We start from the raw sequence: 69,763 nt of genomic DNA, 5'->3' as shown, positions 1-69,763 counted from the left end.
TTGGGTGTGCCAAAATGATAGGTCTCTTTTTTATATATAATTTTATTTATTTATTTATTTTTGGCTGCGCTGGGTCTTTGTTGCTGCTCTGGATTTTCTCTAGTTGTGGCGAATGGGGGCTACTCTCTAGTTTTAGTGTGTGGGTTCCTCATTGAAGTGACTTTTTTGTGGAGCATGGGCTCTAGGCCACTCTGGCTTCAGTAATTGTGGCTAATGAGCTCAGTAGTTGCGGCTCTCGGGCTCTAGAGCACAGGCCTAATAGTTGTGGTGCATGGGCTTTTTTGTTCTGCAGCATGTGGCATCTTCCTGTACCAGGGATTGAACCCACGTCTCCTGCATTGGCAGGAGAATTCTTTGCCACTGAGCCACCAGGGAAGGCTGATGGCTCTCATTACTTTCTATAGTACCTACTTCCATTTGACAGCAAAAATATAACCTGTTCATTTCAGACGGTTGTATGATCATTCAGTCATTTCAGGGGTCTGCTCAGTCAAGTTGAGGGTTTTGTCCCTCTTCTTCTATCCAGGGTCACAACTATATCCTGAGCTTATGTGATCATGGCATGGAGTGGGAGTTGAGGGGGCTGGAGATTGCCTGGTCCTTGGTCAACATCCATCTTCAACCGCTCATCGAGGCAAGTAGACTTGACCTCTACTAGCTGTGAACTGTCATCCTTGATTTCTACTGTGCCCACAGATGTCTATGTTTGTCCATGGTCTCTGGCTTGGATTGTTCAGATTCTTCTAGGTTCATTTGGTTCTGTTTATTACATCCCACAACCTACTGTCTGCCTATCTAGGCCCTCTTTGAGCAACTTACAGACCAAGCACAGATTCTCTTCACTCTCAGAGCTCCCAAACCTTTTTGGGGGGTCCTATTCTCCCCTTATCCCTGGGTAGAGGGGATTGGGGGAGGAAATGAGAGAGTCTCTTCTCAGAGACCCACCCCAGTAGCTAACTGTAATGCTCTCTTTGATATAATTTTTCCCCACCCCCATTCTTTTGGAAAACTGACTCTGGTATTATCATACCTTCTTCCTGACTCTGCTATTGCTGATGTAAAATATAAGATATGAGTCCTTCAGCCTCTTGGATTTTCACTGCTCCAAAAGAATTTTCTTGCTCTAAACAGCTTTGGGTTTCAAGAGTCCATTTTGCAAATCAAGATCCAAGAATTTCACTCTTTTTTTCTTTGCATTCAGCACTCTCTCCACAGGAGTAATAAGGAAGTCTTATTTTAGGTGATTTTAGATGGAAGACTTAAGAGTTTGACAACAGGGAAGAAGGAGGGGCTAAGCAGAGGAATGTGAGGCTTAGAGAGGTGAAATAACTTGCCTAAGGTTACATAACAGTCAACAGTGGCTGTGCTCACCACTCTATCAGGAGAGCAAGACTGAGAAAGTTGACACAGCAGGAGAGTACAGCCAGTGGATCTCTGACCATGAAGACTGTGTTACTTCTTAGCTTACATGCTGTCCTATGGGCTATAGGTAGTTGTCTGAGAAAGGGAATGTGATTGAATTCTGGGCAGGAAAATCTGATTTTAGATCCACTGAGAGGGCAGGTCTTCATAGGAATGCTGTCAACCCTTTTCAGCAGTGAAACTATTTACAAAAGGAGATCATCTCTAGAAATGAATTCGCCATAAAAACCAGATTTTCCCACCTGGACTGTTTGAATCCCAGGGCTTTAGCTTCCCTGGAGGTATAATATGCTGGGTATGGTTAATCAGAAAATATTCCTGGCATTTGAGGATGGGGCTAAAATTCAATATCTGGTTACAGAAGCATAGCTGGTGCTGGAACCTCAGCCCTGCTCTGCAGTAGCTTTGTGACACTGGAAAAGTCCTTTCTCCTTCAAAGATCCTTTTTGATCACATGGTGTGTGGAGTAATTGAAGTAAGCATGAGACCTCAGCCTTCTCGATGCCACTGTGGAATCAGCAGAACTCCGCCTCACACCCCCATATTCCAAGGGGACTGTGTGGAGGCCAGTCCTTTCTGATCTGGTGATTATGTATATGTGCTAAGTTGCTTTAGTCGTGTCCGACTCTATGCAACCCTATGGACTGCAGCTCATCAGGCTTCTCTGTCCATGGGATTCTCCAGGCAAGAATACTGGAGTGGACTGTCATTTCCTTCTCCAGTGATTATGTATAAATGAGTGGAAATTCGTGTTCCCCAGCCTGTAGCTCACAGTCCTGCAACTGTCTTATCTCTCCTGAGTGGAGGGTAAGGTTGATTCAGAAAATGTGAAGCTAAATGAGTCACCCTTGACAGACACTGCTGGCCCCTTCTTAGCAGTGCTTCATCACTGAGTTCCTACCATAGTGGTTTCTCAACTTACCCTTTAAGAATCACTTGAGAGAACTTGTTCAAAGGCAGAAAAACCTGCCCCCAGGGAGTCTGATTCATTAGATCAAGACTGGACCCAGGAATCCTCATTTTTCTTGACCTGATGCCAATTTTTTTGAAGTAAAGAAAATTTTGAATATGTCATACATTTATATGGATCAAAATCCAAAAGGTAGAAAGGGCATAAAGTGAAAATGACCCGTACCCTCTTCTCTCTTCACCTAGTTCCCCTCCCCTGAGGCAAACAACTACTTGTTTATCTTTCCTGAGATAATCTATGCAAGGATAGCTGTAAGAGTAATAAGATCTGCATTTAAAAAACAAGACTTTCAGGGAGTTCCCTGGTTAAGACTTCACCTTCCAATGCAAAGGGAGCGTCCCTGGTCAGGGAGCTAAAATACCACATGTCTCCGGCCAAAAAGCCAAAATAGAAACAATACTGTAACAAATTCAATAAAGACTTTAACAATGGTGTACATCACAAAAAATTTAAAAAAAAAGATTCTCTTTGTGATTCTAATGCTGAGGGAGCACAGACATACTTGGAAAAAGCATACTCTTACTTTATGCCAGGCCCTGTGTGGGATCTTCAGATTAGATGTGTGATTGGCACTGATTAGTATGCTCAACAAGACTAGCCGGTGCCACCTGGTATGCCGTAAGCAGGGGAGCAAAGGGACTCCAGTGGGCCTTGACTAGGAGACCAGAAACTGGAGCTAGTGAGGGCAGGGTTGTGCTGTGACAAAAAAAGTATGAGGCCTGCAGGTCCTTTGATCTTCCTGTCATCAGCTGTGGCACCTGGCAGACACTGGATACCACAGCTTGCAGACAAAGACCTGGTAACCCAAGGAGCTGCTTGGCCTCCCTGCCCAGTCCCATCCCACAAGAGCTGTGGGCCTCTGCTTTCTTTAGGGGCCCCTGTGTGGAAGTGTCTTTTGTCTCTTTGGCGTCAAGAATACCAGTCACGTGCTTGTTGGTTAGGTGAGCTGGCGCCTTGTCTCCTGGGGTGGAGTGGCTGTTGTTCCCTAGGCAGAGCAGGGTAGGGTCAAAGTCCCTGACTGGCGAGGGTGGGGGTGGGAATTTTCAGACTTATCCCTTTCCCTTAAGGGTTCAGTTCAGTTCAGTTCAGTCGCTCAGTCGTGTCTTAAGGGTTGGGTTCATCCAAAGCAAAATTATCAGGGAGCATCCCACACAAGTGTTCAGAGCGGGTTGGACTCTGGCTGCCTAGTTTGCTGCAGAGCTCTTCCCCATTCCAGTCCTCACCCCCACCCCTCAACTCCCGCCCCAGGCTCAATACACTTATGCAGAATGGATGTTCACCGGTTGAGACCTCCACTCTAGACTTGGGCTCTCCCTGGTTATTTTGGACTAGAGGCCTCTTCAGAAGTCCTTGGCAGGAAATAACGGGTTAAGAGTATCAAAAACTCCTTGCACTGCCTCGTTCTGAACCTGTTCCCTCACAAATAAAAAAGGGAATAACGATATTTCACCATATGGATTATTGTGAAGAGTGAGGTAACTCATGTTAGGTTCAGGGGAGGGCACGGAGGCCCTAAGCAGAATCTCACAACGCTGCCTGCCAGCTCCATTCTGAGTCCCAGTTTCCCTACCCTGAAAGGGAGTCACAGCCCCTCCCAAACATCACCCACCCAAGAACACCTCTTCCTCCCTCAAACTCCCCTTCCCCACCTCTATCCCCACCCTCCTCCTCCCAGTTCACTCCCTTCCCCTCCTTCCCCTACGCCCGTGGCTTTTAGGCTTTTCAAGACCTGGGTCTTTAATTCAGTTTAGGACACCCCCGCCTGAAGGACCCCTGCAGACCGTGATTTACCGCAGCCAGTTCGCCGTTCCTGTTTTGAGGAGAGCGAGCCGAGCTTTCGAGGAAGTGGGTGAGAATCAAGGCCCGCTGGACCTCGCCCAGCCGCGTCTCCACCTTGCCCGTCCCGTTGGCCTCCGCCTGCCGTCAGGCGATCTCGCCGGCCAGCCCCGCCGGTTCTGTGACGTCACGGGCCCCAGGGTCCTCGGCGCCTGCGCCCGCTCCTATAAAGCCCGACGCCGCGCCGCCCCGCCGCGCTGTAGTGGCCTTGTTCTCTGCTTTTCAGTGTTGCTGTTTGACGACGTTGCCCTGCTCACTTCAGCCTCCGGTCCGCCATCTCCTTGAGACCTACCACCGTAAGTGGACGCCGACGGGGCTGGAAGGGGCGGGTTGCGAGCTGGTGGTCATACCGTTAGGGCTTTGGCCAGGAGGAGGCGGGAGGCACCTGGGCCTGGCCTCACCTCAGGCCTGGTGGAACAGTTGTCGACCCCCATTCTCTGGGAGGTGCCAGCGGGCCCAGTTCTCCCACCCCTCGGTTCGACTCGAGGAGGCGGCCTCTAGTCGCGCGTCTTCACGGCGCCCCGGTGAGTGCCCGGCGGGCGGGAGGGAGAAGGTGCGAGTCGAGCCTGGGATTGGGCCTCCTCTCCACGGGGCGACCATCAGCCGCCGCGGTGTTCGGCTGCAGGCCCAGTCTGGGGCCGGGGGCCTCCCTTGTCCGTAAGCCTGCCGGCCCCAGGACCCAGGGCGAGGGTGGCGGTGGGGCTTTTAATGGAGTTCCAGGGGTTGTCGTGAGTGTGGGCGTGTGTCCATGTTTATTGTTTTGGTGTCCGGAGCGAGCGTGGCAGTGGTAGTCCGGGAACGCTGGATTCTTGGTTCACATCCTTTCTCGCCCGTGTATCTGGCGTCACTAGTCACCGGTCCTACCTAACTGCTGGGACCGAATCTTGACAGAGAGCCGCCTGCTCCTTCAGAATATTTCTGTTTTACCACAGCTAGGGATTGCTGAAACGGTTGTTGTAATAGCAGATGCCATCGTCATAGTGGTGTGGTTTTTTAGGTGCGTTAACTCCAGGTGCCTGGCTTTTTTTTGAAAGGATATTCATTCCCTGCTTTGGTTCACTTTTTAATGGAGACTTCACGCTTAGATTTGGGGTCATGAATTTTTTTCATCAGAGCCTTATTATAGTAGAAGGTTTCTGTGTTATAGAGCAATGCAGGTTTCATTCTACCCCCTAAAAGGTGTTAGAATTTCGAGTCACTTAAAACAGGCTTTTCCCTCTTTTTCCTCTATAAAACCTACCTCATAGAGGGTGATTTAATTTACAAATACCGGAGCATAAGGAATTGAAGGAATAGTCTTGAAAGCATTTCAAACAAAATTTCATCCATTATTAAATTTTGCTCTGAATTCCAGATGTTTGACCCTAAAAAATTTGAGTATCAAGTTTAGTGTTACAAAGGGCATCGAATTACAGATTAAGCGATTGCTTCCTTGCTGTTGAGTAAGATCTCAACTCTTTTAAAAGTAACCTAATACACGAATTTGACTGTGAGTAAGCAGATCTTGCTGTTTATCGAAAGTTATTTGAAATATGCTTAAACGTAATTTTATCAGCTGTTTTGCCGGACTTGGGGTTGTCTAATAATTTTCACTCCAGTACATGGAAAGTAAAAAAAAACAACAAAGAATGTTTCATAATTAGAAATTGAACTCACATTAAAATACTTCTTTTGGGGATACCTTTTGTTAGCACCTTGTTACAGAGAAGGTCCTCTGCTCTGGGTCTTTACCCATGGAACTTGACAACTGCATTATTGGCAGGTACTGAGCAACATGGAGAAAACAGACATATTTGTGAAATGAAAAATGAAATCTGATTCTCTCCAACCATGGATGAGGGAGAGCTGGGTATTTCAATGGCTTGTTTTAAAACAACTTTACCTTTTTGCTTCCTTGTGCTAATTTGTCTCTTTGGGAAATGGGGATACTTATCTGGGGAAAGCAGAATGAATATTTTAACTGTTTTAATGGGTTTTAAGTCTTGGGACCTTAACAAAGGTTCAATCGGTGTTTTCAGTGTCAAATTCTATGTTTTTAAGTTGTAATGATGTCACAGGATTGAAAAATTTATACTTGAAATTGAAAGAGGTCTTGAATTTTTAGGGTCAGGTATTGCTACCATTACCCTCTTCCCTGAACCACTCACCCAAAAATCTGAAGATGGTAAGAAATTGCTGGCTTAGACGCTTAGAACGTTTCAATTTTAAAGAGGTTTTTTTTAAAAAAAATTTTTGTCAGAATTCAGCTCTTTTGAATTGTTTAATTTTATGTAAGAGGTGTCCTTTTCCTAATGACTCATAATTAACATTGAGTTAATAAATTTTTTTTGGAGCAAATAATAGGTTATTACTCTGAGGATTTTGGAAGATCTTAAATTGGGGATACCTGGACAGTCAGTAATAATGAAAGATAAAAAGAAAATTTAAGTTAATTATGTTTAAGTCATTAGGACAACATCTTCTCATTAAATATTATATTCACTTGTATATGGTCTTGCATTGATCCAAACATAAGTATATCCTGATCTACTCTTTAGATCTGAACTCATTTTTCACTGAAAAGTCTCACTGCTGGGAAAATTACTATCTTATTTGGTAGCTTTGGGAGGGATTGGGGGCAGGAGGAGAAGGGGACGACAGAGGATGAGATGGCTGGATGGCATCACTGACTCGATGGACTTGAGTCTCAGTGAACTCCGGGAGTTGGTGATGGACAGGGAGGCCTGGCGTGCTGCGATTCATGGGGTCGCAAAGAGTCGGACATGACTGAGTGACTGATCTGATCTGATCTGATCTCAGGTGTGCAGGTGGTTAATAGTGGCAGTTAACTATTCAAATAGGGGTAGTCAGTGAGAGCAGAAAGGCAGAGTCAGTAAGTCCATTTTAGATGTATTTTGCATCAGAATTATAAATTATTTATTCTAAATCTTAAACCAGTGAGAGCAGGTGTGAAAAGCTTCTGTACCTAGGAGTTATACTTAGAAAAAAGGTTTCTACCTTTGTGTGCTAGCCTGTGAATAATCAGAGTGTTTACAGTGTTATATACTATAGGTCCTTAGGATTTTATGGTTAATGAGTTGGAAGGGCTCTAACAGGCTACAGTTGATGAAATGCCATATAGAAGTATTACCTCTTTTTCAAATTCGGTATGATACCTTTTTTTAGATGCCTTCAATTAAGTTGCAGAGCTCTGATGGAGAGATATTCGAAGTTGATGTTGAAATTGCAAAACAATCTGTGACCATCAAGACTATGTTGGAAGGTAAGTTTATTAGAAAACCTGGGTCAGGGGAAAGGGGAAGAAATATGTAGTTTGATATAACCTGTAAACATAGTCTGGAAGTAACATTCTGTCAAAATTGCTCAAGGGTATGAAGAGGTAAAGTTTTTTCTTTAAAGTATTAACTACATCTATCTGATAGAGGTCATTTTTTCAGCATTTTCTGAGTTAGTTTTTTCTCTTATTAAGTAGATAATATTGTAGGCTATTAATAATATGGAAATGATTTCCAAGACTCAGATAATGGCTCATTTCTCTTCCAAGTAAATTTGCATTCACATTTCTAATGGCAAAAACTAAAGCCTTTGTAAAAAGATACCTTATATATGGTAGTTAAATAGAACACCTTGTTTCAACAGAGGGAGTAAACTGAGTAGATTGTAAACCAAGTAAAAAAAAACCAAGGTGTTTTTTTTAAACCAAGTTTTCCCTTTTATTTTGTCATTCCTTTGAAACTGCAGAGCATGAACACTACATAAAGAAGGCAAGAAAACAAATCCTGAAGCGTTTTAAAACTTTTACTATTAACATGGATCTCTTACTAATATCATTGGGTTGGTAGACATCAATAATATATGGAGATACACAAATCAGTTTCTAGAACTGGTGGAGAAAAATACTTAGAGTGGTAAAAATGTTCTTTAGTACAGTTGTCCCCATATCTGCAAGGGATTGGTTTCAGGACCCTCTGTGAATACCAAAATTTATGGATACTCAACGGTCACATGATATAATTAATGCATTAGTCCAAGCGGTGCTATGGAAACATCTTGGCTGCTGTTATTCTTTAGGCTTGTGGAGAGTATAGTGTGTAGTCCTAGTGAGGTGATACTTCAAACTAGTAAAGATGTTTTGGCAGAGCATTCTGAGGTAAACTGAGACAGGATGTGTTTAAAATTCGAGGTTTTTTTGTTGGGGTTGTGATTGTGATGCTGTACTTGATAGAGCTGAGTAACAAGTTTGAGGGGAATGGAAAGTAAATGACTTTGAGCTTGAACATGTTGTGTAAGAGATTCCCTCAAAAGATCTTTGTAATAACCTACTGGTCAATTGACTGTTGGCTCTTGGTCCCTGAGTTATAGATCACTGGAGATCGACTTACTTTGTATGGGGTGTGTGTGTGTGTGTGTGTAAGTAAATGAGATTGGCAAGTGGCCATATTGAGGCAGGGTGGGGTGTTAGGAGTGGAAAAGTCAGAAGTGGAGAACCTGGAGTAGGATTTGTGAAAGCCAAGGGAAAAGGGAGGATTATCAGATTGAAGACTGATCAGTTAGGATTTCAGAGATAGTTTAGACTTCTAACAAGTCAGATACTAGGTGTGGTAGAGATGGAAGCTGAGAGGCAGAAGGTTTGTCTTCTGTTTTTTTTAAAAGAAAATAAAATCTGAACATACTTTGAGATTTTTCAGTTTTTTAGTTTGGCAATTGACAACAGTAATGTGGCACTTAACTATGTGGTTAACCAGTCCTGTACACTGGTTAACTTACATGGATTACTTCAGTTAAGTTGTAAACCCCTTGATACATCCCACAATCACTGTTCACCAAGTACGTGTTGAATGAATGAACTGTGGTATGGTCACATAGGAATGTGAAAGCTAACCAAGTATTCCTAAAGGCAGATGAGTAAGGCTTTATCTAGAAGATGGAGAAACTGATACCAGAATTACTGCCTAAATACTTGGCTTTGGCAATGAAAGTGTTCTTTACTTCATCTTAGTTGGTGCCTGGCACCCTAATCGGTCCTTTGCTGCTTCAAAGAAGTATTTGCCAGTTAGAACGAACATAGGACTTCTTGGGTTTTCTATGTCAACTTTGATCATGAAGCAAGTGAATAGTAGACAGCAACAGTTCATTTCTTCCCATAGTCTTTGGGCTTTGGAGGTGAATGGCTTCATCTAAAGTACCAGTGGTTTATGTAGAAATCTAGTCTCTTGAGGACTGGAGTGAATTGAAATGAAATCTAATCACTGTAAAATCAGAAGTAAAAGTGTCATGTGTACACATGAATTGACTGATTTCTTCAGGTCCAGGGTGTGGTATCAGGATACAAGTGTTTTTCAGACATTCTTGAAACTAAATAGCTTAAAGGAATGACTGTTGGTACTTGAGCCTTCTGTTAGCAAAAAAACATTGCAAATTCTTGGTTTAAGTGCTAGAGAAGTGGATCATTACAATTATAAGGCCCTTATTTCTAACATGAGTTAAGGCTTCCAAATAACATTTGTATCTTCTAAACAAGCTGGGTTTCTGCATTTCCTATAATATGTTCACTTCCAAAACCACATGTATATTACATAGTAGAACTTCTTTCTCTCGCCTCTGATTTAAAAATATTTCATACTAGTTCAAGAAAAGGGTAAGTGGTTTGATCCAAATTGAAATATTGTCATTTTGTAGTTTTACTCTCAGATGGGATCAGGGAAAGGCATTGGTGGAGAGCAGAGGGGAGATGAATGAATGCATGCATACAGGAAAATAGGATTCTTTTTGAATCTACTCTCATCTTTACCACTTGATTGGAGAAAGCTCATTGAGCTCCATGTTGTCAGGTGCATCATTTCAGTTCTCATCTATACTTACTGAGAGCTTCTGCCATTTGATCAGTCCCTTCTAGATTTGACATTCAGCATACTTACTACTTTCCTCACTCACATCCTAACTCCCCATTTTTAAAGCCTTCAGTTCTCCAGGATTTGCTTAATCATTGTACCTCTTCACTACATCAATACTCATTCATTCCTTGGTTACCTCAGCTAGTCTTATAGTGTTAAGAATGATTTACGCATCAATTCCCACCTACAGTTCTGATTTCTTTGGATATTTGTAGCTAATTCTTCACTGCCTAGGATAGCTGTAAATTAGGGACCCAGAAGTTTGAGCCGTGTCAGCATAACTGATCCTGTGAAACAACCAGTATAGCAATGCAGTAACTTTTGACTTAATCTTGGCACTGTTACACGTTTCTTTGGCAACTCTGGAAGACAGACCCATTTGGTTTGAAAAACATTCTTTCTTAGAATCTGAGTAACATAACAGACTTTAAGTTTTTTCTTTGGAGCTCAGCATCCACTTTGGTAATCTGAAAGTTATGATGACATCTGGAAGCCTGTGTCCCCAACGTGCCATATGATGTTTAGTTGATACATTCAGAGAAACTTTTCGTCCAAAGAAATACCAAACAACTATTCTACCAAGAAACTGAGACACTGCTGTTCTTTGGAATAAGGTTTCATACTGAGATAATTCTGATATAAGATGCCACAAAAGAATGCTTTAAAGCTTGGGAATAGGAATAACATAATTTGGGAAAATCATTCACTTCCTGAGTCATTCCAGAAAAACCCTATCTTTTTAAAATTTTTGCCTTACAGAAATGATGAAAGACTTTTTTGTTATAGAAACCTGTATATTACTTTAATATTGAATCATACCAGTAAGTGTGGAGCTGCCTGCATTGTTTTTGTCAGTGGCTGCATAATCTGTTGTGTGTATGTGTGTGTATGTACATATTTGGGCTTCAAATTTTAACATAACATTCTGAGAAATAAAACAATAATTCACATTGTTTTATTTTCCTAAATGATCTCCGTCTAGAGAGTTTGGTATCAAGAGTAAGGGTAGGAGTCTGGCTTTTATTTTTTCCCAAGTGGTTGCCAGTTATCCCACTTATTAAATCACTTTTCCTAATTAAGAACTCTACTTATATAATATTCCTGTATTTGTTAACTCACACATTTTTATATAGTTTTGGGTAAACTTGTTTTAATAAGTAAAATACTTTTTTGAGTCTTTCAGATAAACTGGTCTTGCAAATTACTTTTTTGAAACAGCCTGATTGTTATAATGGAATTAGATAATAATGGCAACTCCCCACTTGTTTTCTTAGATTTGGGAATGGATGATGAAGGAGATGATGATCCAGTCCCCTTGCCAAATGTTAATGCAGCAATATTGAAAAAGGTAAGGAAGCAAACTATACACGTGAATACATACGTATCCTTTTTTTAATTAGCAATATCTTGGTGATCTTTTTATAGAGATATATAGTGTCCTTAAAAAAAAGCTATAGTAAGATTATGACTAAGGTATTTGTTTTGTTAACCAACCCTGTGAATATTTAAGATGTCTTTTTCATTAGCAGATTTGAATTATTGATATATGATAGTATAATGTTAGCAAAAAGGAAAATATTTTTGATTGCTTGTCTACTAAGTGGGTGTGCCTCAAAAGGAGTTTGAGAACATGATACGTGCTTTTTTTTGGTTTGTTTTTTTCTCAGTTGATCACCTTATCCTATGCATAAACATCCATCTACATATTAGTGTTTCAGGGAGTGTGGCTTCTTAATAGAGCCTGCTGTGTAATTAAATGCTCTTCTGAAGAAACGGCATCCAGTTTCCATATTAGGGGGAAAACTGGCTAGGTTTAGAGATGGGAATAGTTGGTTCCAATTGGTCCCTTCTTAAGGAGTTTTCAGAGTCATTAACCATACACAGTTGGATTTTATGTATTCTCTTGAGCTTGGCATGAGATGCAGCTATACTGCATATTTTTCCATATTCTCACTGTGATTGGCTGTTACCAGTCTTTTTAATGTCCCTAGTGTAGGTAAAAAGTGTCTTAAAATCACTATTCTGTGTTTTGTGTATGAATTTGACTCTACTGGGTATCTTTTAAAAATGGGATCATAGAATATTCTTTGTGTCTGGCTTATTTCACTTAGCATAATGTTTTCCAGGTTAATGCGTTTTATAGTCTAATAGACTTTGTAGGAGTTCTTAATGAATTTTTTTGACCACATGCTTTTTGTTCAATCACAAAGTCGTGTCTACTCATTGCAACCTCTTGGAGCCTCCAGGCTCCTCTGTCCTACACTGTCTCTTGGAAAGAGAAAGAGTTCGTTGCTCAGTCATGTCCAACTCTTTACAACTTTGTGAACTGTAGCCTGCCAGGCTCTTCTGTCCATGGAATTTTCCAGGCAAGAATACTGAAATGGGTTGCCATTCCCTTCTCCAGAGACCTTCCCAACTCAGGAATTGAACCCAGATCTCCTGCACTGCAAACAGATTCTTTACTGAGCCATCTGGGAAGCCCACTATCTCCTGGAGTTTGCTCAAATTCATGAGTCAGTGATACTATCTAACCATCTCATCCTCTGCCGCCCCATCCTCCTTTTGCCTCTTTAATCTTTCCCAGCATCAGGGTCTTTTCCAGTGAGTCAGCTCTTCCGCATCAGGTGGCCACAGTATTGGAGCTTCAGTTTCAGCATCAGTCCTTCTAATGAGTATTCAGGATTTATTTTCTTTAGCTAATGAATATTCAGGGTTGATTTCCTTTAGGATTGACTGGTTTGATCTCCTCTCAAGAGTCTTCTCCAGCATCACAATTCAAAAGCAGCAGTTTTGCTGGCAAAGTGATGTCTCTGATTTTTAATACGCTGTCTGGGTTTGTCATAGCTTTTCTTCCAAGGAGCAAGCATCTTTTAATTTCATGGCTGCAGTGATTTTGGAGCCCAAGAAAATAAAATCTGTCACTGCTTCCACATTTTTCCCTTTTATTTGCCACGAAGTGATGGGACCAGATGCCATGATCTTAGTTTTTTGAGTATTGAGTTTCAAGCCAGTTTTTTCACTCTCCTCTTTCACCCTCACCAAGAGACTATCTGTCATTAGAGTGGTATCATGTGCATATCTGAGGTTGTTGATATTTCTCCCAGCAATCTTTATTCCAGATTGTGATTCATCTAGCCTGACATTTCACATGATGTTCTTTGCATATAAGTTAAATAAGCAGGGTGGCAATATACAGCCTTGTTCTACTCCTTTTCCATTTTTGAACCAGTTGCTCCATATCTGGTTCTAACTGTTGCTTCTTGACCCGCATACAGGTTTCTCAAGAGACAGTAAGGGGATCTGGTACTCCCATCGCTCTAAGAATTTTCCAGTTTGTTACAATCCACATTCTCAAAGGCTTTAGTGTAGTTATTGAAGCAGCAGTAGATGTTTTTCTGGAATTCTCTTGCTTTCTCCATAAGGCAGCGAACGTTGGCAGTTTGGTTCTTCTGCCTTTTCTAAATTCAACTTGTATTTCTGGAAGTTCTCAGTTCACATACTGCCGAAGCCTAGCCTGAAGGATTTTGAGCATAACCTTGCTAGCCTGTGAAATGAATGCAATTGTACAGTAGTTTGAACATTTCTTTGTCATTTCCTTTCTTTGGGATTGGAATGAAAATTGACCTTTTCTGGTCCTGTGGGCTTTGCTGAGTTTTATAGATTTGCTGGTTGAGTGCAGCACTTTAACAACATCATCTTTTAGAATTTGAAATAGCTCAGCTTGAATTCAATCACCCCCACTAGCTTTGTTCATAGTAATTGTTCCTAAGGCCCACTTGACTTTCAGACTCCAGGATGTCTAACTCTAACCACACCACCGTGGTTATCTGGGTAATTAAGACCTTTTTTGTACAATTCTTCTGTGTGTTCTTGCCACCTTTTCTTAATCTCTTCTGCTTCTGTTAGGTCCTTACTGGTTTGCTGTTATATAAGATCTTCCATCCTCTAGGGTTGTGATTGTCAAGCTTGGCTACTAACTATTCAAGCTGACGTATAGCCAGTCCCTGTGTAGGAATGAACTTGCCCCAGCAGTTGGAAGTACCTTGTTATAAAATGCCACATAAGAATAAACTTTTTATGTTGTAGGTCATTCAGTGGTGCACTCACCACAAGGATGATCCTCCTCCTCCTGAGGATGATGAGAACAAAGAAAAACGAACAGATGATATACCTGTTTGGGATCAAGAATTCCTGAAAGTTGACCAAGGGACACTCTTTGAACTTATATTGGTATGTTTTTAATGCATAGTATAGGATATTTTTGGCATAACCTTTAGCACTTTTCATTTGTTACATTCATTGATACTGAATTTTAACTTTAAACTTGTGCAGTGCTATATTTAAACTTACGTATCAATAACCACGTTAAATGTAAATGGTCTATGGAGAGGGAGAATGGAGAATTAAATGTTTAATGAGGACAGAGTTTCAGTTTAGGAAAGTGAAAAATTCAGGAAATAGAAGACGGTGAGAGTTGCACAGCAGGGTGAATGTAGTTAGTGCCCTTGAACTGTGCAGTTAAATATGGTTAAAGTAATATGTTTTGTATTATGTGACTTTTTACCAGAATAAAAAGATGTAAATGGTCACCACAAGTAATTGGATAGAAAAATAAGACTTAGCTATTTTTACCAGAAAAACTCACTTTGAATATAAAGACACAATTAAGTTTATAAACGGTGGAAAAAATATGCTAACAGTAATAACCAAAAGAAAACTAGAGTGACTATATTAGATTTCAGGGTGAAGAATGAAAGGATTAAAGAGGTTCACTATATAATGATAAACGATCTGTTCATTATTGAGAGGACATAGGAATCCTAAATGTTTTTGTACTTTTAAGAGCAGAATTTCTAGAAAGTGAAACAAAACCAGTAGAAGGATAAGTATGTAAATCCACAATCATAATTGTAATCTCAGTTGAGATCTCAACATCTGTCTCTGGTGAAACAGATAGACAGAATCCACAAGGATGTAGAAGATTAATGACAGCAGAATATGCTTTGAAGTGTATACTTCCAAGATAGACCTGTTTTGGGCTTTAAGATTTAACAAAGTCTTTAATTTCTTAAAATTGACTAGCTTTTTAAGCTGAATTAGATGTTCATTTTAGTCACTAACTTTGGATTTGATTTAAAGCATCAAGTATATAATAAAAATGACAATTACTTTACAGGCAGCAAACTATTTAGACATCAAAGGTTTGCTTGATGTTACCTGCAAGACTGTTGCTAATATGATCAAGGGCAAAACTCCTGAGGAGATTCGAAAGACATTCAATATCAAAAATGATTTTACTGAAGAAGAGGAAGCCCAGGTAGGTAGCTAACAGCTTGTTCTTAATCAAATGCTTTTAAAGAAACTAAAAACCCATAGCATGCTAGGAATAGAGGTGTTTATATCAAGAAGTCTTTACCTTACTTGAGGGAAAATAGGTCCCTTTGGTATGCTAAAAATATACTGGTGTCTTAGCCTAAGCACTTAGATGATACTGATCTTTTATAAGCATAACAACAATTAGTTCTTATAGTGCAGTTTGATGTTTGTTCCTTAGCAGTTACTAGTTTTGGACCTGGGACCTTACATGTAAACCATCAGTATTTTACTTCAGAGGAGCAGGCCCTATGGATTGTATGCCAGGATAACTAGCGTACTGAGAAGAAATGAATAGATCAGAATGATTTTGTTGACACAGGTCATGACTAAAGCTGTAATTGCCAATTGTCTTTGCTTTTTTTGATAATTTCAGCAGGGCACAATAAAAAAACTCAGGAAGGAAAGAATGGCAACCTGAAAGTATACTCTTAATCTTTTTTTTTTTTTTTTTTTTACTAGTTTTCAGTCTGTCTTTCTAACCTACCTCACAGGCTATTGATGAATCATTAGGTAGTGGTTTTAGTAAAGACTACTTAAGGTACTTCCTTATATGTGTCTCTTCTAGGTACGCAAAGAGAACCAGTGGTGTGAGGAGAAGTGAAATTTCGTGTCTAATGCTGTAACACTGTAAGGATTATTCCAAATACTAGTTGCACTGCTTTGTTTATAATTGTTAATATTAGAAAAAGAGTCAACAAATGCAGCAGCAAGTCAATTGTATCAGCAGAATGTTGTCCTCATTGCATGTGTAGTTTCAGTACAGTTCCCAAACTTAAGGCCCAGTTTCTTCTAGTGTGATTGAAAGTTTCTTTTCTTTGCTCTGAATAAAATTGAACTGTGGGTTCCCTATAGAAAGTGGCATTTTGGGCTTTCCCTTTTTGTAAAGCAATTTCTGCCTAGTTTATTGTCCAGTTAATTTTAGTTCAGTGACTTTTAAAGTTGGCGTTGTAAATAAAGCAACTTGCAAAAAACCTTCTGAAATAGAATTTAACAACGTATTATCTTTATTCAACTGGAAACTGGATAAAGGCTACTTGAGGTAAATGCTTTGAGTGGGGTTATCAGAGTGTCTTTAATCTTCCTGGAGGAGTAAGTACCCCTGGTATTCATTAGCCTGTATGTAGCAGGGCTTCCTTAATTGGGTCTGAGGGCTTATTTTTGCATTTTTAATCCTCTCAGCTTTGAAGGCTCAGTTACTACTCAGTTAGTGGTTTGGGAGGAGATATAATAATTAGTTTGCTAGCTTTTCAGTTAAAAAAGATAGCCTATATGGTGTGTCATCTTTTTATAATCAGTGATCCCATGTGGGGGAAACTATTCATACTACTTGCATGTAGAAAATAATTTAACCTTTAATGTTAAAATGTGTGGCATAACCCAGAAAGCATCCATCATGAATGCAAGATACTTTCAATAAAGTTACCTAGTAGGTAGTAAATGGTTTGCTTTTTGTGTATTTAAATGTTTCTCTTTACTTAATATTGAAAGAGTTAAATTTGTGTGTGGTTGTTTAGTTGGAAAAGACTTGGAGGCAGTTCTTGTCCTAGTTCTCTGGAGGCTGCTTACATAACTAAGGTTCTGATAGACTTCTGCCTCTTCTAATTGTCATTGATACCATTCAGGGGAACCACTGGCTCAGTTTTTTACTGGTGTACTCCAAACTGCTCTGCTCTGGTTTCCAGCCTCTCAACTACAGTTGAATTAAGTTTTTCTTGGTAGTTTGAGATAGCTCACAAATTTTTAATTTTCTGTCTTCCTTGTACTCCCTGTTCTTCTTACTTTAGAATTATCTGTATTCACATGTAGTTTTAATGTGTTCCCTTCGTGTAGCTCTTGTGGCTCAGATCATTACTAAACAGTAGTTTGCCTTTATTTCATCTCTTATTTGTCTCATATCTACCTCTACAATAGTGTGTGTGTGCTCAGTCATATCTGACTCTTTGTGACTCTATATAGCCTGCCAGGCTCCTCCGTCCATGGGATTCTCCAGGCAAGAATACTGCAGTGGGGTGCCATTTCCTTCTCCAGAGGAATAATTGACACACCAAAGACTATACCTGACCAAAAAGCCTAAAATATTTACTCTATGGCCCTTCACAGAAAAAGAATGCCAACCCTTTGATTACTTCTGGATCCCTGATTCCCTTTACTCAGGAATTAAGCTATTTTTCCATTTGTGCTGGTTTTAGTGGGGAAGGTAGCAGCATTCAGTCTAGCTAGAGTATCTCATTTCTATTTCCCAGAAGAGAAAGGTCTTTCTGAATATGTAAGATTGAGTGGACAGACAATATGATTGTTCCCTTCCTGACTTTCTGTAGACCTTGACCACAGTCTTTAAATCATGATTAATAGAGATCTAACAGCTCATCTAAGAAAACAGGCAATTTACGGACACTATTAAGAGGCCCTTCAGTTGAAGAGGCCCTTCAACTGGCTGCAGCACTTCCCTAACCTTTTCCCTCTTTCTGCTGTATACTCATTATTTCTTGAATGTGTCTACCAGTTTTCCAGCCTCTCATTTTTATCCAAAGAAAGTGAGGGGCCCTTTGCCACAGCATAACAGCAAACCTGTCAACCTGTCTGCCTTCTCATTTCCGAGTTATTCTGAGCAAATACTGTAGTATGAAGTCAAGCTGTGAGGCTGGAGTCCTGCCTCTTAGGACCTATATGGTTTTGGATAAGTTGAAAACAGTAGCTCCCTGCAGTGTAATGCTGTTGGTGAGTTGTTGGTTAAGGATATATGCCCTCTAAGAATTCTTAACCTCTTTTGAAGTGCTATTATTAGCTTGCCTTCATAAGTCCATCTTTAATATACAAAATAGATATTACTTAGTTTTGATATTTTTCCAAAGATTCACAGAGGTATCCCTTATAAAAGTTAGAGATCCCAGAGTGGCATTATACTGTGATTTGTTTATTCTACAGTTGTTCCTACATACCTGCTGCTGGAATTAAGCAAAATCTATATTGTAACTTGTTGGACCGCATGATGTCATGCTAATTCTTAGTCTGGAACTAGCTGGAGAAGGATGGTGGCAGTGAGTCACTGGGCATGTGACTCAGGGCATATGAAGTTTTCTTGGTAGTTTGAGATAGCTCACAAATTTAATTGTCTCCTCCCCTTTTTTTTCTCTAATTCATGGGGGCCACTAGGCATAGACTCATTCTTACCCCTTGGACAGAATTTGCCCTTTCCAGTTAACTCCATTCTATACAATCCCATACTATTCTTCAACATCTCTTTGGACCTAGGCTGGGCTTTTATTAGTGGGACTGTCCCCATCTCTGTTGTACCTCTCCCTGCTGTACTCGTTGAATATATTCAGTTATGGCTCCTCTGAGACCCCCACTGCCCATTGTGGACAAGCAGACCAATATAGAGAGCCTGAGGTCCATGGTAATTTGAGGTCTGAAATAGGTGATTAGAATAGTTGGGATTGGGGAGGTGACACAACCTAGGAACCTGTTCTGCTTTGGTGACTGGCTCTGTTTCAAGAACCCATGTGTGTGTGAGCGTGCTCAGTTTTGTCTGAGTCTTTGTGACCCCATAGACTGTAGCCCTCCAGGCTCCTCTGTCCAAAGGGTTCTCTAGGCATTTGCCGTGCCCTCAGGGGATAGGCATCAAACCCCAGTATCCTGCATAGGCAGGCGGGTTCTTTACCACTTGCACCACCTGGGAAGCCCCTATGGTGAACTCTTAAAGCTCTCTGGAGACTTGACAGTTACACTAAAACAGCTTTTCTAACCTGACAGAAAAGGCAGTTTAGCTTTTTTAATATAATGAATTAGTTTTTGGTTTCACATCTTATAGGCCTGGCAAGTCTGTGTTACCCTTGCCCACTCTTTGTGCAGTTTTTTCTCCCTAGAATTGCATGCAGGAACTAATAGCCTTTCTTTTTTAGAACAGTGTAGAGAACCATTCTGGCCTTCTTTAGCCAGGCTTACTAAACACTGAATAAGGTTGGGCAGCATAGCTTCTGGGCTGTTCAAAGTGTAGTTACAGTTCTGAAGTTAAGCCACAGGGCTTCCTATAGAGGGGGAAATGTCAATTTGGGAGGCTTGGGGAGATTCTGCTAGCTTGCTGGGCGGCGCCCTCACCGAGTGTTCTAAGCCCAGGAGGGCAGGGGAGCAGCTTTAGCAGGGGATGGAACAAAGCTCTGTATTTCAAGCAAATCTGCCAGTTGTCTAGGAATCTGTAAGGGAAGTTCGGGTGTCTCAGAAATATCTCAGAAAATGACTAGTTTTTGGCTGGAAATGAGGTGGGACTGCTGTGGTATTTGAAATTGAATTTGAGGCTACACTCTCAAGTCACCCTGTGGCCTCACAGGAATGTGCTGGTATGATCTCTGAGGATTTGAGTTTCCTCTTTGAAGTCAGGTTTTTTTTTAAATTTTTATTTTTAAGGCTGGTTCAATTTTAAGAATGTTGCCAAAGCTCTCCTCTTTACCCTCACATACACAAAGAGTGCATTGTTATGTGTCCCGTGTGCTCTTAAATAAGACACCAGATCAGATGCAGCAGCCCGGTCTTGCATAAGCCTTGGTTAAAATGCAGTTTTTTGAAACAACTAGGCCAGTAGCCAGAGAGGATTTCTTTAAATGGGACAGATGTCAAGAGAATGGCTGGTCTCCTCTAGCACCCAGAAAAAAGCAAGTCTAGGATTACAACTTCCAGTGGCCTACTTCAATGATACTACCCTGGAAGATGACTTTATATTTTTAAACATAAAGTCCAAAAAATTAACTGCATTAAGTGAAAATTGTAAAACATGATGGTGGCCCAGCCGCTGGCTATTGTGATACACTTCTTGGTCAACATTTGTATCTAATGGTTGACTGACCTTTTGAGCTGGCTCTGTAACTTCAGAGGTTTTGTATAAAATGAATACTTCAGGAAATACATCACGCATCTTGTCGGTCTTTGGGAGGAAAGGGTGCTTAAAATATCCGTCTTTTGGATTTTACGAGAATACCAACTTATAAAAGATTGCTTTGTGTTCATGTTTTCCTTAGAATAGGATATGCACTTGTCTTCTCTTTGCCTTCAGAGGGAAATTAAACCCAGTGATGTGTGCCTGTTTCTGGTTGGGTTGACTTAGGGGCTGTGGGTGGCAGTTTCCAATCCATCCCCATATAAGCAATGGATGCAGGTTGGCCTGTGCCTGCATCAGTGTGAGGTCAGAGGACTAGCGGGGTTAAGAGCGCAGCTTGGAATAGGGGCTGTACACCTAGCATAAGCTCTCTAGGTTGGAGCAGGCCCCAAGTCCCTTAAGGAGAGGTGACCAGAGTAAATCCCTGGCTCAAGGTCTTGAACATGTGTAACATAATAGAGAAGAAACCCACAGTTTTGTGACTGTGGAAAAGAAACAAGTGGCATACTGTCAGTGAAACAGCTTATTGTTCAGAGGCAGGATTTGAAAAAGAAACCCAGTAAAAAGTATCTTTATTCTCATATCAAAGTTTTTCTGTGATATGCATTAACAATACAAAAATATCTTGAATATTACAGTGGTCATTTTTCTCTCAAGACTTTTTGAAGCACTACACTAGAACATACGATCTTTGGATTCTGAGAAGTCAGTGGCTAAAGTAGGAACTAGGCTTTTGTTGAGGGGTGTGTGTGGGTACAAGGATAGCCCTTTATCTTTGGATTCAGGCTACGTACAGTGAAGTGGAGGCAAGAAGAAAACAAAACTAAATTAAATTAAAACATGTTTGTTTTTTAAGGCTCAGGGTTGAAGCTTGGCTCAGAAATGGGTTAAAGTAGGCTGTGGTGAAAACCCGATGTTCACCACTAGAGGTTTTCTGGGCTCCTGCTTTAGTTATATGGTCTTCCTTCCTGCAGCCCCATAGGGAAACTGAAGCTGGCCTGCTTACACGCTGGAAAATAGGTACTGGCTGTCCTGAGGTTTGGTTTGCCCTTTCTTACAACTGTCTAAAGAGCTGGCTAGACTGATGTGGATAAGCTGGAATTGGATCGGACAAGGCTCTCAGAAGTGGGGAAGGATGCACACTGGTTTTGAGCCACAGCTGACTTGAACCAGTGACTAGGGCATTAGGTATCAGGGCTTCTTAGGTGGTTGAATTTCTCAGGAAACGTTTCCAAGTAATTTGAACTATAGCCACAAACGCTCACCACCCACACTTGCCTGTAAGGTAGTGTCAGGTTATTCCTGTTGCTGGGCTGATAGGCCTAAATCTAACCTATTCCATTCACTTATTGAAAGCTGCTAAAAAGAATGTGGGTAGAAGCTTCCCTTGGTTCAGCTTACAGATAGCAGATGGTTTTCTGTAAACAGGGCTTCTCCAGGCCCTTAAGAGAGAAGCACTGTCATCTTGAGCTTTGTGGTTGTGACCATGCTTACATGTTGTTTGGTAAACCAGCTGGTTCTTGGTCCATGAAGTATCTGGTACAGGGAAGGTGGGGCAGTGGTGGAGGGGAGAGTACGGAAAGCAGCTGGGCTCAGTCCAGTCCACCTATGACCTATGGAGGAAAAGCAAGGGGGGCAGGGGCACCTGGCTGTCAAGACAGGGAGGGAGCCTGCCACAGGCATGGGGGATGCCCCTGACGAAATGACACAACACAGATCTGCTTCCCATCACTTGGAGCAGTTTGGATTGATGGCCCCAGGTTTAGGCAGAAGTTGTGCAGACTCTGAAATCTCCAGGGCCTGAGCTGTGAGAGGGAGCCAACAGGCCCCCTGGCCGGTTTCCACCTGCTTTGGGACTCTGTCGTCTCCTCTCAGAGGGTGAGCCCCTGGAGGAAGCCATGTGTCCTGTGCATGCTAGGATGCCTGTCTCTGAGATTCCTGTTGCTGTACCTGTGTACTCTGCTGGTCGCTCTGAGGGGGCTGAGAGGCTGAGAGTGGCTGAGAGGCCTGGTGATGTAGGCGCCGGTTCTGCAGGGCTAGCAAGCAGTTCTGTGGGGAGGTGGGGCAGCAGGAGGTACGAGGGCGAATCCTGGGGAGTTGGGGACCTGGGGCAGCCTAGAGCACTGTCATCGGAAGGAACGGGGCTGGGGCAGCGGCCTTCTCCGGGTAAGTACCGAATGCATTTCTTTTTCCTCCTAGGAATAGTGAAGAGAGTTATCTGTAAACAGAGGGTGAATTCATAGTCATACACCACAACCAAAAAATGCTGTCCTTGCACAGGCCTATTTCCCCATGACTTACATACATATGCCTATGCCTTAGGACTTAGCCTGACAACTGCTGGGCCTGGCCCAGACCATGGACAGGTGCAGTTCCCAACAGAGCCACTAGATGGCACAGGGACCTTTTGTAGCTCCGTGTGTGGGCTGCCTGCTATCTTCCAGGACAGCTGTCTCCTAATCTAGGCTGTTGCAGCTCTGCTTCACGTGTCTGTGAAGCTCAGATCTGATTAATGTGTGCTTGTGGCTTCTAGCCCTGAGCATTCCAAATACTTAGAGCTATGCTAGGAGCAGAGAAGGGGAAGAAAGGGAATTGTCTCACCCATTCCTACCATCTTATTTTCTGTTTGAGGACAGGGCTGCCTCCCATCATGTGTACATATGTACACACACTTACTCCCCCAAATTCCTCTTTGTTCTTAGACAGGGAATGTAGGGGTACCCTTCGGGGCTGAACAAGTATTCCCTAGAGTCAGTGAACTTAATGCCTGGAGCAGCCTCAGCCTTGGCCCGGCAGGCCTGGCCTGAGCCTAATATATATAGGCCAGGCCTGAGCCATTTGGTAGGTATATTTTCTTTTCCCATATACAAATATTGTATGGTGAAACACAGGTTTAATGCCATAGGATCTGAGTATGGGTGCCAGGGGTACCTGTGTTCACCTCCCTACCTCTGGTCTCAGTAGGTCACATGCCTATTGGGCATTTACCTTATTCAGGTTATTCTCTACTACAGTACTACTTTGTTGTTCTTAGATGTGAGGCTCAGTGTGGTACAACAGGGATCCCAATTTGACGTGAAGGAGCTGGTGGTGCACAATGACGCTGAGGCCTGGGGACAGGGCTTTGAGCCACTTAAATGCTGTGTGTGAGATTTGTCTAATATGGACCTGCTCGGCCTGATTAGCACATCCATTACCAGGGAACCCTGGGCACAGGGCACCAGGCACCAGAGATGCCTTTTAAGCCTGCCTTTCCTTCCATCTAGGATATTCTCTATTCCTTCCACTTAGACCCAAGTGATCTTCCTCACAAGCTGTGTTCATTCTCACTCTCAGGAGGCATTGGCTTCCCAGTCTGTGGGTATGTTGGGGGGCTAGAGGCCAAAGGAGAACAGCAGGCCCAGCAGAATCTGTGCAGAGTCAGGGAAGCAGCTTGAAGCAAAGGGAGGGTGGTGGTGGGGACAAACCCACCTGCACGGACCACACCAATCCGTCTGCTGGTTGAGGCCAAAGCGAGCACGGCATTTCTTAGGCGAGCCAGGGTCTGCTCACAGCCATGCCAGAGGGGCAGAGCAGGGCAGAGGGCGGGCAGGCAGGCAGCAGGGCAGAGCAGGGCCCAGAAAGAAGAGGTAATATCAGTGTTAGCCAGTCACAGATACCCCACAGTCCCTACAGGCAAGGGCCTCTCCATGGCCTGTCCAGTCTTAGTGGGAGGCCAAGGGCCCAAAGCCAAGGTATCAGGAAAGGCTGGCACCCAGCTGGCAGTAGAGAGGCAGGGGAAGAATGGTGGGGGTGGGAGGGAGGAGACCCTATCAGGCTGGCTCCTCTCTGCCTTGTGGGGCCCCTTGCAGCAAAGGGGCTGAGAGAAGGGCCTGAGGGGCCCATGGGGATCAAGCTTCTTCTGCCTTAGGCCTTCCCATCCCCTCCCCCAAGACCCTGCCCATTTTGTCCATCTATTTTAGCCATCAGTTTTTCTTCATCTTTGCCAGTGCCCAGTCTTGCTTGACTCATTTCCCCTTGTGTTGTCACTTAAAGCCTATGCTATACACGATTGAACATTGTCCAATCTTAGAGAAAAGACTGAGGACTCTGCTGAGCCCCAGTACTAGCCCCCTGTGTGGATATGGATATATTCATGGATATGGAGTGTGAATTACCAGAGTTGGGACAGGAATTCACCCACAGGAAGATTACCTGGAGCAGGGTGTGGCTTTCCTGGGTCCTCTATACAGTGCACTTGGCACCTCCATGAGAAAGAGGGGCTGGGGCGATAGAGAAACTACTAGGCACCAGCCAACAGGCTGTGTGACTATAGAGCTCGGGCCTGGAGCGTGGCTCGCACTCCACCCAGACAGCCTGATGCTCACCTCCGCAGAACTAATCTGGATGCAGTGTTTGGGTTTAGTCTTGATTCAAACACTCAGTTCCTCACTAGGTTCTCTGGTAGAGGGTGGCTGTTAGGAGGGCTTACAAAGGAGTGTATGTTTGTGGTGGGTCACAAACCATTGCTACAAGAATTGGCTTCGGGCTTCCCTTGTGGCTCAGTGATAAAGAATTCACTGGCAATGCAGGAGACGCAGGTTCGGTCCCTGTCCTGGGATCCCACATGCTGCAGGGCAACTAAGCCTGTGCGCCACAACTGTTGAGCCGGCGCTCGCAAGCTGGGAGCCACAACTACTGAACCCTGCATGCCGTAGAGCCTCTGCCCCACAACTAGAGTAAGCCCTTAGGCGGAAATGAAGACCCAGCCCAGCCGAAAATAAAATTCTGCTGGTCTTCCCTGAGACTTAAAATAGTAAAGAGTCATGTCCAACTCTTTGTGTCCACTCATGATGCCAGTCTCCTCTGTCCACGGGGTTCTCCAGGCAAGAATACTGGAGTGGGTTGCTGTTCCCTTCTCCAGGGGATCGTCCCGACCCAGGGTTCAAACCTGGGTCTCCTGCATGGAAGGCAGATTCTTGACCATCTGAACTCCCTGGGATTTAGTATAGCTCTTATTCTGGTGGGGCTTTGATTTGTGAGATGCAGGCCTAGCTCTGAGGGAAGGCCTCACCTGAGTTGGATTCTTGGTGCTTTTCCCTCGACCGTCTCTTCTTCTTCCCCTGCAGGGAACAAAGTGGAAGATGCTCAGGACTCTGGGTGTGAGTGGTTGGGACACCTGCAGCCTACTGCCTAGTCAGGCTGCCCCTGGGGTTCCTGGCCCACCGTCCCCTCTGACCTGACCTGGGGCCCTGGTGTTTTCTTGACACCAGTTTTTGCTAGGTAACCACAGGGAAATTAGGGGCTCCTCCTCCCTTCCCCACACTGGCCTCCATTTTGAAGGAGGAGGTGACTTCAGGCTCATTTACTTCTTTGTGCTGACCTAATCAAATACTGCACAACGGCCCTGTGTGGAAGCACATCCTGGGGAGGGGATGGGATGCGAGCCTGCCTTCACAGCCGGCTCCCCTCATCTGAGCCTTCCTGAGCTAGCCATCAAAGGTCTTGAGCCTCTCCTCCACCCTGTCCCCTCCTCCTGTGTGCCTTCAGGACAGCAGTCCTGACTTCCTCTGGGGTATGGCATGCAGAAGACTCCCCTACTGCATGTGTTTGGCCACTCACATAGTTGTCCCGCGCCGACCAGCCTGGGTATAGCTGCATGTGCAGCTGCCTCTCCTTGCGGGCCAGCTCATAATACTTGGCCTGCTCTTCCCGGGACAGTGCATGCCACTGCAGTGGGGAAGGGGGGCAGATGGAGGATGCATCAGAGAGTTGGCAGGCTGCTCAGGGTGAAGGTAGTCAGGGTAGTCACCCCTACCAGCCCACTTGCCCCCGTGGCCTCACCCGACGGCCCAGGATCTGGTTGATGGCTGCACTCTCCTTGAGCGTGCACTCCGCAATGACTTTGGCTCTCATCTCCTTCATGTATAGCATGAAGGCGTTGAGTGGCTTCTTGATGGTTGGCTTCTTGGCTTCCTTCTCTGCCTTGGAGTCTGCTTGTGCTTTCCTGAGGGACAGATGAACACTCAGGAGCCCTCACGGTGTGCACCTAATGCGCCCCTCTCCCGTGTCCTGTGCGTCTGTCTGTCTCTGTGTGTGTGTGGTTGGATAGATATACTAGGGTTTTGTAAATGGTATCTTATTTTAGCTGCCCCAAAGTAGGTGAGCAGAGCTCACTATTGTTCCTTATAGGAATTTTGTAGCTAAGTAAGGAAAGCCCCTCCTCTCTGGGCTCAACCTAAATCCTTGTCCCCCATTCTGTCCACCCCACTCCTGCTTCTGAGGGTCAAAAAAACTGGTCAGTGGTAGTGGTAAACTGCCACAAGATGGCTTGACAGGGGATCTCCTGGCAGTCCCTGGAGGGAGGGCTTGGCCCTGGTGAGAGGCATGTGTCCTGGGGTCTGCTTATTTTCCCTGCCCCACCCCCCCCGGCCAAGTGTTTGTTCCACTCACAGGCTGCGGTCATAGGGCTGTAGCTCCTGCTTCCCTGAAGAGGGCACGATGGCTGGGTGGGGGATGGCTGCGGGGTGACCAGGGACACCAGAACCTAGCATCAGGGGTGGATGGGTGAACCTAGAGGCAAAAGAAGAGTTAACACTGAGCCAGGCATGTACGGCCCAGATCTATGGACACACAGAGGCCCCTGCACAGCACACGAGGACAGGCGAACGGTCACCCAACCCCACTGGCTGAACAAGTACACAGAAATACAGACACCTGCTCCCAACACTGCACAGACACTGCGAGAATCTACATGTGCAGCAGATTCAGGTGCTTCCTGGAGTCCTAAATAACTTCTGAATCAGTCCCCTTCTCATCTTCTGCTCTCACTAGCTCAGCCTCAACCTGTAGCTGCCCTGTGGGCTTCCTTACTTTCCTCACTGACCCCTCCAGGTCTCCCTCCATATAACAGCACTTGAGTGCTGTTCCCCCCATTGCTCATAGAATAAAACCCAGGCTGCTTCTTAGGGATTGCACACCCATTCCCTACCCCATTTCCCATCACTTCCTGCCCCTCAGCCATCTCCAGCTGGTTGCTGTTATCTTTGTCCCCCTCGCTCAAGAGCTGTCCTCACGAAGCTTGTCCTGACCCATCAGACATGGCTGGGTCTCCTTGGGGCTCCCCCTTCACCCAGATAGCTGCTGTATCTCTCCCTCCCCCGCTGGGCTGGCAGCTCCAGTAGGTCTAGAAGTGTCTGCTGACAAACCCGTTCCATACCCGGACAGGTCTGTCCCCAGGGAGGTGATCTAAGCAAGAGGACACGCAGGGACACAGTCCCCACTTGAACAGTGTGGAGTCACTGAGCAGGTGGCCCCTGAGACGTGTAAGAGGTGCTGCCTGAGTTTGGACAGAGCTCCAGGAGTGTCCAAGAGAGGTGTCCTGACTTGCCTTTTCAGGATGCACAAGAGGTGAGTGCACACACACCTGCACACGTGTGCCTGCACTCTCTGGCTGCTCTCTGGTGCTTTGCACAATACAGCTTGGGCTTAAGCCTCCTACACTCCCACTGGCTTCATTCTCAGTCACAGGGCAGCTCGGGGCTGGAGAATGACAGACGGACGGATGGACAGACGACTAACAGAGGGCAAGCACTGGCCTGGGCATAGCCTCTTGTGGGCACTGAAGCCTGGGCAACAGGAAGCAGGAGCCTGGCTGCAGGGTGGGGGACTCACCTGGGGTAGGGGGCGCCAGGGGCTGCGGTGGGGGCAGGGAAGTGCTGTCTATATCCGCAGGAAGGGGACAGGGGGTAGAGAGGAGGGCTGGGCCTGTGGTTGGGAGAGATAGCTGTTAGCAGTCTGGCTACTGGCCAAATGTTAGTCTGACTACTGGCCAGATGTGGGGAAGGACTTCCCCCCTGTGCTCAGGCCTGACCCCTAGTGTAATAAGGTAAACTGGCTTCCGTTTGGACCGCTCTAGTGTATGTTTTAAACATCTGCCACCAGAGGGCAACCTTTCTCTCTGCAGGCTAACCTCCTTTCTACTGGTGTATAAGGGCCAGAAATGGCAGCACTCTCCTGGCACTGAGCTTAGTAGATCCCTGGGTCCCCTCCAGTCTCATCTTGTGAAATCTGGGCTTATTTCCATACCTGCCATAGGACCTTTATGCCCACTGTTAACACTTGGGATTGTTCTGTCCCACTTTGCTTCAAACTCCTGGTCATCTGTCAAGGTCTTACTTTGCCAAAACAGCCTTTCTTCTGAAACAGCCGTGGGAATCCCAAACTGGATGAGGTGTCCCCCCAGGCTTCTACAGCCCTCAATCAAAGCACTGCTACCCATGCTTTGTAACTGGCCTCTTGTCTAAGTTGTACACTAGGTGGACTGAGAGATGGGAGGCAGGGACCTGAGGATCAACCCACTGGAGCAGTGCTTCTCTGGTGCCCAGAACTTGCCTGCCACACGTCAATCCTGGGGATAGTCCTGATTTGTATTCAAGGTGAACCTTTATCCAAGGTGAATCTGGACATGGAAGAGTGAGCTGAATGTGGATAAAGGACAAGTAGAAAGAGGCAGGCAGGCCCAGGGAAGCCAAGCTTTCCTACTTTTGGGTGACTGTCGCAACCTGGAGAGGCCTGAGACCTGCTTTGGTCAAACTGTGGTTGATGAGCAAAAGGTCACATACCCTGCCAAGACCCTGCTCCAGCCAAAGACAGGCCCTTTGGCTCATGGTTGGATTTGCTGCATAGGATCCAGGTTGGCTTTTCCTGGCCCAGCATTAGTGGACTCTACAAGCAGGCTGCCAGGAGTTTGGACTGAAGCAGGCACCATATGGGCAAGACAGACCCTGAACTTCGAGCAACTCTGCCAAGGAGGGGACCAGCCGGCAGTAGACACAGAGGCGAGTGGGTAGCATCCCCCTGTCCGCCAGGCCACTGAGAAACAGCGACCTCTCCTGTGTCCTGCAAGCTGCCACCTCCCTGCTCAGGCCTGCCTTTCTATCTCACACACTCATATGACCCTAAACAGCCCAGGGTTCCCCCATTCAAGTCTCCTAGACATTAAGGTGGAGCGTGACAGGGCTGGGTCTCCTGCCTTTCCAAAGGGAGTTTGTGTGGCTGGCTGAGGCAAGGCTAGAGTGGCTGGCCAGCCCATTACTTGTATAGAGCTGGCAGCAAGGTGCTCCGCACAGAAGAGTGGAGGAGGAAAGTGGAAGGGCGGGTATGGGTCCAGCCAGCACAAGGGGCCCCTTTCCCATTAAACCCTCACTTACCAGCTCACAGTGTGGGGGAGCTGTCCCATGCTGCCTGAGGTCAGAGAGTAGAAGCCAGAGAGGTCAGGGGTCTGCAGAGGCCTGTGAACTCCTGCAGGGGAGAGGGCAGAGTAAGTGAGCTAGCCTGACCCAGAAGCTGCTCCAGCTGGTTCCTGCATCCTAGAGCCTCCTGTGGGGCCCTCAAGATCCCGTGTCCCTGTGCTAGAGGCCCAGACATACTGGTCTTTTCAGGATTAGCCTGGTGTGATCAGAGTGCCCCATTTGCAGACTGTGGGCATCAAGGGCAGATGGTTGGTGTGACTTGCTTGTGGACAGTGGCTGGGTAGTGGCAGAGCTGGAGTCATGAAGGAGTGGAAGACCAAACCTTGCCGCACCCTGGCTCATTGCTGGTCTACAACTGGGGCCTCTCTGCTGGGGACTCTAGCCTGGCTTTCTGGGCAGGAGGCAGACCCCCTGGCCCAGGAGCCCAGGGATCCACCCATTCCTCTTGCCCCCTCCTCCCCTGGGTTGAGTCAGCAGGTTTCCCACAGCCGACAGTGGCTGATTTCAGAATGACTTTGCCCGAGGCTGAGGTGAATCAGCCATCACAACCACCACTTTCCATTTTCTCACTGTGGGGAGGGAAAGACTACAAGTTCTCTATCATCTTCACACAGAGGCCTACTCCCATACTGGCACTGGTTAGCCACTCAGGATTCAGTCTCCTACCTAAACCTCAAACTTTCACATTTTGACCTGGTACCACCTTGCCCACCCCTTTGGTGCCTTCAAAAACTATCTAGCCTCTTGCTCTCAGAAGGCAGGGACTTGATCCCCTTTCCCCGCCACTCCCCAGCTCTGGGTCTTGTTGGGCCCTTCCCATCCAGGATCCATACCTTGCTTCTGGCTGATGTCGGCTGGTGCAGGTGTGGGGTGTGGGCTGCTGAAATGGTCATAGAGAGGAGAAAGTTGGGGGACGCCATGGGAAGGCTGACTGGCCTTGTTGTGCTGAAAAATGAGGAGGGTGGGTGGGTGAATGTGGGGGACCTGAGGGAGGAAGGCACAGGACTGGGATGCACATATAAGAAAAGTCGCAATTTGCTGTGTGGGGGTAGCCCAGTCATCAGAGGAAAGTGGAGGTGGTCAAAACCACAGGCTTCACTGGACAGGACCCCACTCAAGCTACCCTGTGTCCAGTGGCTCTCCACCAGCCTCACCCCAGACTGCCCAAAGAGTCCAGTCTCCCAGAGAGTCTCTCAGTCTTTCTTTGCCCTCAGCTCTAGGAGGCATTTTCCCCCTGCCCAGGAAATTCTTCCTATCTCTTGGTTTCAGAGATCCCCCAGTTTCTCTGAGGCCCAATGGCTTGCCTGGTGAGTTGCTCATGCCTTCAGCCTTAGGACAGCCTGGAGCTTGCTTTTCTCCTCTGGCCCCCAGACTGAGGGGCTTGTGTCTGACCCTCTGGAGCCACCGCTTAAGAGGATTTGATGACATAGTGGAGGGAGCCTTTTCTTCTTCAAGGGAGGTGGAGCAAGCTGGCTCCAGGTGTGGCTAGGCTCCCTCCAGAGCCAACCCACCCAGCCTCCACACTTCCTGTTTCCTCGGCACCACAGGACTCTTACTTTTCACACTGGTCACATGGATTTGTCATGAGATGACTCATTCAGGCTGGGACGGGGGCTCCCCATCAGAACCAGCCACAGGGAGTGTGCTGCTCAGGGCCACGGCTCAGCTCTGCATATCCTCAGTGCACACCTTTGCTGGCCGGGGCCCTGGAGACATCATCTAAAGCTCAAGGTTAGCACCACTTGTAAAAGCCCACCTATGGGGATGCTGCTGGCTGGGCTCACAGATGAGCGACCACTAACCCATGGCACAGAAGTATCTTTGGGACGTATCTGGGGCAAGACACTAATGATTATAGAGGTTGTGGTCTGGGCTTCTTCCCAGCCCATAGGTGAAATTTCTCACTGGATGAATGTAGCCAGTATAATGGCTGGGGCTCATGACCCTTCATCACCAGCTTTGGGGAAGGTTAGGGTCGCTCTTGGTGGGAAGACTTGGCTTAGGTCCTTTGGCACTGGCTCTTGGCAGTCCAGGTGAGGCTAAAGGGACGGGCAGGTATGAATCACACTGTAGCCGTGGCAGGAGGCTCCCAGGTGGGCACAGGATCCCATGCGTGTCTGCAGCAGTCCTGGCCACCATCTCCCCCACATTCCTGCCTCCAGGGAAGCTTCAGGCTGGGCTACAAGCTGCACCCTTCCCCCCAGATGTTGGTAAGTTGCCGACATTACCACCTGTCAGCCTCCCTCTCATCCCTCTGCCGTCCACCAGGAGGAGTCTTAGATCCCAGGGCTAATCAGTGTCTCAGGAAGACAGGAGTTACTGTTAATAGTGCTGGCTCCTTTGTGACTGGCATGGATTTGACACTACACCTACTTCCTGAGGCCAATGCCTCACCTCCGACCAGAGCCTGCTCCTGACCGCAGGCAGGAGAGCTTCCTGAGGGCTCTCCACTTGAAGCCTGAGAGTCTGCCAACCAGGTTCAGTTCCTGGAGCTAACTTTATTACCATACCCGCGCACCCGTTGCCTTGTCGGAAATGGCTGTCATGACGACATGTAAGAAGCCCCTCATTCACCCTGAAGGGTAAGGATGAAACACTACTCATAGTGCCTCCCTTTCCCTGTGGTGCCTGGTTCCACAGGGGCCAGACCCTTTGGTCTTATTATGCCAAAGGAGGCCTGCCTGGAGATGGCAGACATGCCTGGCAGCATCGCCTGGGGAGACTGATGACAGGGCCATGTCATTTCCAGGTTTTGGTTGCTGTGACCTTCCTGTTGCTATTTGAAGGCCAGGCTTTCTGAGCAAGCTGGGGAAAGGAAGGTCCTGTCACTCTCAGCTCCTCTTTTATTCCCAGCACAGACCCAAACAACAGTAACAGGTTGGGATTGTGTAGGGGAGTTGAAGGTAGGTTTCTTAGGCCCGCAGGTGTCTGGCAGGAGAGAGAGGAGACTGGGACAGATATGGGATATGTGGGGAATGTGATTTCTTCATGTACTGAGTTTTAGCCCTGTGCTAGACCACTCTTTATTCCCACTCAGGGGACCAGCAGATTGCCATGTCTCCAAGCTGTCAATGTTCCGGGTGTCACCTCTTTTCTTGCTTCCCTTTATTGCACATCTCAGCAGAGCAGTCCTTGTCCTCTACCTCCAGTCCTCAGCCCTTGTTATCCCTTCATCCAAGCCAGCCTCTTGCCCCCATCACTTCACCAGATGACTTGTCAAGGTCCCCAGGGACTTGCACGTTGCCGAACTCAAAAGTCAGTTCTCAGTCTTCATTGTACTTGGCTTCTCGGCACATTGAACACAACTAACTTCTCCCTCTTCCTCGCAATAGGTTCTTCACTTTGATTCCAGAATGCCACACTTCCCGATTTTCTTCTAACCTCTGAGGCCACTCCTCCTTGGCCTTGTTTCTGGCTCTTCATCGTTTTCCTGTCCTGACCCAAGTCTGGCCCTCAGTTCTTCTGTATCAATCCTCACCTCCCAAGGGTGCTCTCATCCAGGCTCACAGCTTTAAACGTCTTCATCTGATGACTGCTACATCTGTATCTCCGCAGCCTCTACCTCTCCCCGGAATGCTACTCTCCAAATGCTCCCAAATGCAACATGTCCAAAGTAGAACCTTTGACTTTTTGCCCCAAACATTCCTCTCCATCTTCCTCAGTTAATATCAACTCCCTCCTTCCAGTTGCTGAGACCAAACAGCTTGGAGTCATCTCTGATGCTCCTTTTTCTCACACTCCACCTCTAGTGTGTCAGCAAATCCTAATGGCTCTACTTTCAAAATATATCAGAACCCAACCATTTCTTCCTTTCTCCCTGTCCCCACCCAGTCTAAGCCACAGTCACTTCCCACCTGGCAGACACAACAGTCTCCTGCTCTTCCATCCAGCAGCCATATAAATCAGATCATGTCAGCCTGGAGCCTGCACCAAACTTCCCCAGGCATATACAGCCCTAGGATCAGACCCTAATCACCTCTCTAACCCCATTACCTTCCTCTCTCCTTGCTCATTATGCCCAGGACTTAACCTCGTTGCTTTAGCCTTCAGCCACCTCTTCCATTTACTCCAGTGGTCATCTCTTAAGTGTGCCTAGGATATGAAGTGGGCTGGGAAGCACAGCTACTAGGCTTGCTGACCTTTTCAGTAACCTTACCTCTGTAGGATCCCAGGCCAGTTTGCTCCTTGTAAAATAAGCATGAGCCTATTCAACCCTGCTACCTAATTGGTCACAGATGCAAAAATCCTGTTATACCCTAGAATTTTGGAGGCAGGAGCCCAGGGCCTATGAAGGTAGAAAGCTTTCTGGAAACCTCAGGGGCCTCCTTAACCTGATAAATTCCTAGGACAGGGATTAGCCAGATCCGAGGCCTCGTGGCACACAGGGAAGACTAGCCTCAGGGACTCCCTCAAGAAGCTGGGACCTTAGTGGGGGCATCCCACCATTTGCCGTCCTAAGGGCACAAATGCCTGGAGCCCAGCGCAGGTGGTGGAGTGAACAGGTCCCTCCAGGCCATAGGGCTTTCAAGTTTAAACCGCTTCAGAGAAGGCCCTGCCATCCCACCTTGGCACTGGCTTTTCAGCCCTCAGGGGTAAAAGCCTGGCTGGTGGAGTGGGCAGCTCTGAGCTTGGGAAATCTTAGGAGCAGAGCCTGGGGTCCAAGGTGCCAGCTCTAGGAGGACAGTCCCAGAGTCCCACCCTTCCTGGAGTGGGAGGTTGAGAGGGGGTATCTGCTCCAAGGAAAGAAGAGGATGGCTCCACAGTGGATTTCTCAGCAAACCACCTTCCCTGTAGACGGCTAGCATGGGCCAGAAGTCCTAGAGAGCTCTCTCACCTGACAGATGGCTAGAGCCAACCCTCCTTGGCCAGGCTAGTTAAGCTCCACGTTGTATGTAGCACAGCTCACTCTAAGCCGAGGAACCCTCAGAATCTAGCTCAGCCTCAAGCCCGGTATGTACGTGTGCAACAGCGGCAGGTGCACTGAGGCCTCATCCTGTCCACCAGCCTTCCCTGGGAACTGGGGAAAAGCCTCATTAAACAGGAGTCTACTGCCAAACCACAGGAGAGGTGCCAGGTGGGCAGAGGGGGCACTGAGAACCTGCTGGCAGCTGGAGGACCCGAGGTGCCAGGGCTCCAGGGCAGAGCACCGAGGGCCTGGCTGGTCCTTCCCACGTTCATGCAGGCTGCCTCTGAGTTCACTCCCCAGCCCCCTCCACGCCTGGTGGTGGTAGCTGGGGTGGGGGGTGGGGAACTGTCTGGCGCGGGACCTGGTGCCCCATGCCCCCTCAGCCAACAGAACGTCCCGCTCCACGGCCTCAGCACAAGGCTGTCCCAGGGCTAGGCTGCCCAGACAGCAGGGTGGAGTTGCCTGGGGCCTGCCTGCGTCTGGGGAACTTAGTGACTGGAGCTTCTCTCCTCCCCTGATGGTGACTGTCCCGTTCCTAGGGAAGGAGGCAGGCCTTGATGGATTGTCTGCCACCCCTCATCCCCGAATATCTGGACGGCACAGCCTCTTCTAACCTCTGCAAGCAGAGAGCTGGGCACTCATGGTGGGATGTATAAGCCAATGACAGACGGGACAGCAGACTGTATTCCTTGACCAGCACACTCCCACACCCTTGTTTTGACTTCTGCATACAGCCCTTTCCCGTTTCCCTCCAGACTGCAGCACTCAGGACGAGTCCAGGACTCTGAGACCCCTGGGCTGGGAGGCCATGCCTGCTGAGGCCTTAGCACAGGCGGACCTTCCTGCCTTGGCATTGCTCTTACTGTTCGTCCCACGCCACTTCAAAATCCATCATCCCAAAGCGGGTCCTCATCCTTCTGGGCTTAGCCCATGTCTGGAGATTCCTCACTCTGGTGCCCTCACATGCCCTCCTCTTGTTGAGCAGGCTGGAGCCAGGAAGAGGCCCTAGGGCAGGGCCAGGCAGGAGGAGGTGGAAATAAGGGACTCCTGAGGTCGGTCTCCCCTGCTCTGAAGGCGAGCTTGGGCCTGGCTGCTCCTGCCTCCCTCTCCCCACCCCCACTTCCTGCAGGCTCAGGTGAAAAATAAACACAGTCGGCATTTTCCCTGCAGACCGCAGAGGTCCGCTTACAGGCTGTGTGCACCCTGAGAGCCCTTGCCACCGCCAGCAGAGAAACTCCCTCGCCTCTGACGGTTGACTCTGAAAACCCCCAAACGCTTGAGCCCCACAACACTTTCCCAGCGAAGAAAGTTGCTGCTTCCTCTGGTCTCAAGCCTGGGGGGGTGGGGAGCGTGTCAAGCCTGACAAGGTCCTCCCAAGAAGGCCTCCCCTTGGCAGGGGACTGTGCCAGGAGAAGCACCCCCACCCTCCCTGCCCCCACCCAAACACACACATAAACACACTGTACCAGAATTCACAGTTGATCATTATCAGCAGAGACATTCAGTCAGGGTGTATTTACTATGCTCCTACTATGTATCAGGCAAAAGAACTTTCTCGGCTAGAAGAAAGCATCTGCTAATGGCAGATGATTATGAGAGGCACAGCTGTACCCTGTGCCAGGCATAGTTCTGAGCGCCTTGCAGATTTTAACTCACAGACTCCTAAAACAAACCTGTGATACAGGTGTAATTATTATCCCCATTTGATAGATGAGGAAACTTGAGGCAGAGACATCACATAGCTTGCCCAAGGTCACACAGCTTGTAAGCGGCAAAGCTGAGCTTCCTTCCACCCATGGTGCTGCAGAGGCCCTCTGGTCGCGGACCAACAAGGGGGAGCAGGGGAAGGAGCCCTAGTCCTCAAATCAGTCTCCCTGCTTCAGCCTAGTTGGTCAGTCACCTAAGTCAGTGCTTCCCTGACCCTAAAAAATGCTCCTGTAAGTTCTGAGACCCCACGCTGGGAGCTTCCGTGACGGCAGTATTTAGACACGACCCCCAGGGCCCCAGCTCACATCACTCCTCACCCTCTCACAGCCACACCCCAGCCTTGTCCAGCCTCACAGGCCTGCTTTTCTCTTACCCAGGCACCCAGCTCAACTTCACCTCAACACCTTGCCTACCCCTTGCGCGCTGCGCTCTCCTGCTAGCTTTCCATATTTCCTTCTCCTCTTTGCCAGATTCCTTCTCATCCTGACCTCAGTCTAAGGGCCACTTCCTTAGAAAGGGCTGTAACCTGGGAGGGGCTCCAGCAGCCCAGCAGGTGGAGGTGCCTACTTGCTGCAGGAGTGGCTGGCGGTCCCGGAGGGCAGAAGGGGCTTGTTGGTCCTCTCTGCCTCTCCAGGGTCTGTACTTGGCTTATTCACTAAGACTTTTAAACAAAGGCCTCTAGAAGTTCTGGTGCCCCAGAACTTCTGCACGCCCACCCACTCATCCACCATGAACCTGACTCCAGTCTCTTGGCTCCTAGAAGGCAGGGGAGGGTATTCCTGATGCCTGCTTTGAAGCTGGGGAAAGGCCTTTGGGGACAAGTCCACAGCAGGAGTCGGATCCACACCTTGAACACAAGGTGGCCTACTGAGAGTGACGGCTCTCTGTGCCAAGGGCACACACATGAAGTTGAGAACTGTAAACGCCACACTTGACAGCTCATTTGAGGCCAGCATTATCCTTCCCATTTTACACATGAGGGAAGTGAGGCTCAGGGACACTGAGAAAGTTGCTCAAACATACTCCCTTGAGTCAGTGCTGGGGACCCCTTTAGAACTCTCGGGGTCTTCGGCGATGTCAAACAGTCACAGTCTCATCTCTCCCCTCCTCTCCCTCTGCTCCAGCCACTGAGGGCTGCTGGCTCAAGGGCAAGGCTGTTCCCTCTGCCTGGGGAGCCATCGTCCACAACTTGCTGGGTCCTCTGGCAGTGTATGCAGGCAGGGCCCAATACAAGTCAGTGTTTGGGGAGAATGCGGCAGCACTGGACAAAGCACCCTGGCTGGACACAGCAGCACACAGGAGGCTGGGAGGAGCTGGGCGACTGCTGGGACTTCGGGACATCTTGCCTGGCACCTGGGAACCCATGCCGCCTTCCATCGCATCTCCTCCTTTCTCCAGACGGTCAAAGCCAGGGTTGCCAACTTCATACGGTACCTTTGTGCTAATTGGAAAAAGTACCCCCTCTGGAGAGACACCTGGGTCCATACCAGGGCACACGGCTTGGGGAGCATAGTGCAGGCTGGATCTCAACTCCTTGGCCCAGATCCCCTGCGTAATCCCAGAGTGGCCCTGCTCATAAGGCCCTCTCCAGTTCTCACTTCTCTTCCCTGCATTGCCAGAAACTACGCGTGTCAACTCTGAGAGTGCCCCTGAGCATCCACTCTGGTCTTGATCAGTTCCTCTGGATGCCTCCCAACTCCAGGGTCCCTTAGTGCCTACCACAGCTCCCCCAGACCTCTCTATCACCGATGGTGTGTAAGTGCCAAGGAGTCTGGCCAGTTGCTGAGTGGGAACCCCCCCTACCCCTACACACACACATAAGGCCTGGGACAATGAGAATGAACTTCCCAGAAGGAAGCAGGTCCCCTTTCCAAAGGGGAATTCACCTGCGTATCAGCCAAGCCTTGAAGTGTGGGCTCCCACAGATCCCACCTCTGCAGATACACCCTAGCTGGGCTCATGCCCCTTTATCCCCACCCCTACTCTGGGCCCTTCTGCCCAGGACATGGCGCTCTCCAGGGGATGGCCCTCCAGCTCCCCGCCCCTCACAAAGCATGGAGCGGTGGCACTGTGGCCCGCAGAGCTGGGGGACTGGGGGATGGCTGGGCCACCCGCTAGTAGACCAGGAGGCTTCAGTCCTCCCGCCAGCACGGGACTGTTGCCAGGGATGCACAGAGCCCCACCAGGCCCCTGTGGCCAGTCCACCAGCTGCCTGGTCCTGACATCAGATAGTGGGGCCCTGCCACAGCAGAGGTGAGGACCAGAGAGCCACAGGCAGCCTTGGCAAACCACAGGCCTGCTCTAGACCCAGCCCAGCCCTGAGGCGCCCTCAGAGCTAGCGGAACCTCACTGAGTGGAGTGGCCTGGCCCACAGCCTCCAGCGGTTTCTATGCATTCGTTTACTTTTGTTTTCCTTCTTCCTCTTTGAGGTAAACGCCCCTCAGGACAGGATGTTTTTAGAGGAAAATATAAGCTTCCGGGAGCTGCTGCAGCGGAGCTGCTAGTTGATACACCGACACATTTTTGAGGACTCTGCAGCAGCCCTGGGGCTGGGCATCCCCCGGTCCAGGGAGTCACTCTCCCAGCTCCTCGATCTCAGTGCCCAGCCACCTGGGACCCCGCGCGGACTGAGGCAGGCCAGGGGCACAGCATCAGCTCAGGCTGTCTGAGGCAGTAGGGAAAGCTGGGCTCTGGGAGGACAGCATCTGAGGAAGTCAGAGGTTTTGTTACCCTAGGAGTGAAACCAAGAGGCTTTGTGGAAAAGTCCTGAAGAAGGTGAACATGCAGGTTTAGAGATGGCAGCCCCTACTAGTGACAGCCTCCTGTATGCTGGGCACCCCGAAGAGTCCCACCCTGCAGAGTCTTCCCAGCCACTGCGTGATCTGTGTGTACAGACTGTACAGACGAGGAATGGAAGACAGGAGAGGGAAAATGACTTGCCCAAGGTCTCAGAACAAGTAGTGATAGATCTGGATTTGAATCCAGCCTCTTGGGTTCCCGGCCAGAGATCTTTACCGCTCAGTGACAGGCCCCACAGGCCAGCTGGTGGTAGCCAGCGAGGACACCACACGTGTTAGGCCCAGGGGCCGAGTGGTTGCCAGATTCTCCCTTGCCCACACCAGGTCTCCTCACTGAGACCTCCACCCACCCAGGACCCCAGGGATCACCGACTTCGCCAGCAACACCCTGCCAGTAATCTCTCTTGGAAAAAACTGACCAGCTGTGTGACTCTGACCCCCATCTCGTTCTGTGTGAAGGGCGTTTTCACCCTGCCCTCTAGGTGGTGATTTTGGTCCTCAATTATAAATGACTAAAGGAACCATGAGAAATTCTTCCTATGGGGTCTGGCCTCTGTTTTCCCAGTCCGCGTGCAGCATTTGCGGGGGTGGGGATGGCAGGCAGGGATGGCCACTGGCAGAAGAGTGAGTGTTCTGCATAGGAGCAGGAGCCAGGCAGGCCCTGGAGAGGTGGGGGCTGATGGTTAGCAATGGCTTGAGGCTGGGAGGTGGAGACTTGGAGATCTCATCCCCAACCTTGGCACTGCACTCCTGCCCCAGTTAATTCCAGCCAGCTTCTGAGGACCAAAGATAAGAGAGGGGTCTGTGAATTCCTCGGTCTGTTTAGCTGCCTGTACCAGCCCCGGTAGGACAATTCTGCCATGGGGCCACAGTCAGGAAGCTCACTTGGGTCTGACCCTGGCAGCTAAGGCCCTTGGGGCTCTGCCTAGACTCGGTCCAGCTAAAGGTTTATCCCCTGTGAACAAGGAGTGAAAAGGAGTGGCTGGAGGCTTCGGGGCCCAGGATGCTCCCCTCCCCAAACCCTCACACCCAGTGTAAGCTGACAGAGGAGGGCAGGGCTGCTCCAACTGCCACAGAGGCCCTCGTGAGGTGGAGCACTCTAAAGAGGTTGAGTCAGGGGGTTCTGAAAAAAGCCACACCAAACAGCTTTTACAGACACGCACCTGCGTCTAACAGTATAAAAACAGAGGAGAGGGTGAAATACTACATTCTTGGGGGGTGGGGAGCCAAGGGGACCCAACTGTAGCTAAAAAACCCAATTTTTAAAAGAATGAGTGGATAGCTATGTTGCCTAAGAGGCAGAGTGGCATGTGATAAGGGCAGGGAACAGAGAGGTAGATGTTGGAGATCATGTTTCTCCTCCAACACGGGCAAGGTACATGTCTCCATGCTTTGGCTTCCCCATCTGTACCATGTCCATATCTCATAGGGATGAAATGAAATAATATTTGTGTCTGGTAATTATTTTTTTAATTAATGAAGAAGAAAACAGAGGACAAAGGAGAGCATGTTCCCAGACCAAGGCTTTTCAGGAAAGCTGGCCTTTGTATCAGGCTGGGGCTGCTGGCCCTTGATCTCCTTTGGACTGCTGCCAGATTGCTGTTGGGCCAGACTGCTGAGCTCCTGCCTAGCCTTCAGTGACAAGAGCCGGGGTGGAACTAGGGTGGGAGGTGCAGAGGAGGGCAGCAGTAGAAGCAGAAACTCTCAAAATGTCCTAGCAAGGTTGGCAGGTGGATCTGGTTCCCAAGCAACTTTCCCAAGGGGTTTGGCAAAGGGACACCCACGCCCAGGGATGCCCTCAGATTCCTCAGTCCAGCCAGTCCCACTGTCTTAGAACCGAGGATACCCTCTAGTCCATTCCTGGACCACACAGAGGAGGGCCCCTGGGCCAGAGAAGTCTAGCAATGAGCTTCCAGCTGAGCCCAGACCAAAGTTAGAAAGAGGGAATCCACTGATACATAATCCTAAACTGTCCTTGCATCATGCATCAGAACCTGATGCAATCTTGTTTTTTATTTGGCCCCGCTTAGTGGCTTGAGGAACCTTAGTTCTCTGACTAGGGATTGAACCCATGCCATTGGCAGTGAAAGTGCAAAATCCTAGCCACTGGACCGCCAGGGAATTCCCAAACCTAATGTAATCTTGAATGTCATTTATAAACACTTTTCCAGGTAAAACACTTTTCCAGGTAATATTTATTCTGGAAGCCCCGAGGTCCTGCTTTCAACCAAGAAACACAGCTCTTGGCCCTGGTAGCCCTGACCTTGCCAGGCATTGGTCCAGCCCTGACCCAAGTCCAGAACTTTGAGGTCATGCCCAAGGGGGGCAGGAAAGCACCAAATCTTTCCTTGAGGCCAGAGGAATCCAGCTCATAAACTCAGCGGGAGTGGGGGTAACATTCAGCTTTGCAGCCTACAGTGACCCCAACTAACTGCACAGATTTGAGAGCAGAGGGACAGAGCAGAGTCTGGGCTCTGGGGGAAAAGAGTCCACGTCCTGACGCTGCCAGGTACTAGCACATTCTTAACCTCTCTGAGCCTGAGTTTTCCCATCTGTAAAATGAGAGCTATATAGCGACTACTTTCTTGGCTTCTGGTAAGGATCTTGATATCGGGATTAAAGGTCCCTGGCACAGGTCTGGCACTTGGGAGGCTCTTGACACATGCACTATTACCGTGGCTGTTGTTACTCTCTCAACAGCTGTTTACGAGCACCTACTATGTGTCATGCTCTCTGCTGGCCACTGAGAGAGTCTAGCAGTGAAGAGGACAGATGTGGTCCTGGCCCTGTAGATCCTCTCTCGCCCTTTTGATCCAAACCACCATCCCTAAACCCCTATCCCAACATGGTCATCAATCCCTACGGCCTCTGCAGTCCCAGCTTCATCTGTCCCACACCCTTTGGTCTATGTTCATGCCCCAGCCCCACCCAGGGGATTGCCCACCACAGCTGGGAGGTTCCTGGGCTGCAGACTGCTTCAGAGCCTGCCTTCGAGCTCTGGGCTGGCTGCTGCAGCACAGCATTTACTCAGGGCTGCCCTGCCTGGACCCCAGCTACAGCCAGCAGAGACCTCACTGTAAAACTCTCCAGAGGCTGCTGCTCAGCGTCCCTAAGGGCCCACCCACCCTCTGCCTGCCTGGCCACCGGGCCAGCCACAGAGCCATCTGATTTGAATGAAACTTAAAACTTAATGACTTTCATGCTGGTTATTTAAAACGCAATGTAATTTTCTTAAACACCCTATTATTTCCTTTGATAGCTACAAAGCTTCCCCCAATCCCATAAGCATGTTTATTTTTAGGGAAAAGAGTGGTTTTGCAGTTGGTCATAGAGACCAGAGGGAAAGGAGCCCACAGAAAGTAGGGCAAAGAGTCAACCTTGGCAGCCTGGAGACCCACAGCTGCCCTGCCTTTGTGCTGGGACAGATTCCCCACTGACACCATGGGGTCCAGGGCAGGACCCTGCCCTTCTCATACCAGCACATCCACCAGTGGCCCTCCTGTCCACCATCTGACGGCAGTCAAGTCCCCCTTCCCATGCTTCACCTCCACAGGGCCCCAGTGTCCCTCCTGTGAGACAGTTCCACTGGCTTCCACAGACATGCCAGCCATATACAGGTCTGGGGAAGGGGGCCTGCGGTTACTGACACACTCTGGGCAGCCTCCTCCTGGCTCCTCCAGACATTGTGCCCTAGGTAAGGCCTTGAGGCCTGAAGCATTGACCAGCTGGATGAGATCTGTGCTCAGATAAAGTGGCCTCAGGCAGTGGCTGCCCACACTGGGAGGGTGGGTGGGTGTGGCCCTGCCAGTCGGGGCTCCCTGGCAAAAGGGACAGCCTAGTGGTGGGTGTGCGTGCGGAGGTCAGCTGAGCCCCGCCAATGCGGGGCGTCCTCTGGGAGTGGCTATTTTTAGATCCCAAGCTTTCATGTGGCCGAGTGATGTGCAGTTTACAAAGCATTGGTAATGTGTTTCAGATGGCGGCCCAGCAGACCGGGAGGCTGGGCCTGCTGCCACCAGAGCCAGGTCAGAGTTAGTCAGAATACCCTCAGCTGGACTCCTGTCACCTGTCCCTCCCGCCCTCCAATTCCCTCTTGCCTGATGGGGAGGCTGGGTCAGGAGCAGTTCTTGCAGTGCCCAGCAAAAAGCCCCAGCTGAGGCCCACCGGAGCAGCAGGCCTCTCCCACTAATGCTTATCTGACCTTCAGGAATCCTCATGGCCAGGGCTCCCTACCCCCATTTACAGAGGGAAACTGAGACCTAGAGAGGTTGACAGATTTACTTGAGGTTACACGCCAGGGAGGAGGTGGCCTTGGCTCCTGGCTTCCTTGCCTATCAGAGCCTCCTCCCATCATGGGCAAATTGGGCTCCCTGGGAGGGGGTGATCTGCCCTCCCTGGCCAGGCTGCCCTGGTGGTGGGCTAGGGCAGCTCTAACCACGTGAACCCCCAGAACTCACTGTTCCCTGGGGCCACATCCTGCCCATCCATGCCTGCAGCCCTAGCCACACATTCGTCGTTATTTGCAAGCAGACAGTGTGGGGCCCAGACAGCCTCGTGTCCTTGGAGAGAAGAGATGGTTGTTTCAGTGGGAGGGGTAAAGGGGTTGGCAAAGCATCTGCTTTCTCTGATCTCCAAGGAGCTCTGGCTGTGTAGTTGGCTGTGACATGAAGGCCGTGTGTCACCATCTCCCTCTGCACTCTAAAGCCATATCTGCTGGTACAGCCCAGGCAGGCAGGCTCCATGGGTGGGACAGGCTACAAGGCAGCCTCCCCCAAGAGAGGGCCACACTCAGGCCCACCTTGGCCAGGGACCCTATCCAGTAAGGGACAGTCCCTTTTCCCCCCAGGGAATGGGAGCCCCATGTCCTACAGGACCCTCTGACCAAGACAAACCCTCCAGGCTGCAGCTTAGAGACTACATGTGCCAAGGCTGATGAGGACCACTCCTCTTTAAGGGGAGGGAGGTGGCACCCACGTCCAAACCCCAAGTATCACAGGTCTGTGAGCTGAGGCAGCAGACTACCTGAAGGAAGGAGATAATAATGTCCTGGGTTCTCAGAGACCTTCCACAGACTCCTGGGGCCTTGGAGTCCTGCTAGAGACAGAGCTGATGAGGGGGGCTCTCCAAACCCTGGCCGGGGTTCAGTCCCCTCAGGGACAGGAGGCGAGGCCCTGGCCTCGTGATCCTGGAGACAGACTGAGAGTCCAATGAAGTAACACGAAACTTCCACCTCTGAGGCACTCCTTCCTGGCATGTGCCAGCCTGCTCGGGTCTCCCCTGCCCAAAGCCCACCCCCTCCCTGGCCCTGCCCGCCTCCTCCAGTCACCCTGTGCCTCCCAGCATCCGCCTGCCAGCCTTACCCTCTCTGTCCAAGTCAGACCATTTCCCGTGGGCACCATGCTGCCCTTCATGCTGCCAACTCCTGGGCTGTGGCAGCAGCACCGCCTGGGCACATGCTAGGCCTTCCATGCTGGCCCTTCTCCAGCCTCACAGACCCTGGGCTTTGGCGGGCCCTTCCAGTGGCCAAGAACATACTCATTTCTGCCCCTCCTCCTCTGTTCCAGCTGTCCCCCAACCTAGAGCGTTCCCCCACTCCCGCCTTCACAGGTTCTGGGCCTGCCAGAACAGCCCCCTGCCAGGAAACCTTCCTAGCTGCCCCACCAGCCCCTCTCCTCAGCGTGCTTTATCCAACACGGCCGGCACTGAGCCCCCAGGAGAGTCTCTCGGCCTTGCCAGAACTGAGCCCTGGAGCGGGCAGAGGCAGCCGTCCCCTCTGTGCTGAGCCAAGGCCAAGTACCCGGAGCGGGGGGGTGGGGCTCAGTGAATACCAGTTAGGGGTCTGGACCAGGATTCTAGATATAGCGGGCACCACGTCGTTGACCAGCTGAGAGCCCTCGGGTTGGCCAGGTGGACAGCTGTCCTCTTTGCTCTGCCCCAGGGGAGCCGGCTGAGGGGCTGAGGATGGAGAGCGTCAGGGGCTTCAGTCCAGCCCCCTTCAGGGGTAGTTACTGCACCTCCTGGCATGGCGTCCTTTACAAAGGCCATTCCCCACAGTGTTAACAACCCCTCCCAGGCTGGCACCTACTGTGTGGCAAGAACTCCACATACATCAGCTCGTTCCATTCCACAGCAACCCAGGGAGCTAGGAACCTTCACTATCCTTGTTTTTAGGTGAGACAATAAAGCCCAGAAGAGTTAACTTACCCAGAGCCACTCAGCCAAGGAGTGGAAGGTAAGGCGTCTGAGGGTAGAGCTTCCCAACTCAGGCCTTCCACCTCCACTCCTCTAAGGGGCCATGGATAAGTCCCTTCCCTGACACGACCTGCTGTCCCCACCTGCAGAGGAGGGCTGGCACCCCAGGACCCATGCACTGTACCATGGGGGAGGGGGAGCCCTGTGACCTGATAAAACACCTGTTTCCTCCACCGGAGTCTTGTTTGTCCACAGTGGCAGGAAGCAGCCAGTCACAAGGCATGAGGGAGCGTGACTGTATGGCTTTGGGACCGCAGCTGCTCCCCCTGCCCCTCCACGCGGCTCTGTGCCCACCCTGCTCCACCCGGACCTCAGCTGTTGTGTGACTTGAAACCACTGCCCCCAGAGCTCATTCTCACAGCTCAGCTAAACCTCCCTTCATGCGGGGACAGGGGGTGGGAAGTGATCTCAAGAGGACCCAGGAGGGCATGGGCTGCCAACTGCCCATGAGAAGGGACCACCAAGACCCCGCCTCCCACTCCAACCCCACTCATATCTAAGTCTCAGGGCACCTGGGGAGGTGGGCAGAGCTGGTATGGACAGCCCTGTTTACTGCCTGTGACAGATGGTTCGGGAAACCCTGTTCAGGCCCGGGGAGGAACACCTGGGTGCTAGCGGCCGACACAGGGCTCGCCGTCAGCCCCTCCCTCTGCTCCTGAGCTGGAGGCACGGATGGGCAGTCCTAAGCTGCGGCCGAGATGGCAGGTGGGGCAGGTCTGCAGGACGGGCGGGCCTCCTTCAGGGTGACTTCCTAGGCCTGAAAGGCATCACGGAGGCCCCCCTGAAAGTTTCCACCCTAGGGGTATGCGGGTGTGGGGGCTGCAGATTTTCCAAATACCACACAGCCCTCCAAGTCAGGAAGGAATCCAAGTCAAAATTACTTTTAAGTCTCACTGCCCAGCTCGAACCTATAAAATGAACAACAAAAGAGGGGAAACGCCATGTGGGCTGGGCTTGGGCTCTGCCAGGAACCCTCTGTGAACTGGGGCCATGGGGAAGCAAAGCCGCGATTCCTTCCTACCTCTTGAGCCCACAGTTCTCACACTTTGCTCCAGGAAAACAATCAGTGAGCATCATTCCCACTGGTAAAGAAGGCAACCCGTGTGAAAACTAGAAGTCACATGAGGGAGAAGCGAATAATAAACATGAGGGGAGACAAGCAAAGAAGCCACACGTGGGCACTGCCCGGGGTGCACCCCACACCCTGGAAGCACTGGGACGAGACACAGGAGGTTGTGCACAGGGGGACCGTGTGAGAAGAGCTCGGAATGGTTCAGAGGCTAATGGCCACAAGGGTCTTTCCCCTTTTTTCCCTTACAAAATAGCTTCAGCCCCTAACATATGTAAAGGGCTTCTGTATGGCTAGGGAAGGAGGGGCCTCTTTCAGACAAATCTCTAGGGTGGTAGGAGAGGATTCTCAGGACAGAATGAGTGGCTGTGGCTGTGGCTCCCAGCCTGGTCCCAGGATTCACACTTTTCCTCCCAAGAATCCCTGGGTGAGGAAGGCATCGAGGAGGGGCCCATATACCCAAGTCCCCACTCCAGCGTTCAGACCCCAAACTCTGTGGCCCAAAGTAGAGTTAGTACCACTGAGCCACCACTGGTCCCAGAGGGGCCAGGGCAGCAAAGGAAAAGGGATCAGTTGTGGCCAAATCCTGACCCCCAAGCCCACGTACACTGGCACCTTCCTGGGCACGTCCCTGATACCCCTGCCTCTAGTCCTCACTCCAACTCTGGGAGGAGGGCTTACTACTCTCGTTGTGCTGAGGAGGAAACTAAGGCTCAAAGATATTTCTGACACATGGGCCACCTCTGGCCTGAGCATGGCAACTGCATCATAAACCAGTGCCAACCTCCTTGGCCTGAAATGCTACTAGGGTGGGCAAGGCAGCTGAGGCCTGGGGCGGGGTGTGATGGAGGGCCCCACTTGGATGGTCAGAGCCAAGTATCTCTGAAGAGGTAACATCTGAATACGCCCTGGGTGAGGAAATGAGAAAGTGGCAGTGAGGTGAAGAGCTGAAGAGAATGCCAAGCTGAAGGAATGAGTGTGAAGGTTTTGAGGTACAAAGAACTCAGTGTCCTGTCAGGGCACTGGGGGGCTGCTTTTTAGGGAGAGAGGAAGAGTGTGGTGCAGATGAGGAGGGGCGGTCAGCAGGGGCTGGCCACCTAGGCACTAAGGCTGTGCTGAGTGGCTCAGATTTTACTCCAAGACCAATGGGAGCCTCTACAGGGTTTAATCGGGCAAGAGGTGCGATCTGACTTTTGTTCAGCTCCTTGGGGATCCTGGATTGAGGGTGAGGGTTAGGGTGGGGACCCAGGTCTGTCAGAGGGACTATAGAGGCGGCTGCCCTCCTAGGGGAGGGATGGTGATAGTTTGGGCTTGGGGGTGGCAAATTCAATAGAGAAGTAGATGATCTGGGATGTCTGGAGAGGAGCCCAGATGCCTGCCAGTCCCCGGTGTCTTTATTTGGCAGACTACTCCTTCAAGGAGCTGCTCAGCAGACCCTCTCCCACAGCTCAGGAGGGGCCAGGTATGCCCAGGACACTGCCAGCTGGCCCTTTTGTAACAGGACTCTTCTGGCCAGGGATCTAAGTCTATTCATCTGTCTCCTCCGCTCAGCTGGGCACTCTCAGAGAGGCTGCTTCTGGTCCATCTGGTACCCAGCCTGGTGCCAAACTCATTCACCCCAACCAGGGCTAGTGACCAACCATCACTAACCCTCCCCCGCAAGGCCTCAATGCTTGTCTTCTGAGGGGTGTGGAGGGCTGGGTGGGTGCATCTCTGCAGAGCTCCCCAGGACAGGCTGGCCATGCGTCAGCAGCACTTCCTTCCTCTGCTCAAGTCTTGCTATTACCCTCACCTCCTGCTCCCCCAGGCTCGCTTGCACGATCCTCACTTGGACTTCAGACCTTGGAGTCAGAGAATGTGAGCCCAATGGCCAGGAGCCCAAGCATGAATCCACTGCTTCAAGTGGGCACCTCCACCTCAGAGGTCTCGGGGCATGCCCAGACACCAGGATGGCACAGGGAAACAGCCCCAAGTCCCTGCAAGAGCCAAAAGGCTCAGCTCAACTACTTTTTTTGGGAATTGAGATGTAATTTACATACCTTGAAATTGACCATTTTAAAGTACACAATTCAGTGGCTTTTAATATGCTCACAAGGTTGTGCAACCATCCCCATGATCTAATTCCAGAACATATTCATCACCCCAAAAAGAAATCCCATACCCATTAGCAGTCACTCCCTATTCTCTTCTTCCCTGAGCCCCAGCAAACATTCCCCTACTTTCTGTCTCTGGATTTGCCTATTCTGGGCATTTCATCTAAATGGTGAAAGGCCCACCAGCCTTCTGGGCCACAGACAGCAAGCGGAGCCCCTGGAAGGGGCCAGAAGAGTGATGAGGCCTCATATCCTTTCTGAGATGAGAATTTGCACCAAACTGTCAGTTCTGCACATCCTAGAGTCTGAGTTTCCCTAAGGAGTGATGCCTCACTCATCCCAGAAATCCCTTAAAGTCTGGCCCAGGACCAGGTCATTGCCCTCCCCACTACAATCCCAGAGCGGAGCAAACAAAACAAAACAAGCAGTGGCTACGGGGCTAGGTTTGTCTGCAAACCTACATGAGGCTCCTGAAAGACATTAGCTGTGAAATTAACTTTGACCTAATTTCCACTTCCAAAAACAGAGTTTGCGAGGAGCCAAGTACCAAAAAGAAGAAAAATCTCCCTCTACACCCCTCTGGTAGCTCCTGACAAGATTCCAGTCTGCCTACTTTGAGGTATCCAGCGTAGTAGCCACATGGGCGTTCCATCCAGACAAGGGCAGAGGAGGTCCCTGGCATGGGTTTTCCCTACTGTCAGGGAAGGTCAAGCGATCGGCCTTAAGCTCCCCAGCACAATTGTTGACCAGTTGATTCTCTCAGAGAGGGCAAAGAGCAAGAGGGGCCTAGTTCCAAAGCCCATGGGCAGGGGCTGGGCAGCGTGTCCTCTGTTCCCTGAAGATGGCCTCAGGAAAACACAGCATTGGGGGAAAAAACCTCCAAAGGCAATCCTTCCTGAGGACCTCACAAGGGGCTCCTAACCCACTGTAAGAGTATCTTTCCTCATTCTAGACACAGGAACCTTGAATCACATGATAAATGGGTTCCCAAAACACAGGGTCAATTAATTTTGCCTTTTAAAAGCTCACCATATTTTAAATGTCCACATAACTCTTCTAGTAACACAAACACCTACTACTCTTCTAGCTGTTCCTTTGTAACAGGTTTGCTTAAAGGAGGGCCCCCCATATTCACGTACATCTTCCTCACCCAGCGTCTCCCCAGTGCAGGCCCTCCTGTGCCTCTGTTCTTGTCTCCAGCCCTACGGAGCAGCCAATGCCAGGGCACAGAAAGTCAGCTCCAGAGCCTGCCCTCTTCCTGTGAGCCCAGAAGCCAGGCTGTGGGAGGCAACGGCAGGCTGGGGAGGAGGACAAAAGGATTCGCCCCTATAAGAGAGAGTGTGACGCACAGAAACGCATCTGCTGCAGCTTGAGAAGGATCTCAAAGTTTAAAAGATAGCTGATCCAGGCAAGGGGAGTGGTGGTGTGCCTGTTCCAGCCCCCGCTCCCCCCTGAGTCCTGACTGCTGGAGGCAGCCGGCCATCTGCGACACTCTGACCAGTATAAGCTAAAGGACACCAAATGGTTCCATCACCACACCCTTGTGGAGAACAAGGCACTCCCACTCTGGGCACTCCCCTACCACTTGCCCAGACTGTGAAAGGAACTCAGAAACACCGCCTTTTCCCTGCACCTCTGTGGCATCACAAGACGCTGGAGGGAACCTGCCTGCGAGGTCTGTTTTGAGCCTTTTCTTTAGTTTTGATTATCAGCAACCCCAGCCTCCCGTCAGCAACTCAGCTACTGGTGTTTAGGCAGTGGTGGGTTATGTCCCACCACCTGGGCCCAAGTCTAAGAGTTTATACCTTGTAGGGAGCCCCCAAAGTATATTTGTTAATAGCAGGCTCATGGAAGGTAGAGGTCTCTGGGGAGAGAGCTACTGTGTCAGGTGGCAAGGTCGGAAGGCAAGCAAGCCCCTTCCCCCACAGACTTGGAAGGAAGCAAATACCTCACAGACAGGAGCCAGAAAGCGACAGACCACTCAACCAACCAACGTGTTCCTTTACAGATGAAGGAACGGGGGTCCAAAGGGCAAGGAGCTTATTTCCAGTCAGCTGTTTACCAGGTTTTCCATCTTGGGTTTCTGGAGAGAAGCCCCAGTCTACTTTTTCACGCCCCACCAGCTTCAGCATGAAACTGCTTTCAGAACCTACCCTCCTCGCTCTTGATCGGAAAGAGCCTGGCAGTCACTCTCCACCCTCTGGGTGACGGGTGACCCCCCACCACTAGCATATGAGCTTCCCCCTGCTGGCCTGACCTGCACGAGGGTCTATGTTTGCACCCAACACCCACCCACCACAGACCCCAGGGCCCTTTCAATGTATTCTCGAAGCTCTAATCTCACCCCTGACTTGGGCCAGCTGAGCAGTCTGGAACTCTAATCTGAGTTTATCGTTAAGCACAGCTTTACTGCTGCCCCGAAGCACTCAGAAAAGGCTCTTCACACTTTAGGTCATCTGCACCAATGGGCAGAAAAGCACGGTTTGTAATGATCTTGCAGTCTTCTCAAAGCACTGAGTATTTGCAAATTGATTAAACAGGCCCCTAACTGACACTACTGATTTGAAACACCTTTGCAAGCCCTTCCTGGTGCATTTGAGACCAAGCCAGCTTCTTAAAAACCTAATTTCCCCACATTGTGGTCGGGTTCTTTCTCTGGGAAGGCCACATTCATGCCAACAAGGACAGAACGAGTAGGAGATGTTTCTCCTGTACAACCAGAAGACCTGAAGCAGCCCAGCTTTTCTACCCATTCCCCCCACCTTGGGACTTAGTGGGAGAAGGCTAACAGCAAAACTCAAAACTCCATGCCACTTACACCACCCTGAGGAGGGGTGGGTGATCTCAGCTTAAAAGTTCTTCAAGAAGATGCCACCCCAGCATCACCAAGCTCCAAGACAGAGCCAGCACCTGCTAGTGACCAAGCTGGGAAGACAAAAGCCAACCGCTGGAGGTAAGTGGGGGTGCTTGCGGCTGTCCTCTTTCCTTCAGGAACGATCTCTTTCTGGTTCAGATCCCACTGGGTGTGTATGGGGAAAAGGACGAGAACAGCGTTCTCCTGTATCTATTTTGTTCTAGGTAAAAGTCACTTCTTGCCCATGCCTCACATACCTGATGAAGGAGGTAGCAGGCACAAGGCGGGATGGGCTGCTGGGGCCACTTACCAGCGGGGGCTGCGGCTGGGGGTGCTGCCCTGCTCCCGAGGGGGGCGGGTAGTGCATGAGCAGATTGAAGGCGGAGTAGACGGTGTCTTTGTACATGCCGCTGGTGCACTCCGGGGCCTTCAGGCCTGGAAAAACCACAGCTGGTCAGAAGCGCCAGCCCGGGGCGGCTGGGGCTGAAGGCTGTCTGCTCGATGGAGAGAAGATCAGAATTGCCAAGGGGTCCCCTTCAAGTTCCTGACTTGAAGGGCTGGGGCGGGGGGGTCCCCGCAGTGCCAAGGTTTGACGAAGGACCCCGAGTTCGGGCCTCCCTTCCTCGACCCCAACTCTGCCCTCCGGCCAAGGAATCTTGGCCAGCGCTTCCTCCTCAAGACGGGGGATTAGTCAAGTCACCTGGACAGGAGGGGAGGCGGAGATGGCGGGGGTCTGTTTACTCCTATAAAGGTCAGGGCACCGGAAGTGACTCGAGCCTGGCGGCGCCCGGGAAACCCGCCCCCCACTCCCCCACCCCCTCGGTTTTACCGCCTCCTCGAGCTGCCGTGGGGGGCGGAGGGAGGCACCCCCTCGGCTCCCTCCCGTACTCGGCGGCCCGGCTCTCCCACCGAGGCCGGGCCTTAGCGGGAGGAGGGGAGCTGGGCCGGGCAGAAACTCACCGTCTTCCAGAGACTCTGGAAGTTTGTCGGGGAAAAGTCTCTGCGAAGTGTGTTCCCGCCCGAGAGCCTGCGGGGAGATCCAAAGGGGCCTTGAGAGGGCTGGGAAAGCTCGGGGCTCGGGGCCCCGGGCCCGGGAGGGGTCTGAGGGATGGGGACCCCTGAGAGCCGCGGGAGGGAGGGGCGGGGCAGCGCGAGCCGAGCGCCAGGGGCGATGGAGCGACGCGGCTTCTTAGGAGCAACGGGGCGCGGGCCAGCGCTCACCTCCGCCCCGACCTCGGCCTCGCCACGGGCACCGGCGCCCGCCCCCGGGACCCCCGCGTCGCCGGCCGCGCCCTCAGACTCATTGACGAGCGACGACTTGAGCTCAGCCAGGTCGCGCTCGGGGCCCGCGGCGCTGTCGCGGCTCTTGTCGTCCTGCTCCTCGCCCTCGTCCTGGAAGGCCAGCAGCTCATCCGGCGCGCCGAGGTCGTCGCCGCCGCCCGCGCCACCCCCGCCCGAGTCCAGCTGCGGCATGGTGCGCTCAGCCTGCGGGGGCGCGGGGCTCGGGGGTGCGGGGCGCGGAGCCGGCCCGGGAGGCGGCGAGCCCGGAGACCGGACCTCCGAGCCCGGATCGCAGCGGGCGGAGCGCGGGCTGACTCCGCCTGGGCGGGCTGCGGGCGCCGGGCGCGGGGCGCGGGCGCGGGGTTGAGAGGCTCCGGGAGCTGGCGGGTCAGAACATCAAAGGCGCCGCCGGCGGAGTGCCGGGGGCGGGGCGGGGACGCCGGGGGGCGGGCCCGGTCGGGGGCGGGACCAAAGTGCCCCCGCCCCTCCTCTCCTGGGAGAGGCCAGGACGCGCCCAGTGGGCGTAGTCTTAAAGGGCTAGCTCTCCCATGAGTAAATCGAATGGTGCGTCGGAGGAGCCTGAAAAGCATCACCCTTCTCCTGAAATGCGGGGAATCTAAAGGGGGTTCTTAACCCCGATTCCTCACCTACAACCAGGGATTCCCTTCCTGCGCCCAGGTTTCTTCCTCAGCTGTGTAGTGCTCTGGTCCCCTAGGCCTTTGGGGTTTGGGAGTGCCTTGGATAGGGAGCCAAGTTGTAAACAGTGTGTGTACCTGGGCTCAGTATAGTGTGTCCTGGGCTTGGAACTGGGGTCTTCCTTGAGCTTAGGGGCTGCTCGAGGCTATGCTCGAACACCGGGCCGGCAGAGTTAGGACTCCTCAAAACTCCATTCTCTGGGTGCATCTTCCAGCCCCTCTGCCAATCTGGGACCTCCTTCCAGGTTGCCCTCACACAGCGCCAGCGCAGGCAGTATACTCTCTCACACATTTATTGAGTGCCTCTTATATGAGGGACTCATACATCGCATAACTGTGACGGGCCTCTCAGCCACGTGGCGGCTCAGAGGCGCGAACGCAGCCAAGAGGGCAAGAAAGAAGTATCCCTCCAGGGCCCATGCCAATCCTCCAGACCCGACCCACCCCCCACCCCCTACAACAACTCGTCCAACTGAGTTCCATGTCCGGAACCTGTGGCCCGGCCCGGAAGGCGAGGCTTTGGGCAGCTCCGTGGGCTGCCGGATTGTGATGAGGGGTTGGCGGTCCCAAGCAACTTAACCGGGAAGTGTCATTCGCGGAGAGTCCATTGACTCCGAGACTGGCGCAGGCCGGCCCTCAAAAGATCTAGGCTTCAGGGTCTATACGCAGAGGAGCGCCGGAACGTGAGCCAACTTCCATCTGAACTACCGGGCCCCTTGGGTCATGTCCATGCGGGCCTCCTCAGCACACTTGACTTCAGCTCAGCCACTGTATCTAGGCAAGATACAGGCCCTTTAGAATCGCGGTGCAGTAAACCGCAGACCCGGCAGGTTTCCGTGCGGGATTCAGTGTTGACCTTACCACGTCTCCCGAAAACAACCGGTGCAGAGGGTATTTGGGAGGAGAGAGCGTCTTAGACGCTTGTCCGGTTCAGAGTCCCAGAGGACTCCTGCAGCGGCGCAAAGCCTGGCCGGAAGAGGGCCGAGCCGCCCCTGCGTGTTCAGGCCCAGCCGGGCTGGCTGCGGATCAAAGAGCCGCCCTTCTCTGCGTTCAGATCCTATCTGCACCCGCCCAGCGGGGCGCCTCGGCCCCTCACTTCGGGGCTAGAGTGCCCATTTTTCCTCCCTTCCTGTTGCTGCGGGTGGAGTAGGGGGGCTTTTGGGCACTAGTACTCAGTTTGGTGATGGAGATGTGGGACGACCCTGCCCATTAGGTTTCCCCAGACTCCTATTTTGGGTGTGAGCTGTCTGCTCAATCTCACTCATCCCCTCTAGAGAGAGAGAGAGAGAGCGAGAGCGAGAGACAGTGTGTGTGTGTGTGTGTGTGTGTGTGTGTGTGAGCTCACTCATCCCCTCTAGAGTGTGTGTTGGGGGCGGGGGTTGCTTCAGCCTAACTCAGCCCAGTTGGGAGGGGAGAAGGTACTGGAGGAGGGGCTCGCAGCTTCCCCCACCTCCTCTGCCCCTGAGGTCGCTGGGTCTGACCTTTGACTGAGCTTCCTCTGGGAAGCTGAATGGGAGTATAAATCTGCCCAACCCAAAAGCTTTGGAGGTCCTCCTCCGTTTTCGGGTGGCCCCAGCTTGGCAGGAGCCTCCTCTGGCACAAAGGTCTGCAAACCCATGCGGTCTCAGCGGACGTAGACCAGTGGGGATTGAAGATTTCTCCATGGAGAAAGGAGAGAAGTCAGGGCAACAGTGAAGTGGCTGGTTTGTTTTTCCCAATAAGGGTAAATTTTTTTTCAGCTTAAAGTATTAGCCTTTAGTCAGAGCTTATGAGCTTTCTATTCTATTGGTGTGAAAACAGCCTTTCTTTACTAAAATGATGGTAAGAATTGATTTTTAAAATATTTTTATTTATCAAAAGAAAAACTTGGCCACTTTCTATTCCCTGTCCCACCCCAAATTTCTTTGGACATTTTACAGGGCTGTGAAATCCCACCATCTGGGAACTGCTGTGCTGTGGGGTGATGGCCCCAACCTCTTGCTCTGTTGGGTGGAACAAGGGAGCGGGTAGGTGAGTAGGGAGAAAAAGGTGTGAGATAGGGTAAGGTAGGGAGAGAGAGATTGAGGCTCAGACTTCCACAGCCACACTGGAATCAGCTTGAAGGTGTACTGAGGGAGCATCTATCCTGTACCTAACCCTGGACTCAGGCTGTGGCGAAGGGAGGGGTCAAGGAGGGGACCTGCCCTCCAGGAGGCATTGACTGCTAGAGAAGCTGAAAAATTACTAGAGCTGAGTTTGTTACTTCATTAATCTATTCTGATGATGGGCAGAAGGAGCGCAGATATGGGGAGATCAATGTGGCTGGACTGGTCAGGCTGGCTTCCTGAAGGAGATGGACATACTTCATCTGGGCCTGGAAAGCTCTGTAAGGCTTAGGGAAGGAGAGAGGAAAAGATATTCGGGCTTGTCCCCGTAAGACAGACCACCTGTGCAGCAGCCCCTTGTCTGGTCAGCACTGATTCCAGCAGCATCATCCACACAGAGATGTCATAGTACTGACTGATTACTATGTGCCAGGCATCAGGTCAAGAGCTCCACACACATTATCTCTTTTAATCACCATACCAATTCTATAACATAGGGACAGTTATCCCCATTTATGGATGAGGAAACTAAGCCTCAGAGAGTTTAAGTAAGTTATCCCAGGTCTCACAGCTTAGAAGTAAGAGTATTAGTATTCTGAACCCTGGCAGTCTAACTTCTGAGCTCCCCTAACTACCGCATTCTAGTGTTTCATTATGACTTCTAAAATTCCAGAGGGTTCTTATCTGCTTTGTGATCTTTGAAGATAAATGGGGATGAATGAGCTGTCACTGGGGACTTCCCCAGTGGCTAAGACTCCACGCTCCCAATGTGGGGGCCTGGGTTCGATTCCTGATTAGGGAACTAGATCCCACATGCTACAAGTAAGGGTTTGCATGCCTCAGCTAAAGATTGAAGATTTTATGCTACAACTGACTTGGCCCAGCCAAATAAATTTTTTTCTAAAAAAGAAAGAACTGTCATTAATAGAATCTCAGCTTTCTGGGTGGCTCACGTTGCATACAGGGGCCACCCGAAGGATTGGGGACACTTCCTGACCGGTCTGTATAAAGTAGTTCAAGCCATTTGCTGGCTGAGAGGGCCCAACCAGTCTCATCTCCCTTGAGTCAGATGGACCTTTGCCTGTACCATCTCTCCCATGATGTGCCATCTCTCATCCCACTCTAGACACCTGCTCTGGGCACTGATTCAGATCCCAAACAGAGATGGTAGGCTCTGGGGTATTTCTAAGGGGTGGTGAGTAGAATCTGTGGCTGCTCCCCTGAAGGTAACCAGGGAGTTTGGGGACCAAGGTCAGCTGCAGGGAGGCCCCAGAATCTTCTGGATTCCTGCAGCCCAGGATTTTAACGAGGCTTCATCTTCACGCTAATGAACATGGTGGACTGTGCTGTCATCAGAATCTGAATGCAGGACAAAGTCAGAGCTCTTAAGAGTTGAGGGATGGAACAAGAGCTCTGGGTTTGAATTTAGACAGACCTGGTTTCTATCCCTGCCCTGTCATTTGTTAGCTGGGGGACCCCAGACAAATCACTGACCCTCTCTGAGCCTCAGCTTCCTCATGGGTAAAATGGGTATCACCCTGAACCTACCTTGCTCTGTGGGAGCGAGGTTGAGATGACTCATGTTTCCTAGGAAAAAGCTTAGCATGACACCCAGCACATTCCAAGCGCTCTAATAAATGGCTGCTCTTGAGCTAGATATTTTTCGGAAGTTGTTAGGCTAATTGGCTCTTCATGTAACGTCATGTAAATCATCTAAATGTTCTCATAGCCCAAGCCCACTTAATCACAACTATAAGGCTGAAAATATACATTTCCTTTCCTTTTCTTTCAAGTTGCTTTAACATGAAAGGATCACATGAACTCTCTGACCTTTTCTAACAGGGAGACCCTTGAGATGTGGCGTTTCCAGAAAAAAGCTCAAAGGAGCCCCAGATGGATTTGGTAAATTACAATGAGGAGAGGTTCAGAGTGGGTCTCTTCCTGCCCACCAGCCGCCTGGCATCCTGTTAGGGCTTGCTGAATACTGCCTGGAGGCTGGGCTGCTGGCTCTAGGCAGGAACGCTTCCCGTGGAGCTTTCTTTCTCAGGGCAAAGCCTGGTCACACATCCTAGAGGCAGACTGTGGTTTGTTACTAGAAACACAGTTTGCTCTCTGAAAACTCTGTGTAGTTTCACTGCATGTCTGTGCATGTGTGTCTGTGTGTGTACATGTGGGAGGTTGTGGCCTGCAGAATGGTAAAGATACACGGTTGCTGGAGGCAACAGCTCTGGCAGCTGCCTTTAAAATAAAGCAAGAGGGGACTTCCCTGGTGATCCAGTGGCTAAGACTCCTTGCTCCCAATGCAGGGGCTCTGGGTTCAATTTCCTGGTCAAGGAACTAGATCTGGCCTGTCACAACTAAAAGATGCTGTGTGCCGCAACTAAGACCCGGTACAGTCAAATAAAAAAATAAAAATAAGTAAATGTTTAGAAAATAATAATAAAATGAAGCAAGAGGGTTTGCTTTATAATCTTCTGTGTGTTCTCCCCTAAACTGCACCCCCCCATGAATAGAATAACCAAGAATTACTTAAAAAAAATATTTTATTTATTTGGCTGTGCGGGGTCTTAGTTGCAGCATGTGGGATCTAGTTCCCTGAACAGAGATCAAACCCAAGACCCCTGCACTGGGAGCTCAGAGTCTTAGCCACTGGACCACCAGGGCCAAGAATTACTTTTAAAGTAGAAATTTAATAATGAAGCTCCATGTTAACTTTCCCTGATGATAACCCAAGGAAGTTTGACCAAATTGGCTTGAGGGGCTGTGGTGGTGAGAGTATAAAGAGAGCTGCCCCACAAGTTTCGAGGGCTCCTAGGACAATTTCCCAGGACTAATTTACCATATATGGGCCAGCTATTGTTCTCAGTCAATGCGGCTGGAATCCACTCACCCACCCACCTGCAGGAATAAATAGCCCTGGGTTTCCACTTGAAGGGGTCTGCAGTCACAGGCACTAGGGTGTCAGCAGCAAAGGCAAGCTGGGAGTGGCTGCTGTGTGCCAAGCACGGTGTGCCAAGCACCCTGTGTGCCACCAGGATGCACTGATCTCCGAAGAGCTCAGTGGCAGGTGGCTGGGTCCCAAATCCTGCTCCACCACTGGACTGCTGGGTGAACTGCCTTCTCCAGGCCCAGGACTCCTTACCTAGTTTCAGGGATGCAGTGAGGAGCCTCCGGCAATGAGTCCAGAGGTGAGAGACAAGAGGCACCAGAAATGCCACAGGAAGTGGGCCCAGGGTCCATGGAAGACACACCTTCAGCTTCACAGAGGAGTGTGTCCACATTTGCTCCTGTCTGGGGTGTGGGAACAACCCTGGACATACTGACATATGAATGTGTTACTAGGACAGTACCATTCGATGTCTCTTTTTGAGACAGGGATGTCAAGGCTTTGCTGCTTATCGCTAGGGTCTGACACAGAGCTGGCCAACTGCAATGCTCAGAAATTTGTAGATGGATGACTTACTTGCTGGATGGATGTGTGACTAGATGGATAGATGGATGGGTGAATCATTCACAGTGGTGATCACTTAGAATTCAGGGAGAAAGTAGCAAGCCCAATACCTGCTTTCAAGGAACTTGTCATCTTGTGGGGGACATCAGGGCACTAGAGTTCCCAGGAGTCAGGCGTTTGGAAACATGACTGTTATATGCGTGGTATGGTAGACGGGAAGGGCTTCCTGGAGGAAGAAGGTCAGTCCAGGAGGCAAGTAGAATTTAGGAGGTAGGGCAGTAGCCCACACTCTGGGTTGTGATGAAGTTTGACCCCATAGGGTCTCTGGGGCCTAGGTGAGCCAGGATCTTGGGGGAGAGTTTGGTTATCTGTTGAGCCTTGCTCAGCATGGTACATCTTCGTAGCCTAGTTCCTACAGTCCTCTCTAGAGTCTCCTCATCCCTCCCCTCTACCAACTGGGACAATTTCTCCCAAGAACCCCCTCTCCAGACACTGGCTTTCCCTGTTTGCCCACATCCTAGGACAGACTACCTCCTGGGTGCACAATCCACCATCTTGTACTGGGCCTCAAGGCTTTCCTGGCTCCGTGCCCCATGTGGAATACCCCCTCTTTTCCAGCAGCTAGAGGTAGGGGTGGAGAAACAGGACGTGGAAGGCAGAGGGGATTAAAGCAGATCTTTATCGGATCCTGGAGTCACTGCCAGTCCCAATGTACATGGCCAGTAAAGATTCTGAGAAGTCCTGCACCAGAGAACTCCTGTCTAGCCCCCTTTGGTTAAGTGCCTTCCAAGTTTATTTGACCATAAAACTATTTTTCCACATATGTATGATTTTCCAAAGAACATGGCTCCCCTGAAAGTCTTTTGGGGAATGCTCTTATCTCCGGTTTTAGGAGGCAGGGATGGGCACTCCTTATCCAACACACATTCCAATTTTGTCCCTGATGTGGAGGAAATTAGCAACACTTGCACTTCAAATTGGTCTTCACAGCTTTAACCAGGCTTCACTCGAGCCCTACTGGGTTCTCCGCTTCTTGGGATCATAGAACTTTCATCTGTGTCCTTGCTGAGCACTAACGTGACCAAGCATACTGTGGCATCTAATAAATGCCTGCTGACCATAGGATGGGGCTGTTGTGTAAAAGTCCAACCCAACTCGGTTGCTCAAACTCCCGGGGCTGTTTCCATTGGTTTGTTAGCATCTGAGAGGCTGTGCTTTTACAAGGTTCATCTCTGGTCTCTCTCTCATCCAGGAAGCCTTCTTGGCTACTTGGCTCCACAGGGATCTCTCTCCTATCCAAAAGCAAGATTCTCATTGCTTTTAGAATTGGAGCCCCTCAACTGCTCCTGAGCTGTTCGGTCTCTGTTTCCTGTGAATGAGTCCTCCTGATCTTTGACTACAGCCTGCGTTGTCTGGTGGTCAAGAGCAGGGCTTGGAGCTCACAGCCTGTGTGTGAACTAGGGCTTCTCCACCTATGCACTGTGGGAGGGACCTTGGGCGAGTCACCTCCTTCTAGGAGCCTTTGGTTCCTCATCTGTTAAGAGGGAGCTTTAATAGTGTAGTCTAGGACTTCCCTGGTGGTCCAGTGGCTAAGACGCTGTGCTTCCAGTACAGGGGCCTGGGGTTTCGATGCCTGGTCGGGCAGGGACCTGGATCCCACCTGTTGCAAGTAAGAGTTTGCAAGCTGCAACTAAGACCCTGTGCAGCTAAATAAATACATAAAAATTTAAAAATATTTAAAATAATAATATTGTCTCAAGAGCTGGGAAGATGAGTTCTTGCTTGTAAAGTCCTTGGCACAGTGTCAAGTGTGGAGTAGGTTCTTGCTAAGTGGCGACCAGTTTCAATTATTATTGTTGCTCCTAGCCAGCAGGGCTGCGCTCAGGCCCAGCTCTTTGAAGTGCTTCACAGAGACTATCCTGGCCAGCCTGCAGTCCTGCTAGTCACGGGTGAGGAGTGGGGACCAGAGTGGGGAAGGCACCAGGAACCCTATCTTCTGAGACCAGGCCGAGGCCACCGAGTGTTCAGCCTGAGTGGGAACTCCTCATGCCAAGAGATGGCCATTTCCAGATGTCTGCAGGCCGGAGGGAGCCAGCTGGCCTGTGGGGCCCGAGGGCAGAGACTGGACTAATGGGAGGAAATTACACGGAGAGATTTCATCTCGGCTTGAGGAAGCACATCTACCAGGCAGAGCTGGCCAACCATGGCCTGCCCAGGCCACCAACAAGAGGCAGCGAGCTCCCTGTCACCAGAGGTGTGTGAGCAGAGGCTGGGGGCTTCCAAGGGAGGGGAGCCACTGAGCAGGTTTCTACCCCTGAGGCCCCTCCAAAGCTGTGGACAGTCTCTTGTACTTCCTGAGTGGGTCTGTCCTTTGCTGGCTCATCTGAGTCCACAGCAGGTGTCTAAGAGTGAGGGCAAAAGCGTGGATACCTCTGACTCTAACCTGGGCCTGGAGGCTGGAGAGGAAAGGGTACTGTTCTAAAAGGCTGATCTCAAGGGGGTTAATAACCACAATGTCACCTTCCAGAGGTAGCGACTCAGTGTAGCTGCTGACATAATGTATCCTTTCTGTGCCTAGGCACCCACCTTAGGCCTGCTGGGGTCAGGGGGGACAGAGATTGGTGGTGGGAGGGGGCTTATTCTTAAATCAGCCTCCCCCAGCTTGCTTCAACTTCTAAAACTAGCAGCTAAGGAGAAAGATGGGAAAGAGCAGGAGAGCAGAGAGCCTGAGTTTCAATATCAGTTCTGCCACTTGGTAGCTGTATGACTTTGGACCAGTCACTTAACCGCTCTGTGCTTCAGTTTTCTTTGTAAGACAAAAAGACAATAACACTTACTTCACTGGGTTCTTGTGATGATTAAGTGAGTGTTTATTTGTGGTCCATAGTAAGTACCATGCAAATATTTGTTAAATAGATAAAAATTAATCGATAAACTCATCTATGCCTAGCCTATTACCATGCAAGTTTTTTTTTTTTTAAGGTATCAGTGACTTCTGATTTTCTTTACTTGGCCACACCCTGCACCATGCAGGATCTTAGTTCCCCAACCAGGGATTGAACCTATGCCCCCTGCACTTGTGGAGTCTTAACCACTGGACCGCCAGGGAAGTCCCCAAGGGTATTTATATCGTTCACTTTGTTTAGTCTCCACAACAACCTAATGAGGTTGAAACTACTATTAGTAGTACTATTAGTAGAAAGTGAATCTGAGAAAGTCAAGTTCCTTGCTCAAGGTCCCACTGCTGGTGGGAGGCACAGTGAAGGTTTAAATTTAGGAGGGTCTGACTCTCAGTCTGGAGAAGGCAATGGCAACCCACTCCAGTACTCTTGCCTGGAGAATCCCATGGACAGAGGAGCCTGGTGGGCTGCAGTCCATGGGTCGCAGAGAGTCGGACACGGCTGAGCGACTTCACTTTTCACTTTCATGCCTTGGGGAAGGAAATGGCAACCCACTCCAGTGTTCTTGCCTGGAGAATCCCAGGGACGGGGGAGCCTGGTGGGCTGCCGTCTATGGGGTCACACAGAGTCGGACACGACTGAAGCGACTTAGCAGCAGCAGCAGATTCTCAGTCCCCCACAGGTCTGCAGCCCCTCTAGGGAGGTAGAGTGCCAACGAGAACAGGGTAACAACAGATGAGTTGGCAGGAAGGGGTCAGAGGTGTCCCCCCACCCCCATCCACCTTGCTCAGGCAGGAAGCCCCCTCTCGTGGCTGCTGCCTGGGAGAGATTTATCTGACTAATTTGTGGAAACATTGCTGGGTGACTTTGATGACAAATTACAGCCTTGCTTCCTTCAGCCGAGTAATCTCCATGGTGGGTGGAGGGGATGGTCTTGGAAGTAGCTGGAGTTTTGGGCTGGCAGTGTTTGCCTTGGGGATAACAATGCCAAGGGAGCCATGCCACACCAGACAAGCTCCAGGGACAAGGGACAGGAGCTGGGCAAGAACACAGCCTCTCTGGGTGGTGCAGGGCTATGGGCCCAAGGTGTCCTGCTCACTCCTACTTTCTCTTGTCCCAGCTGGACTCCTCTCTCTTGCTCATGACTGTGTGCCCTGGACTGAGCCAGGGCCTAGCAGAGAGCTGAAGTCCAATAAATATGTGTTAGATTCCAGAATATCTCCAGACATGGTACTTCACTGTTTACAAAACTCTTTCCCCTCTATTATCTCATCTGATCCTTACAACAACCCTGAGAGGTAGCTCTTTTAACCCCATTTTACAGATGAGGAAACTGTGGCCCAGAGAGAGGAAGTGACTCGCCCAAGGTCACACAGCTCAAACCCCGTCTCTGAGGCTCTTAAATTAACTGTAGCTCCATAGCCCACAGAGATGTCTCCCCTGTCCTTGTGTGAGAATGGTGGGAGGGCAGAGGGAACCCCTTGTGGATGGAGGCCCCCCATGGCCTCCTTCGGCACAGAAGTACTGCTCAGAAATGGTCAGGGAAGCTGTTCTTATTTGTCTACTGCGGCACGGAGCCCCTCTGGGGCTTTAGACTGGGGAGTGGGGGCTCTAGCATGCCAAGTTCTTTCCCAGCCTCTCTTGGATGTCAGATGGACAGGTCCAGGCCCTCAGAAGCTGCGGGAGTTTTGTCCTAGCCCCCGGCCCAGAGGCCAGCCTCCATGCTGCAGCGGTGAAAGTACATCGCTTCACCTCCGGGTCACAGGTGGGCCTCTGCTGACAACTGCGGTTTTCTTTGTCAGCTCTGCTGTTTTTACTTTTTGTTCACTGCTCTATTATTACTGATATTTTAAAGGGTTTCCCCTTCTGGTCAAGCTTTGTCTTTTGTTTTTATAATTTGGGAGCTACTCTCCTCTTTTCTTTCTCCTCTCAGCCCGGTTTTGGAAGATGCTGAAGCAGGAGGTGGGTGGGAGGCAGTTTAAAAGCATCATCCTCCTGCATCCTTCCTCTCCATGTCCCCGGCCCCCAGCAGGCCTGAGGAGCCTCCCTGGTGGACCCAGCTTTGAGGGCAGCACTCAGGGTAGAAGGCACCCCTTTGAACTAGGAATTATTTTTCTTATTCTAAGTGGGGCTTTGGTTCTTCGAGCCCTGCACATACAAGCCCCCTTGGTGCCATGAACCCACCCCTTCTCCTTCCTTCCAACATTCTCCCCCCACTCAAGGCTGTCCCCACTGCTAGGGGAAGCTTCTAGCACAGATAAGACCATGGACCATAAACAAGTCACCTTACTTCTTAGCGTCTGTAGTGCCTGGGAAAATAGCCCATGGCAGATTCTGATGAGATGGGGGCTGGGAAAAAGCTTCTGTGGGGCCTCTCTGCACATCCTGATTCATTGTGGGACTAGATCTAGGCCAAAATCTTCCCTTCTGAAATCTGCAGCCCTCTCCCTGGGGCGGGGGTTTCTGCCGCTGCCACACTTGGGCCACAGCCACCGGCCCATTGCAGTGGATTCAGGGCCTTAGGCAAGGGCTGCGATGGCCCTTTCGTCCTGACTGTGGGGCTGCTGCTTGGCAGTTGGTATTTGGGAGGGCAGGACTGCAGAGCTCTTAGAGATTAACTTGAATTCCTTCCTCCTCCATCTTGGAGCCAGAGAAACGCTCCTGGCTTCCTGGTCAGCCCTGTACCCAGAATCCCCAACTGAAGGGACAGAGATGAAGGCTTTTTGCCTCAGCTCTTCCCCCTCCAAAATAGTACGGTCAAGACCTGGCTAATTCTCGAACGACTTGCTTTTGTGACTGAGCTCTAACTTTTCATTTTATGATCGAAGGTGAGATTCAGATCTGCAGGGGGAAAATACTTCACAACCCTTTGGTTGCTGAGTCCTGTACCTGGGACAGACCCACAGCACACCAGGGTGGTAAATGCTGGCCTGGCCTTTCCTTTACACCCACAGAAATTCCCAAAGGTGCCTGGGGCACCAGCTCACAGGCTGGTTGGGGAGCTGAGCCATGATGATTGCATAGGGAGGATAAGACCTGTCTTGCTGACTGCTGGTGCCAGAGCCCCCAGAGAATGGGGGCTTGCTGGTGGGAAGTTAGAGGGTTCCACTACATGGACAAGAGCCTGGTGTAGCTCCAGGCCCCCAGATGGCGGGATCTAGCTGTGTTGGCCTCAGAGGGAAGAGAGCAGTGAGGATCAGAGCAGTCAGGGAGGGTCCCTCATGGAGGGGCCAGAGCTGCACTAGAGGGTGAGTGAGATGGGATGCAGGAAGGCCAGCCCTAAGCACCAAGGAAAGCCAGCTGGTTAGAGCTCAGAGACACTCAGGAGATGGCCAGGACCCCCAGTTGTGCAGACAGGGGAAAGTGAGGCCCAGAGAGGAGGTCTCACAGGCCATTGGAACTCCTTTGTTTATTCCATTGCCCAGAGAATTCAGGAGCCCCTTACCCCAAGTTCAGGACATTGTGAAACATGCAGCAAAGTAAACAAAATTCAAAGCACCCCTTTAGGACACTGAGCATGAACTGCTTTTGCAATAACAAATAAACCACTGAATGTTATTATTTTTTTTAAATGCAGGTGGAAATAAACACTTTGGGGATCGGGTAGGGCTTGGGAGCTTGCAGCATTATACTTAGTTCACACCCTCACTGCCCTGGCCCAGGGTGACCAGCCTGGAAGGCTGGGTCCTTTTCGCAGCCTCCTCCCTACCCATCTTGGGAAGGCCTGAACTTGCGGGGGAGCAGTCGGGTCTGCGTACAGCGACCCCTGGTGGCTGTCTCTGGAAGAGGCTCTGTGTGAAGGACAGTTCAGTTCAGTTCAGTTCGGTGGCTCGATTGGGTCTGACTCTGCGATCCGATGGACTGCAGCACGCCAGGCCTCCCTGTCCATCACCAACTCCCCCCGCCGGAGTCTACCCAAACTCATGTCCATTGAGTCAGTGATGCCATCTAACCATCTCATCCTCTGTCGTCCCCTTCTCCTCCCACTCTCAATCTTTCCCAAAATCAGAGTCTTTTCAAATGAATCAGTTCTTTACATCAGGTGGCCAAAGTATTGGACAGGGGTGGGAATTAAAGAAGTTGGTCCCTGCCCCCCTCCTCAGCTGCTCACACTGAATACGAGGGGACAGGTGCTCGATCTTACTGACAGAATTCACTTCCCTCAGTTATCCAGGAGCTGTGATGGGGTTCTCACCTAGGCTCTGGAGCAGGCTTGGCAGCCAGATGTGCAGTTTCAACTGAGCCCAGAAGGGGAGTCTTCTGGAACACAACTGCTCCCATGGAACCCAACCGGCCTGGCTGGCTGCAGGAGAGCCTGGAAGCCTCCTGTTGCTCCCGAGCCTCAGTCTAAGCCTCACCTTCAGTGTTGCTGATAGACCTGTGGTGCACAGCTGGTGACCAGCCGCCCACGGTGAGGGCTGTCCTGAGAGGCCCAGCTCCGCCCTGCTCAGCTGCTCAGGCTGGCAGGACAATAACCACAATAAAGCAGTAGCAATGTCCCTTGGCCTTCACTGAGTGCCTCCTGTGGGCCAGCGCAACCAAAGCCTCACAACAGCTCCATGAGGCAGGTAGGGTTTTTCTTTTACCTTAAAGGTAGAGATGAATTCACATATGTCCCATCACCCCAGTTTCACAGTTGTCAAGAGTTACCACCAGTGTTTCCCTTTTCCTTCCTCTCTTCATTCCTCCTTTCTCTCCTCCTTTCCTTCCTTTTCTTTCTGTCTTTTAAATATTTTAAAGCAAATTCCATATATCATGTCATCTCACTCCAGCATGCGTTAGTATGTATTTCTAAAAACATGGACATGTAAAATATTTAATTAATTAATATGACTGCATCAGGTCTAAGTTGCGGCATGTGGGATCTAGTTCCCTGACCAGGGATCGAACCTGGGCCCCCTGCATTGGGAGCATGGCATCTTAGCCACTGCACCACCAGGGAAGTCCCTGGACATTTTCTTAATAACTGCAAAGCCATTATCACATTTAAAAAAATGAGTAATAATTCCTTGATGTTATCTAATACCTAGCCTGTGAAGCAGATACTCTCATTGTCCCCATTTTAAAGATGAGGAAGCGGAGATTCTGAGAGGACCAGTAACTTGACCACATGTTACACAGCTTGTGAGTGGTGGGGATGGGATCTGAACCCACAGAGTCTGACTTGGGAGCCCACCCACTAAACCATTCTTTCTGATTCCCCAATTTCCCTCTCTGTAAAGTGAGGATTACTTCACAGGATAATGCATGCATGTACCATATTATTCTTACTTATAACAATAACAATGAAAATATTAATGAAATAAAACAATCAGAAGAATTAATATAATGTTGATATGACAGCGAAAAAATATGACAGTTAAAGGAAATTAAGGTTTGCTTTGTCCCCACTCATCTCTCAGCTTATGCTTATCTCATGTAATCTTTAACCCAATCCTGTGTTTCCTGATTAGCAGCTTCATTCTATAAGTGAGGGAACCAGAGGCGCAGAGGCAGGAAGGGCCTTTCCAAGGTCAGGATACTGGTAGCTGACAGGAGCAGGATTTGGAGCCAGGCTGGTCTCTCAGGGATGGCAGACATCCCTGGGGTATGTCAGTGAAGATGACCTTTGCTGAGGGCTCCAGGTCATTCTGCCATGACAGGGAATGTGTCAGCTGGGATTACTACTTGCAAGCAACAGAAATCAGCTTTGGGAATTGGGGGCACAGTAGAAGTTATAAGGATTGTAAGGGTATGGGATGGCTCACAAAATGGACTGGAAGGAGACAGCCAGGCAGCCAGGCTGGAAAAAGATGAATGTGAAATCACCCTAGGGCCTGGAAGGCAGCAACTACTCAGAGGTCTCAACTGGCATCCCCCCCGCCCCACTGCCAGCTGCCAGTACACACCCTGGGATAAATCCACTTCTGCCTATTTTTGTGCTTCCACCCAGAGACCCAGGAGAGAGCAGTCAAGGAACCCAGGCTGGAGGCACAGCCACTGCCCATCATGGCTGGGAAAGCATGGCACTTTCCTTGAGGGTTCCAGAGCGCTGGGCGGTGCCAGGGCTTTTTAAAGGAGTGAAACATAAGGGAGCTGGAGGGGATTCCCCAGAGAAGACTCTGCCGGCTCTGGTTTTCACACTGTAATTTTGCTTTTAGTGCTTAGTGTGTGAGTCACATGTGAAAGTCTCTTGTTTTTTGAGGCCTGTGTCTGCTGCTGCTACCACCTTCAGAGCAGCTGCCACCTCTAGGTAGGAGGCCCAGTTCAAGGGCAGGATCCCCCGTCTGCCACTGTGTGCTCCAGATATGGGAGCACAGCATTAGGGACTGTCATCTTGGGGCCCACTGTTGGGGAGGGATTTTCCATCCTTTGCATCACAGGCAAAATGGATGCTAATGTTATGCAAATGAGTGGATGCCCTCAACACCCAGCTGGGTAAGATGTGAAGGGAGGGCACTTGGCTCTGGTTGGCTTGTGCCCTCCAGAAAATGCTCACCTGCCCCAGCTTGCCCCCAGGGAGAGCCTTGACTTTGGGCAAATTTGCTGACACCACCTTCTCCTAGAAATGTGCCCTGGGCACTGCTAGAGTCTGTACGCCTGGGCACTTAGCACTTCCTGAGAGGCCTCAAATCCTTGTGAGAAGTAGGAAGGGCATAAAATCTACATGAATAAACAAAAGGCATCCTGCTGCTGCCATTTGCTCCACCTGTGGTCCATGCACAGGGCTGGACACACAAGGCCTGCTGGATTGGCCCAGGACCACCAAGGAGCTGGGCTGTACCAGCAAGGCCTGGGAGACAATGGGGCAACCCCCTTCCCACTGGGCCTAAGCCCTGGGCCCAGACAGTGGCTTCTGGTGAGGCGAGGGAGGCAGTTGGGAAAGGCTGACTCCAGGGAGGGGATATGAGGGCTGTTTAACAGCTGGCAGAGGCCTGAAAACTTCCTAGACATGATACCTTGCTTTCTGCAGGCTGTGACAGGTAGTTCAGATGAGAAGACAAGCCAGTGGGGTAAGTGGAGAGGAAGGGAGAGAGAGGGACCCCTGTGGGCCTTCAGGGCCCTGAGAGGTAGGAGGGCTTTAACTTCTGGGAACTTAAAGGGCCAACCCCATCGAGGGGCAATTCTATGATGATCAGAGGGCAAGCCAGAAACAGTCCCCTAAACCAGGCCCAGCCAGATGCTGACTGGTCCAAATTACAGTCTCCCCGAAAGCCCTGCTTCTAAGAGCCTGGCCTCAGCCTGAAGCACTCCAGGCTGTGGTCTGGTAAATTTCCATGCATTCTGTCTTTTCTGCCCATCTGTTTACTTTCTCTCCTCCTCCTTTCCTTTCCCTCTCATGCCTTTTCTTCATGAGGTTCCGTTATTCCTTGGCCTCAGAATTTTATCTCCACTGGGGCAGCCATGGCGGGTCTCACCTTCCTGCTCATCATAGTGTAGGATCTGAGCCTGAAATCCAGCCTGGCTTGCTCGCCGCTCCTGAATAGACATAGACCCCCAGACTCACAGGCCCTCAAACACAACTTGGAATCCAGTGTAGCCCACCTGGATTGTTATCCTTATGGACCCAGACTTGGCCTGTTTGGACTTGGCTCCCTTGCCAGTGCCTCAGTCTCTCTGGGTGAGCCTCCAGGCATGGTCACCATGGCTTAAACCCTCTACTTATGCAGCTGCAGATAGTTTCAAGGATGAGGTTGGGCTGAGCAAATTCAAGAAGCCTCAGATGCCTGGAGCCAAGGATCTTCATGTGATGGAGATGGGGCTGGTGGTCAGGACCACACAGGGGATTACCACCTGTCCAGGCACAGAGGATTGGAGGGTGAGAGGGGAGCAGTGTCAGAAGCTGGCAGAGGATTGTCCAAAAAGAAAAATCCTTGTGTTGGCAAGACCTGTCCGACTTGTCCCATGAGGGTACCAATGAGAAATTCCCCAGGAACCTGAGCCCCAGTTGCACGGAAATTAGACAATTACCTCCTTGATGGTTGTGACCTTCAAAGACACACTGCTGCTCCTGTCCCCCTACCACCCAGAGGGACACCCACTCACCAGCAGCCCCTTCACCATAGATGGGGGTGTGTAGAGTGGCAGAAAACAAG

General features: G+C 50.1%; 2 protein-coding genes across 4 annotated transcripts; one reads left to right on the top strand and one right to left on the bottom strand.

Annotated features, from left to right (window-relative positions):
* Positions 1-4,369: 4,369 nt before the first annotated feature.
* SKP1 (S-phase kinase associated protein 1) lies at positions 4,370-16,936 on the top strand. Its single transcript, XM_005890414.3, has 6 exons — positions 4,370-4,524; positions 7,394-7,490; positions 11,397-11,470; positions 14,209-14,352; positions 15,299-15,439; positions 16,064-16,936. Exons 2-6 carry the CDS (start codon positions 7,394-7,396, stop codon positions 16,097-16,099), a joined length of 492 nt encoding a protein of 163 aa, XP_005890476.1. The 5' UTR covers positions 4,370-4,524; the 3' UTR covers positions 16,100-16,936.
* Positions 16,937-21,186: 4,250 nt separating this feature from the next.
* TCF7 (transcription factor 7) lies at positions 21,187-52,958 on the bottom strand. 3 transcript variants are annotated; one of them, XM_070374343.1, is made up of 11 exons: positions 52,499-52,958; positions 52,238-52,304; positions 51,588-51,712; positions 30,435-30,546; positions 29,560-29,650; positions 28,022-28,114; positions 26,801-26,920; positions 26,192-26,354; positions 25,970-26,077; positions 25,422-25,470; positions 21,187-22,586 (listed from the first exon to the last, which is right to left on the bottom strand). In XM_070374343.1, exons 1-11 carry the CDS (start codon positions 52,748-52,750, stop codon positions 22,564-22,566), a joined length of 1,203 nt encoding a protein of 400 aa, XP_070230444.1. In that variant the 5' UTR covers positions 52,751-52,958; the 3' UTR covers positions 21,187-22,563. The 3 variants fall into 3 exon arrangements, with proteins under 3 accessions (XP_070230444.1, XP_070230443.1, XP_070230446.1); XM_070374342.1 differs by having other exon boundaries at positions 21,187-22,563; XM_070374345.1 differs by lacking the exon at positions 28,022-28,114 and having other exon boundaries at positions 21,187-22,563.
* Between the last annotated feature and the right edge of the window lie 16,805 nt (positions 52,959-69,763).

The sequence above is a fragment of the Bos mutus genome, chromosome 7 (genome assembly GCF_027580195.1).
Source record: "Bos mutus isolate GX-2022 chromosome 7, NWIPB_WYAK_1.1, whole genome shotgun sequence".
NCBI lineage: Eukaryota > Metazoa > Chordata > Mammalia > Artiodactyla > Bovidae > Bos > Bos mutus.
This window is presented reverse-complemented; position numbering and strand designations above follow the sequence as displayed.

Bases quoted from the DNA above. Each gene is read 5' to 3' on its own strand.
- TCF7 (XM_070374342.1), bottom strand. From the start codon at position 52,750: ATGCCGCAGCTGGACTCGGGCGGGGGTGGCGCGGGCGGCGGCGACGAC. The intron at 26,921-28,021 runs GTGAGTCCCCCA...TTTTGCCTCTAG, and splicing joins CCTGGCGCCCCCTACCCCAG to GTTCACCCATCCACCCCTGA. The intron at 26,078-26,191 runs GTGAGGCCACGG...TCCCCACTGCAG, and splicing joins ACCAGATCCTGGGCCGTCGG to TGGCATGCACTGTCCCGGGA.
- SKP1 (XM_005890414.3), top strand. From the start codon at position 7,394: ATGCCTTCAATTAAGTTGCAGAGCTCTGATGGAGAGATATTCGAAGTT. The intron at 11,471-14,208 runs GTAAGGAAGCAA...TTTATGTTGTAG, and splicing joins ATGCAGCAATATTGAAAAAG to GTCATTCAGTGGTGCACTCA. The intron at 14,353-15,298 runs GTATGTTTTTAA...ATTACTTTACAG, and splicing joins CACTCTTTGAACTTATATTG to GCAGCAAACTATTTAGACAT.